The sequence below is a fragment of the Cornus florida genome, unplaced genomic scaffold (genome assembly GCF_030987335.1).
Source record: "Cornus florida cultivar Cherokee Brave unplaced genomic scaffold, ASM3098733v1 CherokeeBrave_3.0.0_Hap2_Chr10, whole genome shotgun sequence".
Classification (NCBI taxonomy): domain Eukaryota; kingdom Viridiplantae; phylum Streptophyta; class Magnoliopsida; order Cornales; family Cornaceae; genus Cornus; species Cornus florida.
The window spans coordinates 23998232-24070320 of NW_026775580.1; the positions used below are offsets into that span (position 1 = coordinate 23998232).

A 72089-nucleotide genomic window follows, 5' to 3' on the forward strand; every position below is an offset into this window, starting at 1 on the left:
GACAGAACCCTCAAACCCACCCATAACCATCCCATTCACCTAACCAACAAAAAACACCGAGTATAACTAATCCACTGTAACAATACCACTGAAACTTTTGTATAAAACTCAAAACCGTCAACACCACCATATGAACCACATTGCATCTCCAGTTCGAGTAAAATCCACCAACAAATTAACCAAAATGGGGTCATAACAAGGGGAAGGAGGGGAGGTGCACCGCACATCGTAACCGTTCATGTTGTACACATGCGCTCACATGGACGGCTACCATATTTGTGCCTCACTAGACACATTGTATATTTTAGCGAGGGGACCACCGTATGAACCACATTGCATCACCAGGTCTAGTAAAATCCACCAACAAATTAACCAATAGGGTCATAACAAGGGGAAGAAGGGGAGGTGCACCGAATGTCGTAACCGTTCGTGTTGTACACATGCGCTCACATGGACAACAACGATATTTGTAACGGGTGCACCAGGCACATTGTATATTTTAGCGGGGGGACCACCATATGAACCACATTGCATCACCGGGTCTAGTAAAATCCACCAACAAATTAACCAATAGGGTCATAACAAAGGGAAGGAGGGGAGGTGCACCGCACATCATAATCATTCTAGTTGTACACATGCGCTCACATGGACGGCTACCATATTTGTGCCGAGTTAATGGAACCATATTTGTACCATATTTGCACCAGGCACATTACAATTATTAGTAATGGAACAATCCATAGACAAAAAGCCAATGAATTCCAAAAAAGAAAAAGAATTCTTCTTTCAAGGAAAAATCAAGCATCGGCCAAAACTTGCAGGAAGAAGTATCCTCCTTTCAATGGACTTTGTTGAGGACAAATATTTATCCTTTACACTTGGAAAAGCTAGAAGAACATCTTGTACTAACTCAAAAATAGTACAATATTCAAGCTTTAGTTATTTAAATACCAAACATACAGTGAATATACCAAAGATAGTTGCTACAATTTTATCCAAATAACAAGTTTCCACCACTAGAGCTCCATAATTTGACCTTCTGGAAATGTCTAATTCAATTTTTTTGGAACTAAATATCAAGAATTGGAGCTTTTCACTACTAAACTAGGGCTCTGTTTGGTTTGTAATTCTGATAATATTGAAAACTGTACAAAAAAAACTCTGTTTGGTTCAATTTTTTGAAAACTATTTTATAAAAACTCTGTTATAAAAAGACATATCAAATTGAACTGATAAATAAGTTAACCCAACTTTTAAATTACTAAATAATGAATATAATATATTAACTGACACTCTAGCAAAGTAACAAAGTAACAAATGACTATCAACGGACCAGTGGTCTTAGCGATATTAGATCTTTACTTCCCAAAGGAAAGTCAGGGGTTCAAGCCTTAGTGGACGCATGTGTGTGATGACCAATTAAAAAAAAAAAAAAAAGTAACAAATGTCTTTAAAAAAAAATTTCCTATCAGGGAGAGGAAATTGCCAACCCTAGTTTCAAAATTTAATGTTGGTTCATTGCAACGAGGCGGCGTGAGTCAATTATAATGATGACGTTGACATTACAAAGATGGTGGGGAAGAAGCAATTATGGTGGTGATGGTTCGGTTGAAGACTTGAAGTGTTTAGTGACAGCCTGAGAAACAGTTGGGAGTTTGGTTGAGCAAGAAAATGGTTGCTGTTTTCGGGTTGTAAAGAAAGAGTAGTTTTATGTCGTATCCATTACAATGGCTGACTTTTACAAATTACAAAATAATAACAATAATAATAAAAAGCTTCAGAAAATGAGGGTAAGCATTTAAGTCAGTATATAATAGTCTTAACAAATTCGACAGGGCAGTCAGTGTGATTTCTTACACAACTGACATTGCAAAAGCAGTATATTTTAGACAAACTACACAGGAGGTCAAATGCAGTTCATCGTAGAATAAACATTACTACGTACTAAATTATATAAACAATATATGGTACTCTAGAGAAAGTTAATTCTTTTATATTAAGGGAGCATTGGAACAATTCTATTGCTAGGATTTCCATCAATGAGAAATCACTTCCTTCGCTCTTCTATAGCAATTTATGGAATAAAATTTAATATTTACAATGACATCCCCACAAAGCAAATATGATGCGACTATGGAACTCTGGAACGATCACCAAATCACACTAATATTTACATATTCTGAAAAACCCAACACTCATTTCACGTTCTGTATAAATTAGTACATCAAAAAACTTAACAGTGTTAATCTGAATCCGCAGATGTGTGTGACAATGTTGGAACCACCTGAATCCGCAGATGTGTGTGTTACAGTTGATACCATTTAGCTTACTGTTGAAGGGGGATAAAGTTCCCACAGTGCCACAGTCGTGTCTTCAGATGAAGAGGCCATTAATTTACAATCAGTTGAGAAGGAAACAGCATTGCACTGCAAAAGTATATTTGACTATGCTTTAAATTTTCAACAAAAGGAAGGTTTTTTCAATATATATATATATTCGTTACTGCAAAGCATCCAGACGAGAGAGGAGAGAGAGGGGGGGAGGGTATACAAATATTATATGAAAAAAATTAAATAATTATAAAAATGCAAGATGCAGATAAAAATTCTTCACTTGGTACTATGATACTAGCCTTTTCTATTTTATTTGCCTTCTCCAATTTTTTTCTTTTTGAAAAAAATATATATATACAATGTAACCAGTAGGTTCCTGGCTAAAGTTTCCTTGGGCCTCCATCCGCTCCATCAAATTTCCAAAGAAAATAATTTAAGGGAGTGGTACACCAGTTTGAGGTTCGGATTTGGATTTAACAATCACCTAGGCAGCTAGCCACACAAAACTAAGTGAACTAAATAGGATGATAATATGTGTTATAGCATATGGCAAAAAACCTAAGTGAATCCGTCTTGAAATCTTGCTTGGTTGGTCGTTTTGATCGTGATGTGGGGTGTACTAAAGGGATTGAGGAGTGGGCGACGAAATCTGCCAAGATTTCGTGTGGAGTTAAAGTTTCAACCCTACATGACGGCCTTTTCCTGTTCCGTCTACCATCGGAGGCCGAAGCATGCAGGGTCTTGGATGTGGGGAGGAAGAGATGGGGTGAAGCTTCCTTATACATCGAAAAGTGGTACTTGGCGGTGGTTTGCTCAGCCGTGGTTGATCGTGATAGGTTACGAAGGGTGGTGTTGTTTGGGTTGCCCCTTCATCTCTGGTGCCAAAAATTGTTCGAAGCCATTGGAGACCTCTGCGGTGGGTTCAGAGATGTGGAAGCGGATGATCAAGCGAGTGGCGAGCGAGTTCTCCTATATGTCTCTGCTGGAGCTGTGATGCCGGAGTATGTTTTTGTAGAAGACCAACGAGTGGCCATTAAGATTAATTTGATTGAGGAAACCTCACCTTGCATCCTTCCAAAATCCTATTATATGGTTAGTGAGGCTTCCCTCCTTATGTCTGATGGAGAGTTCAACGGTGGACGATGCCAGCATTTGCAGACTCAACTGAGTACTCAAGGAAAGAGAAGAGCGTTTGCTAACGTGCCGGCTGCGAGTGGGGAAGTCAGACCTCCGAGGCGTGCGCATAACGCCCATCATCAACGCCATTCAAATCCTCGTTTCGATCGCCTTTAAGACAATCAACCACGTGGACAATTACGTGGCTTCACAAGAGCCTTTCATGCAGCGGATTCAGATGGGCGTAAGTTTGGGCTTGTATCTTCTGGGTTGAACAGTGGGCCGTTTGCTATTCATGGGCCACAAGTCACAAATAAAAGGAATGTTATGGGGGGGCCTAGCAATAAGTTATCCATTTCATTCCTCAATGACAAGCCCAGCCCACAGTTGCCCAAGCCCAAACGAAATAATAATAAGTTACGTAATGAGCCAATAGATGACTTAAAAAGAAAGGTTCACTGGGGGCCCAAAAATCAGATTTCAGTTTCCTTTATTTACACAAAGCCCAGTCCAGCTACCGAACCCATTATCGATCATCTACAGGGTCGTCCTCATCACGCTATCTCTGCAAATTTCTGGAACTCGCCAGAGAAGAGGAGATGGATGAAATTTAGTGCCGACGAGGATGGTGTGGGATTCGACAAGAAGGTCTTTTGTCATCTACAGTGTTGCGCTGATGCTTCAAATAAGTCCCTACCAGCTACTACTCGCATAATGGGAAGCAGCTCTAGACTTTCATCTCAGGATTCTCACAGAAACAATTATATATGGTCGAGAAAAGATAAACAGAAATGGACCTCCATTGACCCAGGTATGTCCTCTGTTATTCATCCCCAGAGCTCCCTCACAGCACCTTCTTCTTCTTCCTCTTTCTTGTGGGGCGGTGAGGGGCGATGTTGAGATGTCAACGGAGAAGAGCAGTGTTTTGTCTGTTGTGCCTTCGGCACCTGCAGACGAGAATGGACTGGTTACAGATAGGAAGACTGCCAGCGGATTTGTCACTTCGGGGCAATCTGATCCACTTAATTGTGCAGTTCAGTACTTATCAGATGGGGTTTTGGTCTGTCTAGGGAGAGATCTTCATTTTTAGTTCTCTGCTCAAAGAACTCCGCCTTTATGTAGCCTTGAAAGGCCTTAATTGCATGCCGTCTGGACGGGCTGAGGAGAATAAATTGGTCAGTTTCCTAAGAAGTGGAATGGGAGACTACAATACAGATTCTGACTCGTTTACAAAGTCATTTGATTTTGGAAGGGATTGTGATGAGGAGGTGGCTACTGATCTGGTTTCCATCCAAGTCTGCTCCAACGAGTTTGTCCCTTGGCTGGAAAATGATTTTTCTGAAGTGATAGAGGAGGAACCATTGGCAATTGAGAGACCTGGTTGTTCAGAAACAGATGTTGACTTGGGTAAGGACTGGATGATTGAAAACATAGGAGCTGCTAGTGAGTTGTTGAGTGTTACTTCAAAGGGGAACAGTGATCAGACACTATCCATTCTTTAAGCAATAGTGGAAGGAAGAGAGGTAGCTGTAACTGAAGAGGTAGCAAACATGAGGCCTATATCGTCCTGGAAAGGGGCACAGGAGATCAAGAATCTTATCTCTGAAGTCAATTATGAAGGGAAGAAAGGGATGGTGAGGGAGAGGGGAAGGACTAGGAGTCGGAGTTCGACGAAGGGAGGAGGGGAGATCATCTTATCTGATTTTTAATGAAGCTATGAATTATTACTTGGAATGTTCATGGTCTCAACGATCCGAATAAAAGGAGGGTGGTAAAGGTAGCTTTAAGGAAGTGGGGCGCCCAAGTAGTTTGTTTGCAAGAAACAAAGTTGGCATCCATTTCTGATGGGGTGGTAAGGAGTTTGTGGGGTGGAAGGTTTGTGGAATGGGAAGTCTTGAATGCTAAAGGTACTTCGGGCGGTATCTTAGTTATGTGGGATTGTAGATGGTTGTCTCGGTTAGATGTGTGGGTGGGGAGATTCTTAGTGTCTTGCAAATTCAAATTGGAAGAGGACAATTTCAGATGGGTTTTCACTGGGGTCGACCAATTGTTGATATTGATCGGCCTTTTTTCTGGGAGGAACTAAACCATGCTCAAGAAATGTGGTCTCTTTCTTAGTGTTTGGGTGGGGATTTCAATTCTATTAGATTCCCATTAGAGAGGTCCACAGGAGGAAGGAGGTCTTCTGAAATGGATCAGTTTTTTGATTTCATTGACGAACATCTTCTCATTGATCTACCAATGGAAGGCGCAGCCTATACATGGTCAAATGGCAGGGACCCAGTCACTTTTTCAAGGCTGGATTGTTTCTTGATTTCTGGGGAGTGGGAAGAGAAATTCCCGGATGTCGTTCAAGCAGTTTTAGCACAGGTCACATCGATCATGTTCCTCTGGTTTTGGATTGTGGAGGTTTGTGTTCTCAAAGGTCTCCATTTCGATTTGAGAATATGTGGCTAAGAGTGGAGGACTTCCAAGGGAAAGTTCAGTCTTGGTGGGAGGGAGTTGTTGTTATAGGCTCATCTAGCTCATGTTAACTACGAAGTTGAAGGCTCTCAAATTCGATCTTAAGAAGTGGAATAAAGATGTTTTTGGGAATCTTGAATAGAGGAAGCATAGAGTCCTTGCTGATTTGTATGAGATTGATCGCCTAGAAGAGGCCGATGGGGATGTGGAGTTTTTGCGTTCTATAAGAACTTCTTGTCAGGTAGCTCTTGCTAAGATTGTTAGTATGGAGAAGATATCATGGCGAAAAAAATCCCAGGCTCATTGGTTAAAAGAAGGAGATCGTAATACGAAATTTTTTCACAGACTCGCTAATGCTCATAAAAGAAGTAATCATATAGGACATATTCGGGTGGAAGGTGTAGAGATGTGGAGTGAGGAAGATGTGCGAAATGGGATTGCTTCTTTTTATCAGAAGCTTTATACCGAGCCATTAGCTTGGAGACCTAAACTTGAGCGTCTTCTTTTTTAGGCTATTTCTGAGATCGATAGGGAGGGGCTTGAGATTCCCTTTACTAAAGAAGTTCCAAAGGCTTTATCAAGTTAAAGCTCCGGGGCCAGATGGGTTCACTATGCGGTTTCTTATGGAAAGTTGGGCGGTTGTGAAAAACAATGTGATGGGCACTTTCCAGGAGTTTTATTCTACTGGCGCATTTGAGAAGTCGCTAAATGCAACTTTCATTGCCCTTATCCCTAAGAAGGGAGGTGCTTCCAACATTAAAGACTTCTGTCCTATCAGCTCAGTGGGTTGTATCTACAAACTTATGGCTAAGGTCCTTGCTCTTAGGATGAGGGGAGTGATGGATTGGATTATGTCGGATTCCCAGAATGCTTTTGTTGGAGGACGAAAAATTCTTGATTCAGTTCTTCTTGCAGGCAAATGTGTGGACTCTAGATTAAGAAGTGGTGTTCCCGGAGTCTTGTGCAAACTTGACATTGAGAAAGCATATGATCATGTGAATTGGAATTTCCTACTTTATTTGCTTCAGAGAATGGGGTTTGGAAGTAAGTGGAGGAAATAGATAGAGACATGCCTCTCGTCTGTCAAGTTATCTATTCTTGTGAATGGGTCTCCTGCTGGTTTCTTTGGGTATTCTCGGGATTTAAGACAAGGATATCCCATGTCATCTTTCCTTTTTCTTATTGTTATGGAGGGATTAAGCAGACTTATGCGAAGGGCAGAGGATCTTGACCTTATTAAGGGCTTTATGGTGGGAAGAGATCTTGTCCATCAGATGGAGGTCTCTCATTTATTTTTTGCGGATGACACCCTAGTTTTCTATGATGCTGATGTGTCTCAACTTAGATATTTGAGGTGCATCTTGGCCTGTTTTCAGGCCGTCTCTGGTCTGAAGGTTAATGTGGCTAAAAGTGTGCTTGTTCTGGTTGGAGATATTCATGATATCTCATCTTTAGCGGCAGTCCTTGGGTGCAGGGTGAATTCTTTTCCAATTCCGTATTTGGGTTTGCCTTTAGGAGTTTCCTCTAGAACGGTGGGGAGTTGAGACCCTGTGATTGATAAGTATGCGAAGAGATTAGCAGGATGGAAAAAGTAATAAAGAGCACTTTATCGAGCCTTCCCACATATTTTTTATCTATGTTCCAAATTCCATGCTCTGTTGCTGCTAGGATTAAAAAAATTCAAAGAGATTTTCTTTGGGGTGGAAGAGGGGAAGAATTTAAGTATCACCTTGTCAATTGGGAACAAGTTTGCAAGCCAATGAAGTTTGGTGGTCTTGGTATCAAAAAATTGGTCCCCTTTAACCAAGCTCTTTTGGGAAAATGGTTGTGGAGGTACGGGAGGGAAAGACATTGCCCTTGGTGAAGGCTTGTTTCATGCCGTTATGGGGAAGAGAGTGGTGATTGGTCTACTCGTCCGGTCTCTCTCATGGGAGGAGTTGGGGCATAGAAATTCATTCGGAATGGATGGGATGCTTTTTCTACTCATATCAAATTCAAAATTCGTGATGACAGATGTGTACGCTTTTGAGAGGATCGTTGGTGTGGAGACCAGCCTTTATCTTGTTTATTTCTCTTATTATACAGTATTGCAGTTGATAGACATGCCTACGTAGCCAACTGTTATCGGCTTGATAGTAGTAGGATTACGTGGGACGTGCACTTTCAACGCTCTTTTCAGGATTGGGAGGTGGACGAGGTATGTGTTTTTCTAGATTTGCTGCATCGACAGGAGGCAGTTGGCAGAGGTTGTGAGACATTACATGGATCCCCTCTTCCCATGGTCACTTTGAAGTTCGATCCTTATTCTTATGTCTTTCTGATTTTGATATCGTTGATTTTCCGTGGAAGACTATTTGGCGCTCTATGGCTCCAACTAGGGTGGCATTCTTTGTTTGGACCGCTGTATGGGGTGAGATCCTAACAATTGATAATCTAAGGAAAAGGGACAACTGTCTTGTTAACTAGTGTTGCCTTTGCAAAAAAGATGGTGAGTCAGTTGCTCATATTCTCATGCATTGTCCTATGGCGAGGGATTGTTGGAATCTTATCTTTTGTCTGTTTAGTATGCTGGTTATGCCTCATTATCCTAAGGATTTGATTTGTATTTGGAGAGGATGCCGTGTGAGTAGTGTTGTTCACGATTATTGGAGAATTGTACCACATTGTGTCTGGTGATGCATTTGGAAGAAGAGGAATAGTAGAATGTTCGAAGGGAAAGAACGTCCACGGCGATTCTGAAACTTCACATCATACGCTCTCTTTTCAGTTATGTGAAGAGGAAGTCATGTTCCTCTCCCGAAGATTTAATCATTTTTTTGGCTTCTTTGGGGCCTTAAACCCCGGTTCCACTTTTGTATAAGGGATGCGTTCCCTTCTTGAACGCCTTTTATTTCAATTATTACTCATAAAAAAAAAAATGCATTCAAAACACCTCTTTGAAAATCAAAACATGTATGCAATGTAACCTAAATGACATGACTCCCTAATTTGGAGAGTGAATACTTGGGAAGTAATATTAGCTTCTTACTGCTGTATCATTTTTGTTTCCTTGAACTACCTAGATTGAGATAACATCTAACTCATTCAACCAACTTTTAAACAGAAGCACTTAAAATTTAAAATTACAAACTCCGTTTTTGTACGAAATATGCCAACCCAAGTCCTATTAAGTGATATATAATTCGCTGTTGAAGAATGGAAGGGTCCTAATACAAGCAACACACTTCTCTATACTGCATATAAAAGAGGTCACCGCTTTTTCAGTCACACAATTTAAGTCATATACAATGCGCTGTTGAAGAATGGAAGGGTCCCAGTAAAAGTAGTGCTTATCTACCACATAAGCTCAACTTGGACAACAGAAATTAAACAAAACTTTCACTCAATTATTAGAAATATTAGTCAAAAGTTTCAGTTTTATTAGATCATGTTTCTAGGGCATAAAAATTATATTCTCATGATGAAGAATAAAAAAGAGAAAAAATGAATGGTTTCTGTGAAATAGCAACGTTCAGAAAATCCAGTAAATGAATTAAATAAAATGATACGCAGCTAACTGTAAATGTTATCAAGTGTTGAAAGGAAACAGAGAATAGTGCAGTTAATATGAGGATCTTGAAATTTAACCTTGTGCAGAGCAAACAAATAATAAATTATAACATACCGTGGCATGGTGATACTTCAATATTGCCAAAGCATTCCCTTTGTGATAATTATATATCCTCACTCTGCCATCATGTAAGAAAACTGTAACTTTAAAAGCAGATTGTAAACCGTAAATACAAGAAAATGGACAATGATTTTAGAAGCACGAGCTGCTTGCTTGAAACTAATTCATATGAAGTATTAATTAGAAAATTGAGGAAAATATTTGGAACTTGATGTTTATGTTGTCATAGCTTGCAAAATTTACAATAGAGATCTCACAACTAAGTTGAACTTTTGCAGCTTAGTTGAGCTCTTGTAAAATTTGAAAGATTTTTTCCCATCCTACTGTTTCTCAGAAGTCCGGTAAAATTAGGGGTGCACAAAAAAACGGTGGAACCGGTGTGAACCAAACTGGACCGTACGGTTTGGTCCAGTTCTGCTATTGTTTGGTCTAGTCCGAATTCCAAAAATGGAGAACCGTTAACTCACGGTTCGGTTCTGGTTTGGGGTCCATTAATACCGAACCGTTAACTTATTGTGTGTGTGTGTGTGTATATAATGTAGTGGCTTTTTGCTTAAATTATATAATTTCTTCGCATCTATAAAGTTTGTTTTTAGATTTATAATACATGCACCCAGCAGAGCTTTTGCCACTACATTACATAGTTTGAGTCTCAATCTCATGCTTGCAGAGAAAGTATATGAAAAAAAATAAATAAATAAATAAGAAGAAAAGAAGAAGAAGTGAAAATAGGTAAGCAATCACATGTTGTGATGTTGACATAGGTTTCCATTAATAATTGTCCACAACTACCAACGGGCCAGTGGCCTAGCGGTATCAGCCTCTTGCCTCCCAAAGTCAGGGGTTCAAGTCTCAGAAGAGACGTGTGTGTGAGTACCAATTAGGAAAAAAAAAATGTCCAGAACTGTGGATGGAACCAGACCAAACTGGTCTTCTAAAGTTTGGTTGGTTTTGATTCCACAGTTCCGACAGTCCAGTTCTGGTTCTAATATTTTAGGAACCGTTGGGATCGGTTCGGTTCTGATTTAGCCCAGAACTGGACCAAACTGAACCATGTGCACCCCTAGATAAATTATTACATTCAAGAATACAATATAACAATCAAGAGCACAACAACGTCTCCCTTATGTTTGAACCTTAGGTATGAGCTATTAAAGCGTCTGCTCACAAATTAAAACAGAATGTGTTACAGAAGTCTTTAAGAACTAGAATCTAGCAGATGATGGAATAAAGTCTTTTTCAAAAGACAAAAAGAACTTACAGTTTCATCTGTTATCAGAAACCTTACCCTTCCAGCATTTTGACAATGTTGCTTGAACACTCTCTTTGGAAAAACTGACAATTTATAAAATGAACTCAGCTCAATGAAGCCCAAAAGTACCAACTAATTTGGACTTAACAAAGTGGTCTATTTGAATGTTTCTCCTTATGGGGTTTGTCCATTAGGTGGAGTGGCTCAAAAAGCCTAACAATGTTTGTTTTTGCTTCTCCTTTTCATATAGCTCACATATACTCCATTTCATTTGCTTAAACAAATTTATTGCACCACCAAAAAGAAAAACACGGAATTGGCTACATTTTTCTTAATTCAACTCAATCAAGGACAATATCCTCCATTAAGTAACAGCCAATCAATGTTTCCAGTGCCTCCACTCACGTTATCTCTTTCCTCCTATGCTAGTAGCACTTTCAACCAAGGTTTTAAATCATGAACATGGAATCAGTTGCGGTGTAATGGATGCAGGGTGCAACGGGAGTTACTAAACAGTATCGGAAACCACGGTCATAAAAGTTTTTGACTTACACACCATGGCTTTAATCAATGGCTAAAATATAATAAATATGGGTTCATATTAGTGGATTTTGATGAAATTATAATGATTTATCATCAGTAACAGTCTATATATTGTATTTTAGGCTGTCAGCAGAAAACACTTACTCCCTCCGTCCCAAAAAAAAAGTCCACCTTTCCATTTTTATCCGTCCCAAAGTATGTGTCCCATTTGAAAAGTCAATGTACTATTTTTCTAGTAATACCAATTTAACTTTTTGTATTAAACCTATAAATAGTAAACCATCACACTTATCAAAAAAAAATTAATAAACCATCACATCACTCACTGTGAACCCACTAGGGGTAAAATTGATAATTCATTCACCACTAATACAATTAAAAAACATTATCCTAAAAAGTTAGATTCCCTAAAAGGGAAACTTCTATTTGGGACAGAGGGAGTACTAATTTGTAGTTTTCACTTATTTAATGATTCCAAATGCAGTTAAAAAAGAAATAAATATAAATGTCCTATGATGGAAGTTTCAATTTGAAAATACCTGTCACCACCATATAGATCTAGGTTCAACCAACACTTTCATTTTAGATCTAAGATTTTTCTTTTTCTTTTTTATTTTTATTTTTTTTTGTGTGCGTGTGCGTGTGGTTGTGGGGGGGTGGTGGTGGTAAGTTACCAGTTAGTTGAAAAGTTTCAGAGCGGTTTGATCCATGACCTAGGCCAAGATCTTTTTCTTTAGAGTAGAGAAAGGCCTGTTAGGTGTAGAGAGACTAGAGAAAATGAGAAGGAAAAAAAAAAAATTTGGTAGAAGCGAGTTTACCAGCTTAAAAGGGTTTACTCGGTTGAGTCCCTCCGAGTCACCAGAGTCCTTAAGTCACTTGCAGTTTTCATGCTCAACGATGTATTGGGCCATAACAGGATCAACTACGCGACTCACCCCAAATCCACCAATATTTTAAACCTTGCCTTTAAAGCAATACTCTCTTAGCCTCTGCATACAATGATCTTCATTACATGATTGAGCTTTTAAATGACTTTTCAGTCCTCAATTTTATCTCTCTCTAGCCTCTGGAATGCATTTGTTTCATACACAAATACATACAATCTACACTCATGATAATTGACACGTCTTTCAAAGATTTCCCTTCTCAAAACTCCTTTATACCATAAGAAGAGAGAATTCCCACTGTTTTCTGTTTCCAAGAATCACGAGTATATTAAAACATCTTATTTCAATAATCATAATTTCATTTGAGATGAATCCATTGGGCTAGCCAGAGTATGTCACTTAAAATTTAACAAAGTTGGATCCTTATGATGCTCAAAAACACGAAAATGATGATTGTTATTCTTGCTCCGAGTCAATGCAACTCCGTGAACTTCATCATATTTGTGCTTGATAACTCGAGTCTGGGGAAAGATACATCAACTCTACTCTAGTGTGTCCAATAGAACTATCATCCATAATGAACTTTATTCTACAGGAAGACTTTAAATAAATCTGGATTGTTCTATTTCACCAATCAAAAGGTCAGTCTTCCTGACGAATAATGATGATTGTTATTCTTGATCCGAGTCAATGCAACTCAATGAACTTCGTCATATTTGTGCTTGAAAACTCGAGTCTGGGGAAAGATATATCAACTCTACTCTAGTGTGTCCAATAGAACTATCATCCATAATGATTTTTATTCTACAGGAAGACTTTAAAAAAATCTGGATTGTTCTATTTCACCAATCAAAAGGTCCGTCCTTATTACTCAATTCTTTTAAAGCAGTATGCATGTATGTGCGCGCGTGTGCACGTTGCAGACATAGAGAGGGAGAGAAAGAGAGAACATAATGATCGTGTTGGTTTCTCCTCCCTTGTTTCAAAGCATTGAACTACAAGCTCTTGGTTTTCGAAAATCCTTTGTGCAAGCCTAGAGATAATCCTTTGAAGGGTTTCATGGATCTAGGAAAAATAGTACATGGAAAAACATTGTGACTTCGGTTATTAAAATTGGTAAAATCAGAGAACTTATGGGGTTTCATAGATATAGGCAAAATAGTACATCTAAAAACTTTGAAAATTTGCTTATTAAAATTACTAAATCTATAAATCCTCAGCAGTCTATATCATCTTTTGAGAACTACTTGAACATTAGCTGGGAACAATTTAAATCAAGAATTCAACTGGGAGATCATTGAGGACAATTCCTTCTCAATATTCAATAATGCATAATTGACACACCATTTAGTCACCCAACAAAAAAATATATACACCATTTCTAGTCTAGCTCCCCTCCTCCCCATTTCCTTTTTCCTTAAAGATGATATTGTTATTGATATAAAATAACTAAACTTGCACTTGGAGAGGTTTTCTGTAACACCCTTATAAACCAACTCGTATCGAAACAAAACCAATTTGCATGAGCTAAAATTATTGCCATGTTTCTGCTGAAGTGACTTAAACTGTGATGACCTATCCTGATTAATTAGCTATAGAATTATATATGCAGTCTCCAAAAAAATTAAAGAACAAACACAAAACATGAGATACCAACCGATGATCCCAGCCAGCAGTGGCAGCAATTTTGCTATCTGGTCGGATTGACGTCCCTGATATTCCAGGTCGTTCCAAATTAATTTCATTCTTGACCACACAAGAACCCTGCATCAAACAATTATATGACATATCTGAAGTTGACTAAATATAGCCTGAAATACTAGACAAGAAGCAGCAAAACAGCAAAGTTTCATTTTTCTTGATAAGTAGCAGAATAGCATAATTGTACATATGTTGAAACCAAACATCACTGCAAGGAAATTGATATATTATACATCCTTGTGATGGTGTATGAATGAACATATAGTAATGAATGTCATCCAATTAGTGTCATGGCTTTTTTTCTTGGGGCACAACTTGAAAGTCACTCAAAGCCTAGCTCAAAGGGCCTTAAAACTGTCTATGTAATTGCACCATGAAGCCTATAAATCTTGATGTGAATGTGAAAAAAGGAAAGATTAGTTTTTTCTCTTTATTTTTAATATATAGTCATAACATTTATAGCAACAGATTGGCTTCAGCCTCAAATTCATAGAATACTTTGATGAGATTCCTAATACTAAAATGTTAGCGCCAGTATTTATAAAGAAGGAAGAAAACAAAAAAGTGGAATCACCCAAAACCGGCATCATAATTTGTCAAAATCAACAGAAATTCAAAATAGGAATAATCAATACTGTTGTATCATCATCATCCTCTTCCCATATGGGTGGGGCCAGCCACATGAAGTCTCCTTTCCATTCTTTCCTATTCTATACCATGTTTTCTCTTAGATTTAATTCTTTTTAGATTATTCTTTTTTTTTTTTTTTGACAAGTAAGACCAATAAGGAAGAAAACAAAAAAGTGGAATCACCCAAAACCGGCATCATAATTTGTCAAAATCAACAGAAATTCAAAATAGGAGTAATCAATACTGTTGTATCATCATCACCTCTTCCCTTATGGATGGGGCAAACCACATGAAGTCTCCTTTCCATTCTTTCCTATTATATACCATGCTTCTCTTAGATTTATTTTTTTTTAGATTATTCAATTTTTTTTTTTTTTTTTTTTTTTGATAAGTAAGACCAATATCATAAAAGGCGCTCAAAAGGGGAGCGCTCCCAAGGAAACAAAAGCCGTCCAAGACGGCACTATGACTTAAGACTATCCACAAAATCCAAAAAACTATCCATAGAGTTACAATCCCGCCCATTGACCGAAGAGAATAAGGAAGACAGAATATTGTATTTACGAGATCAAATAGGAGACTCCTTTCCCCCAAAGGATCTCCTATTCCTCTCCTGCCACATATCCCACCAAATACAAAAGGGAGTAGCTCTCCAAGCATCTCTAACTCGGCTCTCCACTATACACCCTTTCCAAGCCTCTAACATGTCCACCGTGGAAAATGGAAACACCCATGGAAGACCAGAAGCCACCAAAAACATAGACCAAACATCCCTTGCTACCGAACAATGAAAGAGAAGGTGGTTCACGGATTCACCCGACTTCTTACACATGTAGCACCAATTGACCGCAATGTGACGTCTCCTTCTAAGGTTGTCGATAGTAAGGATGCTTCCCAAAGCAACAGTCCACGAAAAGAAAGCCACTTTCAAAGGAGCTTTCGTCCTCCAGATAGCTTTCCAAGGGAAAGAGGGGCCAACAGACTCCATCAAACAGGAATAGAAAGACCTAACCTCAAAAGTCCCTCTGGAGTTGCCCTCCCACACCATCTCATCCGTACCCACCCCAGTCACCACCTGGCAATAAATTAAGGCTAGGAAATTTGTAACCTCCATAATCTCCCAATCATTGAACTGTCTACGAAACTGCACATCCCAAGTCACCCTCCCATTATCGAGTTGATAATAGTTAGCAACCACAGCGTGCCTATTTACAGCAATCCTGCAAAGCCGAGGGAAACTGAGGGCCAAGGCTAAGTCCCCCGCACCATCTCCCAATACCTGACATTTCTTCCATTTCGAACTCTGAAGCGAATGTGTTTTGAAAACTTATCCCAGCCCCTTCGAATCGAATCAACTTCCAAGAAACCATACCTACCATCCATCTCGTCTCCCTAGACTGCCACCCTCCATCGCCCTCTCCATGATGACGGGAGATAACTCGCCTCCAAAGCTTGGACCTCTCGCCCCCAACCTCCACAACCACTTGCCTAACAACGCTTTATTCAAAACATCCAGCCTTTGAATTCCCAAGCCCCCCTTTTTGTGGGGGTGCACACCCTCTCCCAATTAACTATTTGAATTCATCACCCAAACCTCCCCACAAAAACTTCCTCTGAATCTCTGTGAGTTGTACGCAGCGGAATATTTAGAAAGTTTTGAATTTTTAGAAACAGATCTGTGTCTTTCTAACTTTACTTATTTTAGCAATTAATCAATTAATCACATACAAGATAAAATAAGCAAAGTAATAGAGTTAGAGATGACACCAGGATTTTTAGCGAAGAAACCCCAATTGGTAAAATAGACCAATTGTTTGCGTGGGAAAAACCTCGTGGACTGTGCAATCCAAAGTAGACCGATCCACTATGTTTGAAACAAAGTACACTGAACTTTGACTCAGGCTCACACCCTATCGTTCTACCAAACACCAATAGCTGACAATCCTCTGGCTTTGCAACATCCCGTCCACAGCACTTGACCTCAGGCTTACTCTTGATCTCTGTAGAAGGGTTGCAGGTAGATCAAAAAATACTCCTCGAATGCTTTGACCATTTCAAAGTGTGATCGCTTTTACTTCTATTCTTCGATATCTAAATTCGATGTAGAAGTAGATCTGCTTTTCTCTGATCGTTGTAGATGCAAGACTTTGATCATGATCAGGATTTGAACAACACTCTAAACTCACTCTTGTTTTTATGTGTGTGTTCTAGAAAGAATGATAGAGAAATCAACTTGGATTTTCTGCAAAAATAATCTTTATAAGGCTTTTAGGATTTATGAAGTTGTATTGCAAAAGCCGTACTAAACCTAGATGTATATCAGGGTTTATATAGAATTTTCAAAAACCTAATCCTTCAAAAAATAAAGGAAATTTCGTGCATAGGACTTTTGTTAATATTCTAAACCAACTAAGATATTTGAAACAGAACAGGACAAAATTACCTTAAACTGAATCAGCAGTGGTACCGGTAGCCAATATGTGGAACCGGTTCCCAATGGACAGAATGGTGTTCTTCGAATCTCTTGTTCTTGAACCGGTTCCCAAATGTTGGTACCAGTTCCCACTTGACAGATTTCAAATAGAACTTGGAAAACTTTGTTTTTGGTAACTTCGAAAAACATACCATGTAGGTATTGTGTCCTAAGTGGAAAACAACGTCCTAAAAATGTTGTTCTTTCCTTTCTCGACGATCTTAGTTTACCATCTTCGAACAACCTTCCAACTACGCAATCGATGTCGATCTTGATATGAAATTACAACTCGATCGGGACTTGTTTTGATATCAAAAATTGCCAAGTACAAAATTCATATCTCACAATCTCTTCGAGTCTTCTAACAACTATCATAGGCATCGGAAAGAGCGACATAAAATAGGTCGGGAGATTGGAAAGGGTGCTTTTCATAAGCGTAACCCTCCCCCCTTTTGACAAGTACTGTTTCTTCCAACCTAACAACCTCCTCTCAAACCATTCCACAATCGGATCCCAAACAGCAATGCTCCTCGACGAGGTACCCAAAGGGAGCCCCAAATAAGAGATTGGAAAAGCGCCAACATCACAACCTAGGATATCTGCTAAAGACTGAATCTCCTCTACCACCCCAACCAAGATGATCTCACATTTCCCAATGTTGATTTTCAAGCCAGAGACAACTTGGAAATAAGCCAAAACACATCTCAAGTACCTCAGCTAGTCAACTCTAGCATCACAAAAAACAATAGTGTCATCCGCAAACAACAAGTGGGAAACGACTAACTGATTGGGTGCTCTACCCACAGAGAATCCCTGAATGAAACCGAGCAGCTCCGCCCTCCCCATCAATCTACTAAAGGCCTCCATGACAATAATGAAAAGAAAAGGGGAGAGTGGGTCCCCCTGACGTAAACCTCGAGAGCAGGAAAAAAAACCGCTGGTGAGCCATTCACGAGAATTGAGAAACGAGCAATCGAAACACAAAAAAAAATCCACCCCCTCCATCTATGACCAAAGCCCATTCTCTTCATTAGGTACATCAAAAAATCCCACCAAACATGATCATAGGCCTTCTCTATATCCAGTTTGCACACAACCCCCGGAACACCGCTTCTCGCCCTGGCCTCAATGCACTCGCTGGCAATCAAAACAGAATCCAGAATCTGGCGCCCACCCACAAAAGCATTATGTGATTCAGAGACCACCCCGTTAAGAACTCTCCTCATACGAGTGGCTAAGAGTTTCGCAATAATCTTATAAACAGCCCCAACCAAGCTGATAGGACTAAAGTCATTTGCCTCAATGGCACCACCCTTTTTGGGGGCAAGGGTAATAAATGAAGCATTAAGGCTCTTCTCAAATGTGCCATGCAAAAAGAAAAAGCTGATTGTACCCATCACCTCATCCTTCACAATCTCCCAGTTATGGTGCAGAAAAGCTGAGGTAAACCTGTCCGGCCCTAGGGATTTATCACCGTCGCAGCTCCTCAAAGTCTCCAACACCTCCTCCTTCCCAAACGGCCTCTCAAGCCAAGCATTGTCGTCGTCCGAGATAGCTGCGAACTCAAGCCCATCTAGCAAGGGCCTCCAAGACGCAGTCCATTTCGGATATCTTCTTACCCGGTAACCATAACCCCATTAAAACAAATTCTCCCAATGTGGTTTCCTCTTTTGTGAGCGTTAGCTAACCGGTGGAAAAACTTCGTGTTACGATCGCCTTCCTTAAGCCAAAGGGCTCTAGATTTCTGTCTCCAAGAAATTTCCTCCAACTCCACAATCTCTCCAAACTCAGCCTTACACACCTCCCTTCTACTAACCTCCCGTAAGCAAAGACCCTCCTCACCCTCCTTCCTATCCAAATAAGAAATTTCAAGAAGTAGTCTGTTCTTGCGCCATTCAAGGTTGCCAAACACATCTTTGTTCCAAGACTATATATCGCCTTTTAACATCCTTAGCTTGGAGGCTAGTTGGAAGCTCGGACTGCCCCTAAACACATAGCCTGACCATCAACCCACAATCCTGTCTATGAAGTCGTCAACCCGAAGCCACATGTTTTCAAACCGAAAGGGCGATCTCCCTCTCCTCACCCCTCCACAATCAAGGAGAATAGGAATGTGATCCGAGATCACTATTGGCCACCTGAGACACATCTGGGAACTTCTCCTCCAAATTAGCCTCTTTGTTGTTTACCTTCTAGGCAAACAACTCTTCCTCTTCTAACCACTGCATCATCGGGTCTACGTTGGTTGTGACCATGCCACCTAAGTCTACTTTCTCTAATTTTATCATTTATAGGGGCTATACCTAGTGTTCCCCTCACACAATCCTTATAATCCTATCTCTTCTAGTTACTCCTAGCATCCTCATTTTTACTACGTGAATGCGTTGTTCTTGCGTCTGTTTTTTTTTTTTTTTTTTTTTTTTCTTAGTTGGTACTCACACACCCACCCATGCCTCCACTAAGGCTTGAACCCCTAACTCTCTTTGAGAAGTAGGGGCTTGGTACCGCTGGGCCACTGGCCCGTTGGTTGTTCTTGCGTCTTTTTCAACACCCACCACTCTGCTTCATATAATAGAGTTGGATCTAGTATTCTTTTGTCATAATGGACACAACTAGCTTGCCTACATTTTGTCCACCCCACTCCAATCCTACTTACTACATCGCTGTCCATCCCTCCATCTTTTTGTACTATTGATCCTAGGTATCAGAAAAAGCGATTTTGAGTAACTCTTTGGTCTTGAATTGTAATATTTATATTATCATTGTTTACTACTTTTTCAAATTTACACTCCATTTATTCTGTCTTAGTTTTACTAATTTTTATGGCTCATGCCTCTAATTTTTTAAGCGTCTTGCCTCTAATACTGTTACTCGATGTATCACCATATCAGGGCTAACTATTCAAATTCAATATATCTTCAATAGTGTCAACATTTTACTGGTAACAAGAGATTTGTTTTAAAAACATATGAATGCACTAAATGTCCATAAATACACAGTTCAACTTCAGGATACAATTGACGTTGACCAACTCCAATGTGCAGTAGCCGGGCATGACAAGTTAAATATAACTAATCTAGTATAATGGCCTTAATAACAAGTTTGAGATACCATTGAGTGATCCAAACTAAATATTACGACTTTTTGATCCGCAGCACCAGAGAGACCCCCACTGCATGACCCATCAACACACAGGCTCAGAACTGCACAGAGAATATGCAGTTAATCACCCACACATATTTTGAAGAAATAAGTTGAGAAAATTAATGTGCAGATGGCACTTCATATGCTGAACTCACGCACCTGGTTCTGAATGAAACTTTACAGAAGTCACAGGAACCTCTGGATTCCTTAAATCCCACCAAACCATAGTTCCATCCTCATAACTGTCACATTAAGAAGAACGTACATTTAAAAATCAAAAATTTCATCTGATAAAATTATGAATAAGTTAATGGAACACAAAGAATCAGATAATTGTTCTATTTCAAACAAGGAAAGTCTAGTGTCGGGGATTTAGTGATGGACAGCAATTCTAAGACCAGATACAAATTAGCTACTTATCAAAAACAAAAGATCATGGTAAAGAGCCTGTCTTTAACCAATCTCTTACAAATGGCTGGTTTGATTATTACAAAAATCCAACCACCAAGTTCAGTGCAGATTTCAAAATGCCATAAAAGGCAGCACATGGTAACTGCACTTAAGAGTTTCGTGAACATGATATTGCCTAGAAGTTACCAATGTGATTGGTTATAGGAGCACAAAATGATCCGGCGCTAAATTTCATACCTTTTGGAGCCAATGCACAATCCAAAAGGTGCAAACATTTTCAGATTCACATGTGAGGGTTATATGCATAAAAGCGCCACCATGTACTTTTCTCAAAATTTTAAACATATTCACCAGGAACAGGCTCTAATATTAATATTTAACTAAACATTAACTTTTGTGTTAGCTCCACCAACTTTGAACAAATCAAAACATGAAGTTCGCTTTTTCTTTTTCTTTTTTCCCATCTTCTTGCCCCTTTTTTTATTATTATTGAGCTCTTATGAAGGTTTTCTTTATTATCTTACCAAAAAGGAAGAAGATCTTTTCTCTTCTTTCATCGCATTCACAATTTCTAATCATAAATAAGAATGGGAAAAGAAAAACTTGCAACAAAAATAAGTTAGTTACAACTTGGCAGCAGAAAACACGGATAAACAAGTCAAACGATATTCCAAGCTACCAAATGCCGATTCGTGCATCATGCAAATCATTATTATCAGAATAAAAATAGAACCAACATAAATACTAATTATGCAAATACAGACCAAATTTACCTGCTTATTTTGATATATTAAAATAATATTTGGAATTCTTAACAGAAATTATAAACTGATTATCGAGTAATATCTGTGTAAATAGAGAATGCCCAGAAGCCCAGTTTAAATACAGAACAAACCCGGCCAAGACATTCAGGAACCCCTGTGATTCTGATGATAAAAATGCTTGAACAGCCATGCACATCCCTGCTGGAAAACAATAATATATATCAAAAAGAGAGGAGAGGGAGGGGGTTGAAAACTGAGAAATTAATCCAGATTACTAGCAAAAGGGGAAAAAACAACAAATTTGCTGAGAGCATCTATGTAGATAAAAGAAGAATAAATGGCATATAAAACTAATATATTTTTAAGCTGCCAGTGCATTTATGAGACATCCATAATAGAGTTTCTTGTATGTCTGTAGGTGCACTGCGGACAGTTGCTCACTAACAATGCAAACGGCAAGTCATAGTCAATTATGCTAAACTAATAGCCGAATAGCTTAACAAAAAATGTACGCAATTCAATAACCAGAATAAGTAATCCAAGGTAAATCTTATTAGCACTTACAGCTTGAGTTTTGCTTTAAAAGCTTTATTAATATTGATAGATTCATACAGGGGAAAAAATTTTTGAAACAAGTATATAGACATAATATAATGGAAAAGCTAAAAAAGAGTTTTACAGCATTCAGTCTTGCTCTTCAGCAACCCAGCAAGTAGGCTCATTATGCATGATACATTAAGTCATTGATGAGCACTGAAAAGTGCGCATTTAAACCCGTTAAGCTTAAGCATTCTAGTACCTTTATCTATCTTACTTTGCCGTTTTAGACTTATTACGCGTTATTTATATTTTCAGGCACTAATCCCAAAATTGAGCTAATTCAGCCAAATAAGAGCTTAATTGAAGCAATCCTGAGATAAACCAAAGGAGGGAGCAAAGTGGAGAAAGAAAGGAGCAAAAAGGAATCAAAGTTGTGCAGCTGAAAAGTTCGATCGATCCAACTTAGAGTTCGATCGATCGAACATCTATGATCGATCACAGTACTTCTCGATAGATCCAACCTTGGCCTTTGCTGAAATTCCAAGTTCGATCGATCGAACATCATTTATGATCGATCGAACCCTATTTTGTCCTATTCAAATGATTGATCTTATCCACAGCTGTACGCCTACCGACCACTTTTGTCTTTTTCCCCATAAATATCTTGAAAATATCCCAGCCTTGTCCTTATCCGGAGGAGTCAGACCACTTCGATCGATCCAAGATGCAGTTCGATCGATCGAACCCATTTTCGATCGATCCAAGTTAAGGGATTTTCAATGTGTGACAAGAGACTTTAGAGACTCTCTCAAAAAGTGTATCATATTCCTTATATAGGTAGGTCAAATACACCCCATGATGAGCTGTGGTCGTGCAAGGCATATTCTCCAATGATTGGATGAAGGACGGAATAAATGAGCTGGACAACTTTTTTTCGCTGGAGGAAGTTCGATCGATCGAACCCATTTTCGATCGATCCAAGTTAAGGTTCGATCGATCGAACTTCCTCCAGCGAAAAAAAGTTGTCCAGCTCATTTATTCCGTCCTTCATCCAATCATTGGAGAATATGCCTTGCACGACCACAGCTCATCATGGGGTGTATTTGACCTACCTATATAAGGAATATGATACACTTTTTGAGAGAGTCTCTAAAGTCTCTTGTCACACATTGAAAATCATCTTGAAGGCTATTCTTGGAGAGGAAGAAGGGAGGAAGCTAGAGCACCATTGGAGGAGATCTTCACCAACAAGGAGCAGCCATGGAGTTAGCCCTTGAGGGTTGGATCATCACTACCATGAGTGGCTAGACATCCTCTTGGGGCTAGAGTTAGCCCCAAGCATGCTTTTTATACTCTAATCTTGTGTACTATTGAGGGATTAGTGTTGTATGATACATCTTGATATTCATGTATATATAAATCTTGATTATTTCATGGTTTGTATGGTTTAATGCTTCCAATTGACTATTCTATTCTATCCATATGTCTATGTATGCTAGAGTAGGATATTCATGTGCTTATCTCTAGATTTAGTGTTTTTTATGCATGTCTATGTGTATTGATGCTATAGATCTAGAGATTATCAAGATAATATGCTTAATGAATGCTATTTTGGTTCATTTGATGGTTTATGCCTATTCATGATGGTTTGTGCCTCTCCCTTAGTCTAGATAGCTTTATTTTCATGCTAGTAGTGTAGATTTAGTGTAGTGGTAGTGTAATGTTAGATGGGAGGACAATCTACTCTTGATGTTTGATGTTCCATGCTTGTGAGTCTAAATGGCATATTCCTCTAATATTGTGTTGTATGTGGATTGTGAGCTTAATGAAGGATTAATGACTTGTTTTGATCTATTGTGCTATCCCCATGTTGTCTAGACAATATATGCTCTATTGTTTAGATATATTGTGCTCTTCACATGATGATTAGACAATACTTGCTTGATTTGTCATCCTTGCCAATTGAATCAACCTAATGCACACACACCCTTATCATATTGCAACACATCCATTACCCTCAATTGATCACTTGTTAGTAGTATAGAAAAGTATTGCTGGGTGGTGATCTCTACACCCCAAGACCTCTCTCTCTCTCTTGTTTACTTCATATTATTTTATTTAGTTGAATTCAATTTAGCTTAATCAACCAACCAATCAATTGTGTGATCACTCGACCTACTAACCCTAATTACCATAGTTTCACAATTCGATACACCATCAAATCCCTTGGGACGATCCCTACTCGCCCTATCTATATTTTATATAGAGAAAGGTAGTAGTGGCTTTCTATAAATGTAAAACTTGGCCACCTCCTAAATTCACAACTCTTCAAGCTTTGTTGGTTGTGGCGACTCCATCAAGGAAACCAACAGTAGTCATAAAGGTATAATAAAAGAAAACCTAGAAGAATACATTTTCTAGATCCAAAAATTGATATAACTCTCTATCAAATCTAGTAGATGAATATTGGCAAACTCAAGTATATGACATTTCGAGTACAGGACCCTAAATAACATGTGTTATGACACCAAGGTCTTGTGCTAGCAATACCTCGAGTTTTACTCCAAAAAAGTAGGTAAAAGGATTTCATCTGATCAAAACACTTCAACTAGAACTTGATGAATCCTGTTGATCTCTGAGGGCCCAGCGTGCCAATTAGGTATCTCTAGTGAGAAAACGTCCTCTTCTCGGGATAAGTCTTGCCACCAACAACGAACTTAGGAATGGCGTCCTATCTACAGAAAGCCTTGTCATATGGACTTCATCTCTACGAGTAGAACTCATAACATACCCAAGGGTTTTGTGTCTAACGCCCATGATCTGAAGACTCGTGAGGACCTCCTCTCTACAGGAAGTCCCAACTAGAGACTGAAGACTCGAAATAGTGGCCCATCACACTTTCTAAGTAAGAACTCGAGAAAGGTGGAAATTGAGAGCATTTGTTAACTCGCCAAACTTTCTAAGTGTCATTCGATAGAAGTTTGGGGCATGGGCTGGTGGCCCATCACACTTTCTAAGTAAGAACTCGAGAAAGGTGGAAATTGAGAGCATTTGCTGAACCGCCAAACTCTCGAAGACCGGGGCATAACCCATTGTATACCAAACAGACCAAAAATCAGACTACAACAGTTGTGAGCCACAGTGTAATGCAACAGAAAATGATCAACTGACTCTCCATCCCTTTTAAACATGCAACACCACTTGACCGTTACCTATCTTCTCTTTCGGAGGTTATCAAGAGTCAAAATCTTGCCCCAAAATGCGGTCCAAACAAAAAAAAAGCCACCTTTAGGGGAGCCTTCAAGCGCCAAATCGTCTTCCAAGGAAAATCAGTCCCTGAGAAGGCAAAGGCAGCAAAAAAAGGATCGGACGTCAAATCTCCCCTGGGGAGAGGGCACCCAAATAAGGGAATTTGGGCCTCCCCCATCCAGCGTCTGTTTATACAAATCCAGCAAGTCCGAAACATTGTCTAATTCTCAATCATGAAACTGTCGCCAAAAACGCACATCCCAAGTGATCCTCCCATTATCAAGACAATAACAGTCGGCCACCCAAGCATGTATGTCAACGGCAATCCTGAAAAGCCTGGGAAACAAAGAAGCCAACGGACGCTTGCCACACCATAAGTCCTCCCACAACCGAGTGTCCCTGCCATCTCGAACTTTAAATCTAATATGTTTGGAAAATTCATCCAAACCCTTTCAAATAAATTTCCAAGCAACGCCACCGGCAGATCTAACCACTCGGGAGCACCACCCACCTCTATCCTCCCCAAAGCGGCATGAGATGACCCTCCTCCGTAATCGATGACGCTCACCTCCAAATCTCCACAACCACTTCCCTAACAGAGCCCTATTAAAAGAGATCACCCTCCTAATACCCAAGCCACCAAACTGAATAGGCCTGCACACCTGCTCCCACTAAACAAGGTGATACTTGAACTCATCCCCCAATCCACCCCAAAGGAAATTCCACTCGAGGTTCTCAATCCTTTCAACCACGAAGGCCAAAATCTAAAAAAAAAGAGGAAATATGTAGGAAGACTTGACAAGGTGAGGGTGACCTTCCCACCCTTAAAGAGATACTGCTTCTTCCACCCGACAAGCCTCTTCTCAAAACTCTCAATCACAGGTCCAGTCCCCTACCCTTCTCGACGGTGAACCCAAAGGCAACCCCAAATAAGTAATGGGGAAAGAAAAACCCCACAACCTAGTACCGTAGCAAGATTGGCAATGTCCTGCACCTCCCCCCACCAGGACTAAGGAGCGCTTCCCCGCATTCACTTTTAGGCCAGAGACATCTTGAAAGCAAACCAAAACACACCTCAGATATCTCAGCTAGGAAACATCTGCATCACAAAACACCAAAGTATCATCCGCAAAGAATAGATGGGAGATCTCGAGCTGATGATCCTCATCTCTACCGACCCTAAAGCGCTTAATAAATCCCTAGTCCACGGCCCTCCTCATCAACGTGCTGAGAGCCTCCATCACAATTTTTTTTTCCTTTTTTCTGTTTTTATGATAAATAAGACTCCATCACAATGATGAACAGAAAAGGAGAGAAGATCTCCCTGTCTCAATCCTCGAGAACCGCTAAAGAAGCCAGACGAAGCCTCGTTCACCAAAACCGATATCCTGATAGACGAAATGTAGAACTCGATCCACCTCCTCAATCTCTCCCCAAAGCCCAACCTCTCTAACAAAGACAGCAAAAAATTTTAACTAACATGATCGTAGGCCTTCTCAATATCAAGCTTACAGAGAACTCCTGGAATGCCACTACTCAATCTAGAGTCCACGCAGTCACTGGCAACAAGAGTAGAATCCAGAATCTGACAACAACCAATTAAAGCATTATGGAATTCTGAGATAACTCCATCCAAGACATCCCTCAGTCTCGAAGCAAGGACTTTAGCTATAAGTTTGTACATACACCCCACCAAACTAATAGGTCTAAAATCCTTGACGTCAGAAGCCCCACCCTTCTTGGGAATGAGAGCGATGAAAGATGCATTCACAGATCCGCCCATAAGAATGGAACTCTTGGAATGTCCCCATCACCTCACCCCTGACCACAGCCCAACTTTCCAACAGGAATCTCATAGTGAAGCCATCTGGGCCAAGGCTTTGTCGCCATTACAGCTTTTAAGCGCCTTCAAAACTTCCTCTTCGGTGAATGGAAGCTCCAAACCATCTCTATCCATAACAGAAATTGAATCGAAGTGCAAACCTCAAAGCTGGGGTCTCCACCTGTAAGTTTACAATCTCTGATAGTACGAGGCAATCCCCCTGCACACCTCCTCTACTCTGCACAACTCCACCCCCATCACCACGAATCCTTCCAATGTGATTACCCCTCCAATGAGCATTAGCCATCCTATGAAAGAAACTTGTATTGCGATCACCCTCTTTGAGCAATAAAGCCCGAGAATTCTGACGCCATGAGATCTCCTCCAAAATAGCAATCTGCCTGACGATCTGCTTTAGATTACCTTAATCTTGAGGCCACCTACACCTCTAGATCACTTGAACCTCAAGCTCGACAAGTACTCTAGATTTCAAACAAACCTCTAGAATTGGATCACTTCTTCTAAGATTAGATTCAACTCAGACAAGCTCATGGCTTTGTAGAGTCCATGGTGATCTCTACACTTCCACCTCCTCTTTCACACAAGTCAACTTTAACTATCACGCAATCCATCACATCAGTTTCTAAATCTTTCATCACATAAACATCTATAGCAGCATGCTAACATGTAAATTTGAGGTGTGCTTTTTTGTAACTAATTAATCATATGAAAAAAGATAAAACGATATAAAAATGAGTTTATAGTACAAGTCAAAAAGTGACATGAACATCAGAAACAGACCTCTAGTCTTTGTAGAATGATTTGTGGAGCCACCAGAGCAATTTTGAGGCAATTGTGCCAATTTCTTTGCAGTATTGAGATCCCAAATCTCAACCTTTGAAAATCAGCAGTGTGGTATCACAAGCAATTAGTACAGACTACAGAACATGTTAACAGAAATGGTACTATCAGTAAAAGCTATTCATCAACCTCAGAAGACTGCTCCCCAGCTACAGCCACGTATTTCGGTCCTTCAGTATGCTCATCACCTGATATATTAGAAAGAAAATGTTGATTCTCATCTTTATTGATCTTTAAAAATTGTATACTAGAACAACTATCAAAACCAAAACCAAAACCAAACCAATAAAAAGGATTGGCAAAAATTTTGCACCACATGAACCGAAACCTAAAATAAAAATAAGTACCAAAAATGTCAGGGTTGAAAAAGTAAGAAAATAAGGTGCAAGGTACAGCAGGTTAAAAATTTATCGTAAAGATGTCAATCTGAACCATACATCCTATGATTTAGACCAATTGCTGCTCACCTAAGAGAAGCCCTAAAGTAGAAAAACCTACTTTGTATTTTTACTTGTAAAGTATACAAGTATTTAACGACAACATTGAATAAGTGCAGCCATATTCAGATCTCATACATACCTTCAAGGCTAGAGCCAAAAGCAAACCTCTTAAACTAATAAAAAGAGATTCATAAATAATAAAAAACAATGTTCCCATATATTATAATACTAGTAACAAAAATAAGAAAATAGTGAGAAAGAAAAAAACCCCAAGAAAACATGCTATTCTATATTTTCAAGTAAATGATACCATATATGAGTATCAAACAATGAAGAGAATCTTCATCAGGTGACGATGAAAGGTATTTCACCACCTTGTATAAAAAATATCAAACCGTTTGGTTTCAGTAACAGTTATAATAAAGACGAGGTTTGAATTTAACCATTCTAACTGTCTGATGGTTCAGCTAAAATAGTTCAATTGATTGGTGAAACAAATACATATAACTACCCCAACAAGTTGGCATAAGGCTTACTAATTATACATAAATTCTAAATCAATTGAGAGTCGTGATTTCAAGGATCCTATGAGTTCATTTCTATTGATCAGTCAATTTAAATCACCCCACCATATATTCCAATTTTCAAACAAAAGGCACAGTAATACCCTCATCTTTTATTATCAAAAAATATTGCCACGTCTGATTCCAAAAGGCAACCAAAAGTCACATCATTGATAGTTCAAGGCGATCTAAATGTCCAATGAAGTGGTGCTTAATGTGAAATAGAACCCTGAAAAAATAATTAACGCTTGAGATAAAACAAACAATAGTTTAAACATACTAAGTTTCAATTTTTTTGTTTTTTCCTTTTTCCTATTTCTTTTCTTTTTCTTTTTCCTTTTCTTTTTGCTTCTTGTGCGTGTGTGTGTGTGAGAGAGAGAGAGAGAGGGAAGTATATAATTTTTTTCATGAAATGTAAATCTCGTAAGATGAGTCTCAATTATCAGGCCTGCACCTCATAAGAACCACATATTAAGGGCATGAACTTAATGCAACTGGCCTACGAGCCACAACTCGAAGTAGAGTCAAGTGTTAGCATGCTTCAAGACTGTTACTTATTCTCCGATGACTATTAAAAGTTAGAATTGAACGATAGGGCAAGGTAACACAGAGAATATTACAAGTTTTCTGCACAAGTTGATAATTTAACAGGGGGAAGCTTACAACTCCATAGCCTATACAACGTGACTCTGTTTAAATAGATTTTGATGCCATTATAACAACCCAAACTCCATAAGCAAAGATAGAATTTTGATTCAGGGTGATGTCTCAAGCAAGGGTGGGAGTTTGGAATTTTATTCGAAAGGTTTGGAATGAGTTTTCAAAGCATATTGATTCAGGGTCAGGAATGGGAGACTTATTTGGTTTTGGATCAACTTTTGGTGTCGTGATAGGCCGCTAGCATACAGTTTCTTGAGGCTTTTCAGGATTGCAGTGGACAAACAGATTTCGGTCATCAATTGTTATCGTCTTGATAGCGGAGTATGACATGGTACGTGCAGTTTGAGCGGTATCTTCTTGATTGGCAGTTGGAGGATGTAGTAGAGTTGTTTGGCTTTGTTATACAGTCAGGTTGTGGATGGGGAGGGGCTCGATGAGTATATTTGTGTCGGATCTCGTCATTAGAGTATTTGACGTGTGATCTTTTTATCAGTCTTTTGGATGCACACTCCTTTCTTGAGTGCTCTTTAAAAAAATTAAATTAAAAACTAGAGGGTGAATATCCATCTTTGAACATCACTATGGGGAACTTATAAATATAAATACACCATTCACCATTTAATGTTCACTTCTCTAACCATTTGAACAAACCTTCATGTGAGCTCGAATTTTTCATTAGACTGACTTCAGCATTTTCTTTGTTGTCATCCAGAATTTCCCCATCAGCAGATTCCCTAACCTCAATATCATGGCAACGCTTAGGACGTTCTGCTTGTCTTACACAGGTTGAAGGCTTCTTCACCAGTGAAAGCTTACAGAAGTGGTAAGAATTTGTTTGGATTGTAAGTGAAGGAATCCTGTTCATAAAAAATCTCAATTTCAACAGCTCAAATAGATAATGAGATGCACAATCTTTAAAAATTTATTAGCAGAAATACTTGAACACTAATCTTACAAGGAGTACAGGGTCACAGTTTGAGGAAAATTAATAAGGTGTAGCGCCAAAAATGTAGACATTTAAACTCGCATAAAAGATTCTTATATCATAACTTAATCCAGCCTAGTGATTTGTTCAGCACCAGAGACACAGACAGAGAGAGAGAGGGAGAGACTGACATAACTACCTAATTGTACTTAATTTTTCATCATCATCATTCTTGCCTTTATCCAATATGAATGTGGTCGGCTACATGAAATCTTGTTTTCCATTCTTTTCTATTATACACCAAGTCTTCTTGTAGATTTAATTTTTGAAATCATTTTTAATTACTTCATCCCAAGCAAGCTTTAGTCGGCCTCTTTGTCGTTTACCTTCTAGGCAAACAACACTTCCTCTTTTAACAAGTGCATCATTGGGTCTACACTGAATATGTCCATACCACCTATGTCTACTTTTCCTAATTTTATCATCTATAGACATTATACCTAGTGTTCCCCTCACACATTCATTATTTATCTTATCTCTTCTAGTTACTCCTATCATCCAATGTATCATCCTCACTTTTGCTACATAAATGTGTTGCATTTGTGTCTTTTTCAACTCCCAACACCCTGCCCCATACAGTATTGTTGGCCTAATTACCGTTCTATAGAATTCTCCTTTCAATTTATTTGGCATTCATTTATCACAAAGGATACAACTAGCTTGCCTCCATTTTGTCCATATTTCTAATTTTATTGTTAAAGCTTCCTTAGAAGTATATATTAAGACTATGTCATCCTGCCTAAAGGCTCCAGCCAATAGGAAGGCCCCAATTTTTTTTATCTTCTCATATTATAACTTTTCAAAAAAAAATTTATTTCCTTCTATTATTATACCCCAGCTAATAGGAAGGCCCCAAATTATTTTATCTTCTTATATTATAACTTTCCTAGAAAAATTATTTCATTCTATTATTAGACCCAGCTAATAGGAAAGCCCCAAATTCTTTTATTTCCTTATATTATAACATTGAATAAAAATAAAAAATTGTATTTCCATCTATTATTAGACCCCAGCCAATAAAAAGGACAAATTTTTTTGTCTTTCTAAAATTTTTATTTCCTTCTATTATTAGACCCCAACCAATAGAGATTTAAAAGTGGGCTCAAAAGATTTCCATCCTCATCTCAACTTTTTTTTTTCTCTTTCTCTTCTCTTCATCCAAATATATATTAATTATTGAATATATATATCCAACAGATTTCTATTCTTATCTCACCTTTTTTTTTCTCTCTCTCTCTTTTTTCATCCCACGTTACACCAGTGGTAATTATTGAATATATATTGTAATTATTAAATATATATAACCATCTTTGGAATTGGTGAAACTTTCCATAATAAAAAAATTTATAAGAAAATTCAACTAAGAATCAAAACATAACAAAAAATTCTTCATGCAGAACAACCAAGTCATCTAAAAGAATTAGAAGATTATACAATAGTGAAAGAAAAATATATTTGTATCTTGATTCTTAATTATAATCAAATATTTGATAAGAAAATTCTTTATGAAGAACAACCTCTTTTTTTTTAATAAGTAATAATCAATTAAAAAGCGTTCAAAAGGAAAACGCGTCCCTTATACAAAAGCGGAACCGGGTTCTAAGGACCCAAAGAGTCCAAAGGATTAACTAAGTCATCGGAAGAGGAGCAAGGACTCCTCTTCACATAACTAAAGATAGAGCGAATAATATGGAGTTTCAGCGTCACCGTGGACAACTCCTTCCCTTCGAACACTCTGCTATTCCTCTCCTTCCAAATGAACCACCAAACGCAATGTGGAACTATCCTCCAATAGTCGCGTACGTTGCTTCTCATGCGACATCCCCTCCACGTGTTAATCAGACCCTTAGAAGATCGAGGCATTACCCAAAGCATACCAAATAAGCCAAATATAAGGTTCCAACAATCATACGCCACGAGGCAATGCAGGAGAATATGATCCACAGACTCGCCATCACGTTTGCAAAGGCAACACCAATTAACAATATTGTTGCCTCTCTTCCTTAAGTTGTCAAGCGTCAAAATCTTGCCCCATACGACAATCCATACAAAGAATGTCACTCTAGGTGGAGCCTTAGAGCGCCATATGGTCTTCGATGGAAAATCAAGGCCAACGAAGTTGGAGAGGCATAGAAACATGGACCGTACATCGAATCTACCATGGGTAGAGGGGACCCACAGAAGATCATCACTACCTCGGCCAACTACCTCCTGCTGATACAACATATCCAAGAGAACATATACCTTGTCCATCTCCCAATCCTGAAAAGAACGTCTAAAACGCACGTCCCACGTAATCCCACTGCTATCAAGCCGATAGGCGATAACAGTTAGCTACGTAGGCATGTCTATCGGCGGCAATACTGTACAAACTAGGAAAGGTGCAAGATAACGGCTGGTCACCACACCATAAATTCTCCCAAAATCGAACACATCTACCATCACGAACTTTAAATCTGATATGGGAAGAGAAGACATCCCAGCCCTTCCGAATAAATTTTCACACACCAACTCCTTCCGCGATAGAGGCTGGACGAGTAGACCATCTGCCACTCTCCTCCCAAAAACGACATGAAACAATCCTTCTCCAAGGGCGATGCGTTTCCCTTCCAAATCTCCATAACCATTTGCCCAAAAAAGCTTGATTAAAGGGAACCAACCTCCAGAATCCGGATACCTAGACCACCCGACTGCATGGGCTTGCAAACTTGCTCCCACTTGACGAGATGATACTTAAACTCCTCACCCCTTCCGCCCCAGAGGAAATCCCTTTGGATTTTTTCAATCCTTTCGGCAACAGAGCATGGAATTTAGAACACATATAAGAAATAAGTAGGAAGGTTTGAGAGAGTGCTCTTTATGAGAGTTACTCCCCCCCCGCCCCGCAACAGATATTGCTTCTTCCACCCCGCCAATCTCTTCACGTACCTATCAATCACAGGATCCCAACTCCCAAACCTCTTAGAGGAGACCCCCAAAGGCAAACCCAAATAAGGGATAGGGAAAGAGCTCACCCTGCACCCAAGAATTGCGGCTAAGGAGGATATATCCTGAACATCCCCAATCGGGACAAGCACGCTCTTGGCTACGTTGACCTTTAGCCAAGAAACCGGCTGAAAACATACCAGAATGCACCTCAAATATCTAAGTTGAGACACGTCAACATCATAAAAAACCAAGGACACATCTGCGAACAGTAAATGAGAAACCTTCATCTGATGAGCTAGATCGCTGCCCACCCTAAAGCCCTTGATAAGACCGAGATCCTCTGCCCTCCTCATAAGTCTGCTCAAGCCCTCGCTCCATGACGATGAGAAAAAGAAAACACGATAAGGGATCTCCTTGTCTCAAATCCTGAGAACACCCGAAGCAACCAGCAGGAGACCCGTTCACGAGAACCGAGAACTTTACGGAAGAAAGACATGTTTGTATCCATTTCCGCCATCTACTTCCAAACCCCATTCTCTGAAGTAAGTACAGCATGAAATTCCAATTAACATGATCATAAGCTTTTTCAATCTCAATTCTTGCTGAGATTGCTTGTATGGAGGAGATTTCGTGGAGACAAAAATCCCGGGCTCTTTGGTTGAAAGAGGGAGATCGTAATACAAAATTTTTCCACAGACTTGCTAATGCTCATAGAAGGAGCAATCATATAGGACGTCTATGGGTTGAAGGCGTAGAGTTGTGGAGGGAGGAAGAGGTGCACAACGGGATCATTTCTTTTTATCAGAAGCTTTACACAGAACCTTTAGGTTGGAGACCTAAGCTTGATGGTCTTCCTTTTGAGGCTATTTCTGTGCTGAAGAGAGATGAGTTAGAGCTTCCTTTTACTGAAGAAGAAGTTTTTAAGGCCTTATCCAGTTGTAATGGGGATAAAGCCCCGGGGCCAGACGGGTTCACTATGCGCTTTTTGTTGGAAAGCTGGGCGGTTGTGAGAAATGAAATGATGAGTACCTTTCAGGAGTTCCATTCTACTGGTGTTTTTGAAAAATCGCTTAATGCATCATTTATTGCCCTTATCCCTAAGAAGGGAAACGCTTCAGATATTAAGGACTTTTGTCCTATTAGCTTAATGGGTTGTATTTACAAACTTATAGCTAAGGTGCTTGCTCATAGAATGAGAGAAGTTATGGATGGGATTATTTCAAATTCCCAGAATGCCTTTGTTGGAGGACAGTAAATTCTTGATTCAGTTCTTATTGCTGGCAAATGTGTGGATTCAAGGTTGCGTAGTGGTGTTCCCGAAGTTGTATGCAAACTTGATATTGAGAAAGCTTGTGATCATGTTAATTGGAATTTCCTTCTCTACTTGCTTAAAAGAATGGGGTTTGGAAGTAGATGGAGGACGTGGATTGAGACATGTCTTTCGTCTGTCAAGTTCTCAATTCTTGTGAATAGTTCTCCAGCTGGTTTTTTCGGGTGCTCTCAGGGTATAAGACAAGGTGACCCATTGTCATCTTTTCTTTTTCTTATTGTTATGGAGGGCTTAACTAGACTCATGCGCCGGGCAGAGAATCTTGGTCTCATTAAGGGATTTCGGGTGGGAAGTGATATTGTCAATCAAGTGGAGATTTCACATCTACTATTTGCATATGACACTCTGGTTTTCTGTGATGCAGATGTGTCTCAACTTAGATATTTGAGATGCATTCTGGCTTGCTTTCAAGCAGTTTCCGGGTTAAAGGTGAATGTGGCCAAAAGTGTACTTGTCCCGGTCGGGAATGTACAGGACATTTCTTCTTTAGCTGCAGTTCTTGGGTGCAAGGTGAGTTCCTTTCCTATCCCTTATTTGGGATTGCCCCAAGGGGTTTCTTCCAGGTTAGTGGGGAGTTGGGATTCTATGCTTAATAGGTATGCAAAGAGGTTGGCAGGTTGTAAGAAGCAATATTTATCTAAGGGGGGTAAAGTAACTCTTATTAAGAGCACTTTATCAAGCCTTCCCACTTATTTTCTTTCTTTGTTCCAAATTCCACGCTCCGTTTCTGATAGAATTGAACAAATTCAAAGGAATTTCCTTTGGGGAGGAAGGGGAGATGAGTTCAAGTATCATCTTGTTAGATGGGAGCAAGTATGCAAGCCTATAAAATTGGGGGGCCTCGGTATTAGACGATTGATTCCTTTTAATCAAGCTCTTTTGGGTAAGTGGTTGTGGAGATACGGGAAGGAAAGACATCGTCCTTGGCACAGATTAGTATCTTGCAAGTATGGGGAAGATGTTGGCGGATGGACTACACGTCCGGTTTCTATTGCGGGAGGAGTTAGGGCTTGGAAATCCATTCGGAAAGGATGGGATGCCTTTTCCTCTCATATCAGATTCAGAGTTCGTGATGGTAGTTGCGTTCGTTTTTGGGATAATCTTTGGTGTGGGAACCAGCCTTTATGTCGTACATTTCCCAGATTATATAGTATTGCAGTTGATAAATATGCCATAGTAGCTAACTGTTATCAGCTTGATAATAGTGGGATTACGTGGAATGTTCATTTTTGGCGTTCATTTCAAGATTGGGAGTTGGAAGAGGTGAGCATTTTCTTGAATCAATTGTATCGGCAAGAAGGAATTGGCAGGGGTTATGACAATTTGATTTGGATTCCCTCCTCTCATGGGCGTTTTGCAGTAAGGTCTTTGTTCTTATGTCTGTCTAATTTTGCATCCTATGATTTTCCATCGAAGACTATTTGGTGTTCTATGGTTCCTACTAGGGTGGCATTCTTTGTATGAACTGCTGTTTGGGGTAAGATTTTGACGATCGATAATCTGAGGAAAAGGGGAAATTTTCTTGTTAATTGGTGTTGTTTATGTAAGCAGAATGGGGAGTCAGTCGATCATCTCCTAATGCATTGCTCTGTAGCGCACGATTGCTGGAATCTCATTTTTGGCCTATTTGGCATGTATTGGGTAATGCCACGCTCTACTAAGGAGCTGATTAATGCTTGGAGAGGTTGTCGTGTGAGTAGGAGTGTTCGGGCTTATTGGAGATCTGTACCACATTGTATTTGGTGGTGTATCTGGAAGGAGCGAAATAATAAAATGTTTGAAGGGAAGGAGTCGTCTACAGCGACATTGAAATTATTCGTTCTCTTTTTTGTTATGTGAACAGAAGTTCGTGTTCCTCTTATGTTGATTGAATTTATTTTTTGGATTCTTTGGGGCCTTAGACCCCGGTTTCTTTTATGTCTACGGGACACGTTCCCTATTGAACGCCTTTTTTAATTTATTATTACTTATCAAAAAAAAAACTCCAGAGACACCACTTCTCAACCTGGAATCCACACATTCGCCTGCGATAAGAACTGAATCTAGGATCTACCGTCCTCCAACAAAAGCATTCTAGGAATCCGAAATAATCCCGTCCATAACATCCCTCATCCTAAGAGCAAGAACTTTGGCAATGAGCTTGTAAATGCTGCCCACTAAGCTAATTGGTCTAAAGTCTTTAATATCATAAGCACCACCCTTCTTAGGGATGAGGGCAATGAAAGAGGCATTAAACGACTTCTCGAAAACACCATGAGAATGAAACTCCTGGAAGGTACCCATCACCTCGTTTTTCACCACCTCCCAACTTTCCATCAGAAACCGCATAGTAAACCCATCTGGCCCGGAGCTTTGTCACCATTGCAACTCGATAAAGCCTTTAGCCCTTCCTCTTCGGAGAAAGGGACCTCAAGACCATCTCTATCCAACTCAAGAATAGCATCAAAGTGAAGGCCGTCAAGCGTAGGTCTCCATCGTAACGGCTCAGCGTATAGGTTCTGGTAAAAAGAGCCAATCCCACTGCATACCTCTTCCTCCCTCCACAACTCCAAACCATCCATCCAGATTCACCCTATGTGATTACTCCTTCTATGGGCATTAGCAAGCCTATGGAAAAATTTCGTATTACGGTCTCCCTCTTTGAGCCATAAGGCCCGAGATTTCTGGCGCCAAGAGATCTCCTCTGTACTAGCAATCTCAACAAGAACCTACTGGCAAGAAGCTCTCCTAGAGCATAGAGACTCCACATCCCGACCCGCCTCTTCAAGACGATCAAGCTCAGAAAAATCAGCAAGGACTCTTTTCTTCCTCCATTCAAGATTCCCAAACACCTCCTTATTCCACCTCTTAAGCTCGATTTTGAGAGCCCTTAGCTTCCTGGGTAACACAAAACTGGAAGAACCTATAACTGTTGCCTACTCCCACCAAGACCGGACTTTCCCTTGGAAGTCTTCCGCTCTCAACCACATATTCTCAAATCCAAATGGGGAACACCGAGATCTCAGACCCCCCCAATCCAGAACCAGAGGAACATGACCAGAGGTAACCCTTGCTAAAACCGCCTGAACAGCATCTAGGAATTTCTCTTCCCACTCCCCAGAGATCAAAAACCTATCCAGCCTTGATAAGGTAACCAGGTCCCTGCCATTAGACCAGGTAAAGGCTGCCCCTTCCATTGGCAGATCAATGAGAAGATGGCCATCAATAAAATCAGAAAACTAAGTTATACCCGAAGACCACCTTCCCCCTATAGACCTTTCTAACGGAGACCTAATAGAATTAAAATCCCCACCCAGGCACCAAGGAAGAGACCACAGTCCCTGTACATGGCAAAGCTCCTCCCAAAAGAGAGGTCTATCACTATCAACAACCAGCCCGTAGACCCCAGAGAAAACCAATTTGAAGTTGTCCTCCTCCACCTTGAACACGCAAGACGCAGAGAACCTCCCCATCCAAAAGTCCATCCTTGATAACCATCTACGATACCACATAACTAAAATTCCGCCAAAGGTACCTGAAGCATTCAGGGACTCCCATTCCAAAAACCTTCCTCCCCAAAGACTCCTAACAACCCCATTAGAAATAGAGGCCAACTTGGTTTCTGGCAAACAGACAACCTGGGCTCCCCACTTCCTTAAAGCTACCTTCACCACCCTCCTTTTGTCTGGATCGTTGAGACCACGAACATTCCAAATAATGATTCGTAACTTCATTAAGAACCAGATAAGATTATCTCCCCTCCTCCCCTCCTTCCACTGCTACTTCTAGTCCTTCCCCTCTTCCTCACCGCCCCACTCTTCCCTTCATAGTTGACATAAGAGATAAGATTCTTGACCTCCTACTCCCCTTTCCAAGACGATAAAGATCTCTTATTAATAACCTCATTCGTACCCTGCATGTTCATTGCAACCTCTCTTCCTGACACAATTGCATGAAGAATGGACAGTGCTGATCACTACTGCCCTCTGATGAGACCCAGCAACTCACTAGTAGCCCCTATATTTGCTACTACCCAGTCCTTGCCCAAATCAACAGCCGTTTCAGAGCCATTGGGTCGCACGACAGCCAATGGTTCTACCATTTCCAAATTATAGTGGTTCGTCTCCAACCATAGGACTAACTCGTTAGAACAGACCTGTTGAATGGAAGCCAAATCTTCGATCACCTCCACTGCACTATCCTTTCCACTTATAGACAAATCCGTGTCTGTAACAGAGTCAACCAAGCTATGATCCAAGAAACTATGAGAATCATTCGCCTCTATCCCTCCAAGTGGCAAACAATTGAAGCCTTTCAGAGCAACACAGAGGCGAAGCTCTTTAAGCAAAGCCATAGCAGAGTCGTTGGTCAACTGAAGATGGAGATCACGTGCCACACAAACCGTAACCCCCTCAGACGATTCCTTTACAGCGCAAGCATCTGGATCATCATATCCAGGAAAATCAGGCTCGTAGTCATCCGTCACATCCGAACATATCCCGGACTCAACTTCAGGCACCGTTGGCAGATCCGGTAACACACGTCCCTTCTCCATCTCAACACCACTCCTCAACACCCCACAAGAAGAAGAAGAATAAGGAGGAGGGCTCCAAAGGTGAGAGGCAGAGGACATACCTGGATCATTGGTAGAAGAGGCGCGAGCAATCCACTTCTGTTTATCGTTGCGAGACCATCTGTTTCCATGACGAATCAGATGAGAGCCCCGATTTGAGAATTTAGGGCTTCTATCTTTCGGCAAAACATGGGCAGAGGGAAGAGGCACTGAAGAAGAATCAATACAACAACACTTATCGTGTCGAAAGGTCTTCTCTTCCGCGCTCAAACCGACCGTGCACGCACTGATCTGCATCCATCTCATCTTCTCCAACAAGGACCACTGTCTGTTCGCATAAGAGCCGTAAGTGTTACGTTGTAAAAATAGGAGATCATTATCTGGACGACCTTCACTAGGCCTTAAAAAAACCTTTGGGCTAGGCTTATCATTTGGAAGAGAAATGGATAAGCTTTTGTTGGGCCCCCACAGAACCTTCCTCTTTAACTCATTGGAAGCCTGAGGCCCGTAACTAGGCAGCACCCCATTAGCTATGGGCTTATCAGGCCAAGACTCATATCAGGCCCATCAGTGGCAACCGTTATTGTTGAAGCGCACGCGTCACTGTTCTTGAGGGCCATGGTGAATTTGAAACTGCCATGAGCGGTGACCTCTTCCGGATCTCGTTTCACCGGACATAAAGGGGGGACCATCGATTGTGCCGTAAGAAGACTTCAGAAGGATAAATGGTGAAGATTCCTCCGTCAAAGGGACCTTAAAGGCCACTCTTTGATCTTTGACGAAGACAAACTCCGGTATCACACCTCCGTTAGAAACGTAGAGAATAACTCTCTCACCACCCACCATATCGTCCGCTTCCAAACCTCTGAAACCGCCGTGCATATCTCCTATGGCTTGGAATAACTTCTGACACCAAAGATGGAGGGGCAGGCCATACATCACCACCCTTCTTATCCTGTCTCTTACTCTCACTACCGAGCATCCCACCGCAAAATACCAAACATCAATTGATAGACTAGCGTCTCCCCATTTCTTCTTCCCTAAGACCAAAACCTTTTGTGCCTCTTCCGCTGATGGTAGTCTGAACAGAAAAAGACCGTCAGGCAAGGATGAAACCACCACCTCACACGATATCTTCCAATTCTTCGTCGCCAACGACTCAATCCTCTCAATACTTCCCACATCTCTATCAAAGCGTCCAACTAGGCAAGACTTCAAAGCAGATTCACGACTCGTCGTGCTTTGATGATCAACCCTGAACACCCTACCCTCGCCAATTGAGAAGCTTTTGATCTCACCATTGAGATTGAGGCGTGGAAGTGTCGCCACATCAAGATAAGACCGGAGCATATCACAATTCCCCAACACTTCTTTATGAGGAACGGAAAACAGAAAGAAGAGAGGAGAAAATCAAAGGACGCCGGAGTAGAGGACTCCGACGTCTAAGAGAAGAGAAGAGATCAGAAAGATAGAGAGAGAAATGTTACACATTATTAATACTTATCAAAAATATATATATATATACATATATATATATTACACATTATTAACAACAATATATTAAAAGAAAGATTAACTATGTCAGAAGAAAGATTAAATGAATTGGCTATATTATAACAAAACTTTACATCTCAAAAATCAAGAAGGGTGATTTTTAAATAAATATTATTAACTATTTTTTTACATTAATATATTACATATTACGCATTATTAATACTTATCAATATATATATATATATATATATTACACATTATTAACAAAAAAAATATTAAAAGAAAGATTAACTATGTCAGAAGAAAGATTAAATGAATTGGCTATATTATAACAAAACTTTACATCTCAAAAATCAAGAAGGGTGATTTTTAAAATTTTTTTTTTTTTTTTTTTTTTTTTTTTTTGATAATTAAAATGTATTAGAAGGCGTTCAAAAGGGGAACGCGTCCCAAGCTATACAAAAAACTGAAACTATGATCTCAAGGAGCCCAAAAAGTCCACAATATCCTCAATCGAGGAAAAATCTCTCCCCCAACCCCAACAAAAAAGAGTAATAAAAAAAATTTTAACACCCCAATGGAGGACTCCTTCCCATCAAAAGATCTTCTATTCCGCTCTTTCCAGATGCTCCACCAAACACAAAAGGGGGTTACCCCTCCAAAAGACTCTCGCCTGAGCCCCCACCCATTGGCCCCTCCAAATATCCAGCAATTCCCGAGATGTCCGAGGCATGACCTAATGAATACCAAACAAATCAAAAATGAGACTCCAAAAATCATTTTTTTTTTTTTTTTTGATAAGAAGACTCCAACAATCATGAGCCACAGGACAATGCAGCAGCAGGTGATCCACTAACTCCCCATTCAACTTACAAAGACAACACCGATTAACAATAATATGTCTTTGCTTCCTCAAGTTATCCAAAGTTAAAATCTTACTCCAAGCTGCAGTCCACACAAAAAAGGCCACCCTAAGAGGCGCCTTGGACAACCACACCGTCTTCCACGAGAAGGAAACACCATGAAAACCAGAGAGGCACACAAAAAAAGACCGGACTTGGAACATCCCCTGAGAAGAGGGCACCCAAATCAGGGAGTCAACACTAGTGCCCTCCACCTCCTGTCTGTACAAGAGAGCCAACAAGCCAGTGACATCATCCAACTCCCAATCCTGAAAAGATCGCCGGAATTGCACATCCCAAAATAACCTCCCGCTATCAAGGCGATAGCAGTTAGCAATCATAGCATGTTTGTCAACAACAATCCTGAACAGCCTTGGAAACAAAAGAGCCAAAGGCCTATTCGCGCACCAGGGATCCTCCCAAAACCGGACAAACCTTCCATCCCGAACTTTGAATCTAACATGTTTGGAAAACTCGTCCCATCCTTTTCCAATGGCCCTCCACACCCCTACTCCACTAGCTGACCACCCCCCTCTCTCCTCCCCAAAGTGACAAGAAATAACCATCCTCCATAATCTATGCCTTTCACTGCCGAATCTCCAAAGCCACTTACCGAGGAGGGCACTGTTAAAGGGGGCCAATCTCCTAATCCCAAGCCCGCCCAACTGAAATGGCCTGCAAACCTGCTCCCATCTGACAAGATGATACTTAAACTCCTCTCCACAACCCCCCCAAAGGAAGTTTCGTTGTAGTATCTCAAGACGTCCAACAACCGAGGCTAGAACCCGAAAGAGCGAAAGAAAATACGTTGGAAGGCTTGATAAGATGTTTTTCACTAACGTAACTTTACCACTCTTGGAGAGATATTGCTTTTTCCAACCAGCTAATCTTCTTTCGACCCTCTCAATCACCGGGTCCCAACTTCCCACCCTCCTGGCCGAGTCCCCTAGCGGCAAACCCAAATACGAGATAGGGAAACGTTATGTCCCACACCCTAAAACAGCAGCCAAAGTGTCCACCTCCTGAACTTCCCCCACAGGGACAAGCACACTCTTGCCCACGTTGACTTTCAAACCAGAGACTTTCAAACCACGTTGACTTTTTTTTTTTTTAATAAGTGATTTTTAAATAAATATTATTAACTATTATTTGATATTAATATATTACATATTAAAAGGCCACTCTTATATTTTTCGCCCAATGCCTCAAATTATATTGTGCCGCCTCTGCATACACCATGGAATGCTTTCTTGTATATCTTTTGTTATTTTGTCTAATACTATTTTTCTTGTATATCTTTTGTTATTTTGTCTAATACTATCACAAATAGGTAAGGACTTAACACCATCCTTGGTGTAATCCCACTTTTATTGGGAAATCTCAACGAGCACCCCTTTGCCAAACCCGTCCCACAAATAAAAAATCTTTTCCCAAGCCTGCCTGACCCGCCCCACATCGAAGTCAAGGCGAGTTTCAGGCACCCCGGTTACATATATTTTAAGAAAAATAATTCAAGCTCAAACAAATTTAAGATAAATTTTGTAAAAAGATTTAAGTATAGTTAATTATTTAACAATCATAATGACAAAAAATTGTTAAAATTTAAGAAAAATCTTTAACAATGATAGTCCAGTTGTCTCCTATTGGAATGCCATTCCAAGAGTTTCTCATTCCATCATTTGGAAAAATCTTTTGGCAGTTAGAGAAATTGTGTTACAGAATGTGAGGTTTTCAGTCAGTGAAGGCAAGTCTATTCATCTATTCCTTGGCGTGATGGTCAAACTCTAGGCCAGAGATTTGGCCATGGAGTGGTCAGAGGACTTCCTTTTCCTAGGGATGCAACTGTTGATTGTTTGCTGAATGATGGTAGATGGAATCTGATACTTATCCAAAAAAAATGGTAGATGGAATCTGATGTTTGTGCAGGATTCTTTGTTTCAGCAACTAAGGGAGTATTTGGCTACTGTTTCTATTCATGCCAGTCAAGATACTTATCTTTGGGATGGTGGTCGATTTTCTATGCCAGTCAAGGCATGGCAGAATTGCAGGATTTCCTTTGATGAGGTGGACTGACACTCTGCTGGGGTAAAGCTAGGCGTCGTTGGCCTGCTACTGCAGTTTTTATTTTGCTTGATAGATTTCCATCAATGACTAATTTACATAAGAGGTAAAAAAAATATTGCCGCTAGATGCTCAAACTGCCTTGCTGCAATTGATACTAGAGATCATCTGTTTCTGTCATGTCAGTTTGATCAAACAGTTTGGTCCTGGTTTGGTGCTGTTTTGGGCTTGGGATATGGATCCATTTGCTGGGGTGTTCACCATTTGGGATCTGTACTCTTGGTTCAGACAACATTATCATGATTCCAAACAATTAAAGAGTCTGTTTGCTGCTGTCTTTTGGGGGATTTGGCAAGAAAGAAATGCTCGTTTGCATGGTGCTACTCCTAGGAATCCAGACGCAGTGGCTAGACAGTTGTTATTTGATGTGCTTGATGTCCAGAATGCATCAATTACTGATCTTCTCCTATAATTTTCTTTTTGCTTTCTTCTTTCTGTATTGGAAATGGGCATTTTCTTTAATGCCTGTTTCTTTACTGTTTTTACTATTTCTATGAGGGTTTGCCCTCTGTGCGCCTGTATTTCCATATCCTTTCTTAATACAACACCAATTATGAAAAAGAAAAAAAATGAAAACAGAGAGAGAGAGAGAGGAAATATATATATATAACTAATAAAAAAAACATTTGTTCATATATTTATTATTAATCGGGGCGGGTTCCAGATTTTTGGGTTTTAAACTCTCTTCCCAAACCCACCCCTAACCTTATTAGGGCAATCCCAAACCCATTCCAATAGGAGCGGGCCAGGTTAAATTAACATCCCTGGATGCATGTAGGGTTAACTCTTGTCAATGTCTCATTATACATATCCTGAATAAGATTTATAAGTTTTACAGGTACTAATTTTCTTTGTAGGGCCCACCAAATTATGTCCCTTGGCACTCTATCATACATCTTCCCTATATCTATGAAAATCGTATGCAAGTCTTTTTGTTTACTCCTATTTCTTCTATTAGTTGTCGTATCAAGTATATGGATTCCATAGTGGATCTACCTCGCATAAATTTGAATTGGTTATCAGATATTGATGTTTCTTTCCTTAATCTTTGTTCAATTATTCTCTCATAGTTTCACTGTACAACTAAGTGTACTTAATTATTGTCATCAACCTTTCACCATTTCAGAAGATTTTTACTAGACATCTGAAAAGCTTGTACCCCCTAGCCTATGAAACTAGTTCACATTAGTGCCTTCTCCAATTTAGGAAAAGATATTTAAAATAGAAAAGGACAGCTAAGCTAATGAGTGTAATTAACTGATGCACCTAACATGATATGCTTTGATCATAAAGAGCGTCTCTCTAGAGGCTTGTATGACATTCCCACAAGAAGACGAAACGGTAAGACCTTTTTTAGCTATTAAAGTCTTATCAGGAGTTTTTTTCAGAATGTTGTTCAATCTCTTTTAGATGATTTTAACATTTTCAAAATAAAATCTTAAGATTGATATTGCTATCATGTTGGGGAGTGGAAAATTTTACAAGGTAAATAATGTATCATTGGGGTAAATAAAATTCTTATGAGTCATGTTACATCATTAACTTTTTGAAGATAGTGAATCTTAAGACTGATATCATGTTGGGGAAGCGAAAATTTTATAAGGTAAATAATGTATCATTGGGGTAAATAAAATTCTTACAATTCATGTTACATCATTAACCTTTCGAAGACAGTGATGTAACCTTTTGAAGACAGGAAAACATGCTGCATACAAAAAGTTCAACTACCCTTCATGAGTAATGGCTGCCCTCCAGACTGCAAGATGCAAGTGTTTTCAAATGTTACTGGGTGGACCCATTTTCCTAATGCTTAGCAGAAAGAGAAAGTGCATTTTCGAAAAACAGCCAAACATGCCATCATCTTAATGTGCCAAGTAGTGCTTGCATGAATAAATTTTTAATTTACAAAAAACTGCCCATGTCAAGGCACGAACAACATCCAATAATTGCCCATATGCTATCTTCACTGCCATAACTAATTATCAACAGTAAAGCCCGGGAAAAGGCTGAATACCTGGATAAACCCCCATCTTCAAGGTCCCAACACTTCACCGTTCCATCCCTACCCTGGCTATAAGCAATGCATCCATTAGGCGACAAACCCAATAAAGTTCAATTCAAATTGTCAGTAGAGCATAATTCAAATTTAGAATTGCACCTCAAAACTCAAAAGAAACAAGCAAATAGAAATATGTACCTCACAACTTTGTTGTATCCAATTAATGGACTAGCTGCAACACAAATAATGCCATGTGCTGCACTGTGCACCCTGTAATCAATTTTTTTATACCATTAGCACGGTCTTGAAAAAGGTTCATATATAATAAATACATACATATATATAGCATTCTACAGATCAAAAAGTTGTTGACACGAAGACTACCATGCAGATGATATAGTCCGACGCTGGAGGGTATCCCAAATGCGCAACTCACCATCTGCCGACCTGCAGTGCAACTTAATTAAATTGTGCTAAAGTCAATCTTCATAACTCATACATACATACATACATATATATGTGTGCGTGTGTGTGTGTACACACTTCAAACCAAGAGCAATTAAAATAATAAAAACTGAATTTCATTTTCTACCCGGTGAATAATATGCTTTTAGATGGGTGGAAACATACGTCCATGACGGAAGCACGATGACCTCTTAGCACTGCCACAGGATCTGGTGGGGGTCTTTTGCCCATTGTTTAGGTATATCCTGTCAAGAGCATCGTGTCGAAACACAAACATAAACCAGTGATGGCATTCACTTCGATATCAGTTTCATTGCTATTTATCTCAATTTTTCATACATCAAAAACCCTAACCCTAAAATCAATTAAGAGAACTGATGCAAAACAGTAAATATAGAGAGCACACCTGAGCTAAATCGTTGAAATTGAAAGCTATGAACGGCGAGAACACGGAGATGATCGGAACGGTGTGTTCGGTCCAGAAAGAGCAAACCGAGAGAGTGAGGGCTTTGGAGAGCGTAATTTACAAAAAGGTCCTTAACGCAAAATATCTCAAAAAAATTAATCGCACAAAGCCCCCAGAAAATGAAAATGTTTTCTGAAAAAAATGCAATCATACCCCTAGGAAATGAAAATGAATAAGCATGTTTTTCTACACAATTAAACTATGCATCGACAATAAAATAAAATAAAGTAAATGAATAAGATGCAAGAAACCGATTCCGAACACCAAACCCTACCTCGGGTTTTACAAAACCCTAAGGTAACACGAAAAAGAATAAACAAGTATTTAAATAAAATAAAATAAATAAATAAACAATTAAAAAAATGAATGTCAAAAAAAAGTAATAAAATAAAGAAAAAAAGATGACACGGTCATCACAGGTAAACTATTCAACCTTGGGATTTCTACACTTATGTATAATATGGAATTAAACTCAGTAACATTCGTTCAATTCAGATTTAAAGAAAGATGTTTCATGAATTTCAGTTAATCATAACCTATCTTCGATTGACAGGAATTATCTACTTACCTACTTCTAACTAATGTTGAAGTATAACTCGTCTTTCTTAGGGTTTCCTAGGGAGACAAGACCAAACCGGGTTTCTTTAAATCACACAAAGAGATGAAAACTAAATGATAGAGATAGGCTGAGGTGATGTGCCAAAAACAAAAAATAACCTCTTTGCAACGTACTCACTCTAAAAATCCGCTATATAAGATGTTAAACGAGCTCATTCCTAACCCTTCAATCATAAACCAAAAAAAAAAGTTTAAATACATTTTATGAATTTTTAATAAATTACAAACAAATTCTTATAAAATTAATTCTCTTAAATATTAACATACAATAAGTTAAGATTTAAAAAAAGGAAGTTGGAAAGAAAAAGGGTAATAATAGTTTAAATATTATATATAATATATTTAAAATTAAAAATATATATATAAATAATATTAGAATTCGAGTTCAGGCTCAGGTTGCTAGCACGTCAACTCAAGTCCAATCATAATTAAATTCGGGTCGAAATTTTTCAACCCAAACTCAATCTTAATTGTAAAAATAATTGTCCAAGCCTACGAAAAATCGAGCTGGACTCGGGTTGGGTTCGTATAATAACCCTAATCTTTAGAGGTGAATTTATTTACTTTTAATTACATTTTTAATTGGATTAATTGGTTACTTATTTGTTTATCGTTTGATTTATTTAAATTTGTTTAATTTGATGTGGTTGTATGGTTTGCTACTTAAATGTTAATTGCTTGTAAGTATTTGTTTTATTTATTAATTAATTATCTGTGTAGCTAACTAAATTGTTTATTAATATGTGCTCAATTGTTTAATTAAATGTTTTATTTATTTTACTTTAAGTGATGGATTTGGACTAGGGGTTTGAACGGTCTTGGACCACTAGGAAGGAAGCATAGTAGGGTATGGATTATCGGCCCATGGATTGAGTTATACATATATGTATATATATATATGATGTGTGTGTGTGTGTGTGTATATATTCCTATTATTATTATAATTACTATTATCTTTATTTGTTTTTTTCTTTTTCTGTATGTCAGATGCGTATTTGAACTAGGGTTAGGGTATAGGATATATCTAGTGTGTGTACACACACACATATATTTATTGTCTGGGGAAAAGAAAAGAAAAGAGGAGAGAAACCAGAGAGGGGCAAGAAAGAGGCCGTGAGGTTGACAGAGAGAGAGACCGAGAGGCCGAGGTAGCCGAGCCAAGGAAGAAGAAATAAGGGATGTACGTGTAGTACCAGATTCGTAGGAGCAGACAACGACAACCCGAAGGCTACTGGCTTTAGAGAAGAGGAGTTTAGTTTTTGATCCGGAAATCGTAAGGCAAGTTCTTCGTTCTACTCTTCCCCTTTGATCCCGTGTTCTATGCATCTCTAGTACATCTTTAGGGCTTTTAAGCAGAAAGATTAAATCTAATTGCATGTTAAAAATCAGGATTAAATCTAAGATATGTATATGTGTAGGTATGTTCATGTGCATGTTTATATGATTTTGGAAATCAATGTGTTAATTGATGTAAATCTTGCTTTATAGATGTTTAATTGCTTGATTTTAATAAATGGAAGTATATGGGACATAGATGTATATCTCAGGACTCAAAACAACGGATTTTTGGACTCAGAACAAACCTCTCAAGCTATTTTCACGAAACAGCGCTCGAGCCCTATTTACATGGCTTGAGCACCATTTTTTGGAAAATAGAGCTCGAGCGTTGTTTGGATAGCGCTCGAGCCCAGTTTGGGTGCGCTCGAGCGCTGGGGATGATTTTGCCCCGAAAGTTTTCCGATTAGACCCGATATGATTTATTTATTAAGGTCCCAAACATGTTATTAAGACCCGGGAACACTAATATGTGGATTTTATGGCATAAAACTCAAACATGTAAAATGAAACAAGATTAAATCAACTATTAAGTTGTGAATTAATTATTTAAATTAATGGAACTTGGAGATTAAATGTTTTGGCATGAACTATGATAATAATCATCATAGTTGCTAAATGTATGCATGATCAGAATGTTTATGGCTGTATTTTTAGTTATCAAGTTGTAAGGAAACGGACTAATGACTTATAAATTATTACCGTGATTTATTATTATGTATTTCATACAATAATTACGATACATGATAGAATAATTTTATTCATGTTCACGATGATATTATATGATTTTATACATGATCTATTTATGTTGTTATATGGGACCATTGTCAGGATATAGTCTTGGTATTGTTGAGTATAGGGGGATCGGCTATTAAGTTAGAGTCATTTTATTTACGTCATTATCAGGATATAGCTAGGTTGTTATATTGTGCCATTGTCAGGATATGGTTACAATATTTTATATGTGGTCGTACCACTGTTAGGATATGGTTACAGTAGCTTTTACGTTGTTGTACCATTGTCAGGGACATGGCAAGGTAGATAGTTATATATATCGTCATTATGGGTACCATGATACGAGCTTGAGGTCTCATGATTAGTGGTTAGGGAGGAGGCATATATTACTGGTTGAGATGGGTAACTAGATATAGGGATATGTGTGCCCTTGTAGATGGAGGACTTATGACCACTTCGTGTGCGCTTTGCATGAGATACTCACTATCTGGTTAACTAAATCATCTTCACTCAATTGATTTAGTTCATGTATTTACTATTCAGTAAACTTAGACATTGTTTTCAGCATGAGATTTATTAGGGGTCCATGATATTCGAATTCCCGAGTTGTATATTGGAGATTCATTATTTATTATACGAAAAATTTGTATAAGATATTATTATATTTATTAATTTAGTTTTCTTTCAGCATTATTATTTATTCTATTTTATTCCCTCTTGTATTATATGTTCGATTATTACCTAATTGTTTTGATATCCCTAAGCTTTCGGCTATGGGCCTAGCTAACCTACACGTGAAAATCTAGGGCTATCACAATTGGTATCAGAGCACTCCAGATTCAAATGTCCCTAGGGTGTCTTTGTTATGTGACTTTCGCGCAACGTCTCTTCATATTTAGAGCCTAAGTATTAGAATTCCTTATATCATATTTTTGGTCCATTAGAATGTACTGATGTCAATTTTATTCTGTGATTACAGAATGGCTGGCACTAGGAAGAGGATGGGGTCCGCAACGAAAGCATATTTGTAAATATATGCTTCGTGTGATATTTAAGATATAACAACCCGTATACTAATATGACATGAGATAATTAACAATATGCTAAGAAATTATTAGTTAAATATAGATTAGAACAAATTCTGGAACTCCAAAACATATAAACCAAGTCCCAGACCCCTCTGCCAGAGGAGATCCAGAAGGCAGAATTAGAGACCAATGGTTCGTTTCCGATAAATGCTATTTCAAAGTATAAGCCAAGGAAAATTTCAAGTGTACGTGATTGGCCACTGTATTGCGGACCTAACACAACGGCATCAGTTTTTAAAGCGATAAAAAAGCAAAGGGGAGGATTTCGAAGAATATCCTGATGGAGGAGCTACCGGATCATCTAAGAGGGAGGGTACCGGAGTTCAAGGATGAATGCTCTTTTAAGAGTGATATTCATTGATAGTAGTAGTGGAAGTATTATTAGAAGTGTGGTACTGTTAATTCACGTACACTAGTTTTATCTTATATTTAAAGAGATATATGACAATTATTCTTTGGAAGTTTATGGTAAAGAGGTTCTAAATAAAGTGAACTATTCGATATGATCTCAAGTGGGTTTTCTAAGATAGTATACGTTATTCGTAGTATTTATTTTATCAAGTCAGGATGAGAATCTTACATTGTTATAATCAGAAGATTCATTGTCGAGCAAATAGTATTTGGGTAGGCAAACAAACTTTGCCTTTAGGTATGTTGTGATAAGATGAGACCACTGGGTTTATAAAAGAAGCTCTCGGGAATCGGTTCTTGTAAAAAATGAAAAAAAAATTAAATACCAAAAACACCCTCATTTGTTAAACACCAATAAAATCAAATTGCATTAATTGGCGAACCCACCCGTTCAATCCAAGAATCTTTTGTTAAAACCCATACAATTACTTAAAAAAATCGCGTGCGAATTACCGGTGTGAGGTCAAGATAGAGTCCAAGAAAGTCCCAAGAGATGAAAATTGTTTTAAAATAAAGTCTAGGACTCTTTTCCGAACAAAATGAAACCCAAATGGGCCATTTAAAGCCTTTAAAATTTTGGTAGGAATGCTTACAGTTCGATTTGAGAGTTTTTTGGAACCAAATCGATCTTAACAGTTCTAGAAAATTTAAAACCAAACCGAACCATTTGACAAAAGAAACCAAACCAAACCGTAAGAAACTAGTTTGGTTCGGTTCAATTCCACGGTTCTTTTTTTTTCCTCCTATAAGAATATTCATATTTCAAAATCCAAATGCACAACAATAAACCAAATTAACCAATACATTCAAAACTACTAATATATTCTGAATTTTTAATTCATTCTTCTCTGTCACTTTTGGAACTGAAGTGAATACATTTAGAATTGCTAATAACCTAATACATTCAAAATTAATAATTTAAAAACAAACATTCAGCCACAATTCAGAAAACCAACAAAATTCAGCCACTATAAATCAATAAAAAAATAAGAATTGTCTAATAAATAGATAAGATCTAAGAGAATTAAGAGTGGACCGTAGGATTAATATATAGTTGCTGCAAACTTCTGAGTGATTTGGATTGTAGGATTATATTATATTATATATAATTTAACATAAATATATATATATATATATATATATATATAAAACTAAATAGTTTGGTTCAATCCAATCCAGTTCGGTCTTATAGGACCTCAAACCATGACTAAATCGTACCTTTATGGTTTCACAAATTTAGAACCGTAACTGAACAAAACCGTTAGCAAACCAAACCAAAATGTTTGGTCCGGTTTAGATTTTCGGTTTGACCGGATTTTTGTGCACCCCAAAACTTTGCTACCATTGAAACGAGTCAACCCAGTTCAATCCAGGTCAAACCCAGATCAAATCGGGCTTACTTAGTTAATGAAGGACACACCTACGTGTGATCACAACCCATTGTTGGGATCAGTTTCACAAAACAACAAACGGAGAGCGTGACTCTCTCTACCATTGAGATCTAGCGGCCTCGTAGCCAAAATGGCAACCATGGTCGCCAACCTTTGGTCTGTCAGGGTCTCTGTCATTCAGCGATGATACGGCGGCCAGCGATGACCTTTCCCTCTCATTTTTTCCTTCAAATTGATAATAATAATATTTTCTTTTTTTCTTTCTTTTTCAAAAGTTCTTCATCCCCTACTCAGTACCTCACCCAAACTTCCATTAATGACCCCCAAGCTTTGTCGAGCCCTTGTCCTCCATTGAAACTTCCAAAGGTTACAAGATTAAAAAAACTTATAAACCCAATACTCGGATAATGGTTACAGTCTTCCAATTGAAAAAACATAAATTAAAATCCTTTATGCTTCTCATAAATGGACATAAACACAACCAATTATTCATATAAACCATTCATACACTTGTATAAAATCATATCATCATACATATAATATGTAAATATATGAGTAGATCAATGAATTTCTCTTTCTCTCTCTCTCTCTCTCTATCGATGAGTTAAAAAAGGGGGACACAACTACAGCGAGTGACTTGAAATTTTTTATAGGTAAATTGGTATAATGGTCATATTAAAGATCAATATTGGCATTATAAAAAAATGACAAGTCACATGCTTCAAGGGTTGACTGGAAAGCTATCAGAGGTCACATTTAATGGGTAATTTGCTGAATTTCGAAACTAGGGGGACTAATTTGCTCACTCTGATACTTTAGGGGGCTAGTTTGCCCCCTTTATGAAACTTCAAGTGGTATTTTGCACTTTTGCCTTGAAAATTACTAAAAAGATAAAACTGGTTTCCTTTGTAAGTGTAACCAAACAGCCTATGTCACTGTTGTTTTTTGGGTGATGTTTTTGTTGGGCAATTGTTGTTGCTATGATATATATATAGTGTGTGTGTGTATATCAGTGGTACGCAATACCATTGCACAAGATGAATATCTTTTTTTAGAGTGTCAAGTTGCATCATAAAAAAGCCAAAGACATGCCAAAGATTGCATCAATGGTGATTGGGATTAGAGATGAAATAGAAAATAGGTGGTGAATCATTGAAGGAGTTTGTGCTCAGTTTTCCATCCTCAAACTTATCAACCCAACACCAAATCCGATTATAAACCCTATTGCGAGACAAAATTGTTTGGTTCATAAAGTAGTCTAAGATCGTTAACCAATGGTTGGTTGACCTGTAACGCAGGCATGCTAGAGTCCTGAGAGACTCATAGATTTCTTACCAAACTACTCCTATCGAGTTAGGTCTCCGACCTAATGTGGTTCAGGAAAAAGTTAGAGAGTAGGAATGGCCCCCTTTTTAAGGTTGTTATTGCCTTTAAAAAATAACTTTAAACAATTCAAGATAATAATTAGAAACAAATTAGTTGAATAACAATTATATTTGAATCTACAACCCTTTCTTTATTGAGTTTTAGATTGATTACAATGATGAAAAAATTACAAATTCTTGATTGGAATGGAAAACTGAAGTATTAAATGATGAAAGGTGAATAAATGGTAAGCTAAATAGTGAGAGCTAAATGAAATAAAAGCTAAGTGTTATATGTTATGCTATGAATGCTAAGTGTTATAAAATGGTGTTGGACCTCTTCCATATGAGACTTGAATGGTTATTTATAGAGACTTTAATACACTGTTGTCCCTCTCGATCCGTTCTTCTAGAAATTAATTTGCTGCAGGATGAAAATGACTTTACCCACCTTACTAAGCTGATCATTTTGGCTAACTTGCACATTTTTCCATGGATAGGTATAAATATATATTTGGCATAGTATTTGTTGTAGTTAATAAATGCATATTTTTTTATACTTGATGATTCTGGTTTCCAGCCTATTCTTAGTTTTCTTCAACTACCATGCATAACTTTGACTTGTGCCTTGGCTATGGAATTATCATCTGATCATTGATAAATATGAATTTCTTCATCAAAGGTAGGTAAGACCCTTCCATTTATAGCTTTGAGTTTCTGAATTTTGAACATGGTCAAGTTGTCTTTTTCATTTCAAGCTTTCCTTAAGTTTCTAGATCTAACTTGTTGGATTCTTGAGACATTGGGATTTAGGACCTAGAAAAATATTAAATTTATCTAGGCCCTAGCTCAATTGATGATTGGGCTTAGGCTCATGTCTATAAAGTACCTTTTGACTGAGGAGTTCTGACCAACATGACAAGAATAAATTATTGTTAGACCAAGAAGGGGAGGGGCTGAATTGGTCTAAGTAAATTATTTTCTCTTTTCAAGATTACCTTGAAATCAAAACACACTTAAGAGAATAAGAATAATCAAAACTCAGCACAACATAAGATTTATAAGGAAAACCCTCTCAATAGGGAAAAACCTTGGTTCTTGGCCTTATCCAATAAAAGTATCCACTAGCTGTATGTATCTTGTTACACACTCAGTTGTCTCACTCTCTGTACACACCTTGTACCAGTCAAGACACTAGTTTTCACAACTAATACACACACACTAGCACTTCATCAACACTTGCTGTATGCAAGTAGTTACTCATCCAACTGCCCCATTTTTCACACACCTTGTACTAGTTAGGACACTGACTTTCACTCCCTTTACACACACACAAGATTAATAATAAGCACACATACACTCCCCCTGTCCTAAGCAACCCTGTTTGGACTTACAAGCTCTCAATAGTCAAATCAACAATGGAATAATGTGTCAATAAGTACACAATGTTTTAGCTGCAACACAAGATAAGAATGAACACACAGCTTGAAGTAGAACAATGTGAAGCCCTAGCTTTTTCTTCACTGCAACTAGGAGGATTGAACTATAAAATCACAATGTAGCTTCACTTGTAGCTCACACTAGGTTCCCACAACCTTGAATTAATTTAACTGACTTGCTCAAATCATTATTGAACAATGAACAACAAGTACACAACAATTTCAGCATACAAGGCTTCAAAACCCTAAACAAAGGGTAAATCGGTTAAATCACCCTGTAGCTTCAGCACTAACAGTTCTTCTATATCCATAGCCTTGATATCACAAAACAAACTTGCTCAGCAGGTTACAACATTGAATAGAGCAAAGAATAACAATTTCAGTTCATAAAAGGCTTAAAGAACAATAAACTCTAGTTTCCAAGCTCTCAAGGGTAATTCTGTCAAAACACCTGAGCCTTGATCAAATACAGGTTCTCACAGCTTCATTTAATCATAATACACTTGCCCAAACATGGTCTTCAATAAACTTAGCAAGATTAAGACATTTCAGAATAAACAAGTAACAAATAGGCTCAACACAAGATCTGTTTTGGTGTCACTTTGATGTCCCTGTATTGAGGGTATAAATGGTATTCTGCAAGGTCTCAAGTCTGGAAAATATTCTCCTATTCTTGGTTTGTCTTCTTACAAAAGCTCATAGACAAAGCACATCAATAAGGTTATTTAATTCAGCCTCAAAAACTGCTATAAACCAATTTCTGCAAAATTAAATTCAGTTGACAGCAACACCAATACTTAAACAATGTTGCTCCTCTGTTTAGTTCAAACCTCAGCAACATTTACTCCCAAACTTTAATTTATACTTGCTCAATATATTAGATTCAAGAACCAAGCAAGTTACAACAGTTCAATACTCAATTCAGGAGAAAACAGCACATAACATACTATATTAGGCTGAAAACAACAGCACTTCAATTTCGAGGGCAAATATGGAATTTTGAATTAACTCAGGGCTTGTTTAGCTTCTCACACTCTTGTTTAAGCTTTATATTCGTGTTCAAATGAATATCACAGTGATAGAAACAAGATATCTCATTTTCAGTACTTAACTCTCAGCAAAACAAGGTTAAAGCCTTAATATAGTGTGGTTCTTACCAGCATCAAATCATCAAGTTACTCATGCTCAGATGTTAAACACTAAGCTTACAACATATTAAATCAAGGAAGTGGACCACAACAGCTATTTCATCTAAAAAATACTCAACAATCAAGCTCTAATGTACCAAATTATGAAGAAGTGTGTATTTGAGCTTATACCTAATATCAGCAGCTGTAAATAGGTGTATTAGATTTGCTTCAACCTTCACTTAGCAGCTCAAGCCTCTAGAATTGAACTTGACCCCTCAAAGCAGCCTTGACGGCATCTTTAAGACCTTATCAGCACTGGTTCTTTATAAATCCTCAAGAGACCTTTAACACAGCAATTTCTGAGTTCAAATTAAGCTTACAAGGTTGGATTATCACTCAGAAAATAAACTTCCAACTTCACTTCATTATGCACTCAAGAGCAGCCTCTCTGTATCAGTCTTAGAAATATGTTATTTGGCCCTTAAACCTAGCAGCAGCTGTAACATTGATTTTATACACAAACCCTTTGATGATGTAGCCCTAAAATCAATGGACATGATTGAGTTGGGCTTTTCCAATCCGTGAGGGAAGGTATTCTGACATTGTGGTGATAATTGTACTACTTTATCCCTTGCCAACTCACCTTGAACAGCCTGCATTTACAGCTCACAGTATCAATACATATGTGAATATCAGGAGTGCCTTTTGATCTTGAGCTCCAAGAAATGTAAAGCTGGCCATATTCTCTCACTCCAGGACCACTGTGCACGTGACAAGACCATGTAGCAGCACACAAAATTACACTACTGCCCTTGCAGATTCCTTTTGACAGAAAGGTTAAAAACACACTGCTATCACTTTGATTGGCCTGTCACATTGAATATTTAAGCTCACATACACAATGTAGCTTCCCAGACAAATGAAGTAAAGATGTTGAAATATGTATAGAGACCAAAATGCCCTTGACAAGTGTTGTAGGCAGAATGTAAGTGTTGTCACATAATTCACAACATAAAAAGGTTGCATTGACTTCCTTAATGTTTCAGTGAGCAATGATTTATATATTCTTAATTAAACCCCAATATATCAACATTCCAATATCTAATTGCTTTGTATCTTTAGCTTGCATTTTGTCATTAAAAGAGAAAACCTCAAGATAGGCATCTTAGATCAACAATTCTGATTGAAAGTTTAAACCATGAATGGTTCGTACCCTAAGTTCATGACTTGGTTTCCAATCAATATAATTGAAACTTAGCATCATGAGTCAGACGCGGTTCAAACCTTGTTAGGTTATGGAAACTTTGGTCATGACTGGTCGAGACTCTTAAGCATGACCGAAAATAAAATTTCTTCTTGATCAAGGTTGAAACTCATGATCATGGCTGATTAGTTCTTTCGGGTCATAATCCTTAAAACAACTAATTAGTATTCTCAAGTCATTATCCCTTAGGTCGGTTAATTAGTCTTCTCGGGTCCATAATCCCTTAGGCCATAACTTGGTCGAGAGACTCTTAGGCCATGCTAATGATGGAGAATATGATATGATTTAAATACACGAGTTGCACATGTTTCAATACTACTTTTGGATAAGATGAAAAGAGAAATAAAATTGGGGATTTTAGTAATTTAGGGTTTTTATACTTCCTGTTATTTTAAATTTTTAATACTGTTTGAATTTTAGGGTTATTTTGGTAGTTTTATGTTTTAGGGTTTACCTAATAATTTGCTTATTTAAAGGCTTCTCTGTAATTTGAGAACTCAGTGTCTGGAGATTTTTTATTATTGCTTTCTTTGAGTCCCTTCTTTATATTCGGTTCCTTCTCTCATTAATGTTCTTGCTTTTTTCACCCATTCAGTCTATCATGCCTATTGATTCACTATATTCTCACCCCCTTTGTCTATTTTCCCATCATCTTCTTCTAGTCTATCTATTCTTCTATTTTCTCATTTCTTTCTTTCTTTCTAGTTACTTGTCATGTGTCAATTGGTATCAGAGTGAAAAAATCTAAATTTTTACATTATTTACAATAATTTGGTTTAGGTTAAGTTCTAAGTTCAAATTAGATAAAAAGATCCAGTTAGTGTGAAAGATCTAAGTTTTTTAAAAAATATTTTGTTATTATTCACAAACCAAAACACGAATATCAGTCAACCCATTGCACCGTGAATCACCAACCAAATAACAGCTAATCTATACCCTAACACTTCCCAATAAGTCACTGTTCATCAACCCAAAACCCAACATCAATCAACCATTCCTATCATCAAACCCAAAATTGATTAACTCTAATGTTTCTATAACCCAACTATTACCCACAAATGAACACCTAATCAACAATCCCGGACTAAAACCTAAAATTACATCACCGCTGCCTCTCACTGAAAGTTTGAAACCCACCACTAGTTACCTTTGTTACAACTGCAAACTACAACCCAAACCCTAATTCAAACCCCATTGCCTTTGTCCTTGTCAATCTCATAAACCTAATCACAACATCCATACCATAGACATAAGCCTAGTTGAAAACCTTCATCACCATCGCAATAAATGCCTCACCGACACCAGAATATCTAAGTCGCCGACAAAAAAAAAACAAAAAAAACAAATCCATGCTTCCAATCTTCTTTGTCGAAAATCCTTGTATGTGAGTGTTGTCATCAACAACAATCCTCACCGAAAACTAGTCTACATCACGTCGTAGATCGTTATTACCGGAGTCTTCTCTTGCCGCCATCACCAGAGTTCGCCATCGATTTCATTGTCTCATCATCGCCGAAAATTTCTGATCCTTGCATCACTTGCAATGCAGCTTTAGTCAAGAATATATACGACATCTTCACGCTAATTTTGGGAAAGTTAGATTTGGTTTATCTGGCTAGTTTGGAAAGGATATATTTTGTTTCCCTTGTAAATCATGTTTGACCAAACTCAAATTTAAATTAAAGTCCGAATTGGTTTGGAAAGGATAAATTTAGTGTCTCTTCTAAACTAGATTAAACCCGCCCCAAATCAATTAAAACATTTTGACCTGATCCAGAACCAAGTTCAAAACAAGGCCCGCCCAGTACAACAATGATTCAAAAAGGAAAAATGAGAAAATTTTGAGTAACCCAGCTTCAGATTATTTATTTTGGCGCAGTCCAAACTTGGCCATGTCTTCAAAATATTTCAAAGTATACCTATTTGGATGTTAGTTCAGAATAATCCTAACTATTTAGGCGCAATATTTAATCAGTTATCCAGATTACTGACAAAAAAGAAATCAAAAAATTATTTCGAAGTGTATTGATCAACTTCAGCTTTTGGAGCTTTCTTTGTTTGGATAATTGCATTGGACTTAGGTAAAGGTAAGCATACTTCACTTGAAAATTGAATTCAATACTTTTATCTGTTTAAAGTCCATAAATCTACAAGAAGGTCCTAACTTTAACCGAAAATGATTATTTCTTGTCCTACTAAATTTCATTACCACACTTCCTTTTGTTGTTTGTCACAACTACCACTATTATTGCATTTATAAATAATAATAAATAAAAAAAGAATTGCCAATTATTGCCAACCTCTTTTGCATTTTCCATTTCTACTATGAACATTATGGTAATTATAATTTTGGATTACTTGATTCAATTTGATTAATATATTAGCATTCCTTCATTTTCCATTGTTATTCCTCATAATGAAAAAAGCCAGTTTCACAGAGACTCGAGTCCAAAATTATGCTAAGAGACCTCAAGTTGTTCAACCACATTAAGTTTTAGAATGCAAGTGTAATTGTTGAGAGTGGTGCGCAGCGGAATGGCTGTGGAATATAATATGTAATGACTCCGTCCTTTTCATTTCTTTCCCTTTCTTTAAATTTTGCGGATAAATTTTTTTCATTGTCTTTTCCTTTTCGGATTCGATTTCCCGCCTCTTAGTGTCGTCTCGAGTGCTCAAAAATGGTTTCTGAGACTCCTTCCTTTGGACTGACAACTTCCTTTGAGGACCGAATCATTTCCACATTTTTTTTGTTTTTTTGACACTATTCATTTTTTCGTCTTTTCCTTATTTCGTCCTCTTCTCATTTTTCACTTTTACTTGCATAACCTCATTTTTTGTTCTCTGATTTGATTCCGGTTTTGCATACGTCTATGATATTTAAATTTCATGATATCTACATTTTTACTTTTGTAGAAATGCATATTAAATGCTTACTTTCTTTGTAAAAGTCATGAAAACAAGACTTTTTGTAATTATCCATAACTTAAGGGGTTTTTGGGTAATTAAGTAAGGTAATTATTTTTCGTCTTAGGGACCATTTTGCAAATTAAATTGGAAGATATTTTCAAAAAGGACCTTTTTGCAATTTTCAAAAAATGTAACAAGTGTCACATTCCTATGGTGCCACTTGTTGATTTTGTGGTGGAACCACTTGGAGGCTTAATCTCATGACACATGGAGGGTGGAGATTCATCTACTTGTTGACCTAGGATTAGACCACTAGTGGGCTTGGATGGTTGACAAGTGTAGGCTTGGGATTAATTCTAGAAGGGAACCTTAGGATGATGACAAGTGTAGGGCTCACAATTAGTCTAGCATTTTGTGTGTGTGTTGACCATGGTGTAGGTTCACTTAGTGAGTGGAGGACCTCTAAATCCTCCACTCACATTTCATCTTTTTCATTTTCACATTATCCTACACATAAGAACCCTAGACTCCATTGAAGAAAGCTTAAAACCTTAAGCTTTGACTTTAAATTTTGAGGCCCTTCCACTCACCTTAGATCATTGACCTTGGAATACTTTTTGTTCCTCTCTTCTTCTTCTACAAAACCCTTGTTTGGTTTTCCATTTTTAAGCTTGCTTCCCTTGGATTCGAGAGGAACAATCCTCTTGTGAGGTAGGGGGTGTTATCATTTATCTTCCAAGTGATTTTATTTATTCCTATAGTGATATCTAAGTTATATGTTTGTCTTGTATTAAAATGAGAAATAAATGATTAATTGTAACTTGTATGTAATTCACTTTAGACTTGATAAATAACATGATCATGGCTTGATTCATAACTTATGTTAATTTGAGGTCATTTAGAGTTGTTTTAAAATCTAGAGGGATTATTGAATTAATTTAATTAATTTTTATTTATATGCTTATATGACTTAAATCAAGTTTTGAAGTGATTTATATAATAACCATGACATGTACTACAACATATATTAAATTTGGGGCATTTGGATAAGAATTGTAAAATTTATTTAATATTTATCTTTTGTGAAAGTTTAATTCACATGGTGATAGCAAGCATGAAATCATGATGTAATGTAATATTTGGATAGGCCTTGGAATGTTCTCTAACATAGATTTAATTGAGGGCATTTGGAATTGTTTAAAAATCTAGAGGGAATTAATTAATTAGTTTGATTAATTTTGTTTTAAGTGTTTTAATCACTTAACTTGTCATTTGATGTTATATATGTAATGACCATGACATATCCTTCAATATATATTAAATTGAGGTTATTTGGGGTTAACTTGGAATTTAGAGAATTTAACTATTTACTTTTAATTAAATTCTATTTTATTACTACATGGATTTAATTGCATTTTGGAAGTTGTTCTTATATTTAAATCATGGATTTGGATTTGGTGTATGTTCACTTGATTACTTTTGAGTATTAGATAACATAGTTGTTACTTTTATATTCATGAGAATATGTTTTTCCTTATTAAATATATTGTTGCTATGTGTAAGGAATTGCACACTTTGTATTTGACATTTTTCATGCCATAGTAGTTGTAGACTTTGAGCATGTATTGTATAAGTTTCCAAAATTGGATTGTGCTTGGTAAATAGTTGATATCTTGTATGTACATGTTGATATATATACGTTGTTGCACAATTTGTTGATTTTGGAAACTTGGGGATGTCGTTGTTTGGCTACGGCTAGGACTTGGTTCTAGTACGGGGGATTGTCCCTCTATATAGTCTAGTGCGCACATAGGGAGGTTACCCATGGGCTAGTAACCCTAAAGTAAAAACATTATCGGTTTGATCCAGCGTGACGTCCAAGTAACCACTTTGGTTTGATTTCGCATTTAAATTCCAAGTTGTTAACTTTGTGAAATTACATCCCATTGTATCATGTTGAAAGTTCTATTGTCACTTGATAACATGAATTAAATGGTATTGGATTGTAACTTGGTACAAAGATAAACCCATGCATTCCCCACGAGTAAGCTTGTTTACTCACCCCTAAGTTAATGGGTGTTTTGCAGGTAAAGAAGCCTTAGTGTGTGATGCACAGCATTCTTAGACTTACTAGAGTTCTTGAAGTATTTTGATGACATAGAATATACATATGTTAGCATATCTTGTCCTACTTTTGTTTACTTTGATAAAACTTGTACTTATTGTCTAAGTTATGTAATGTGCACTTAAGTGCACCTTTTGACACTCTTAGAATGTGGTTGTAATGAGGCTAAGGGTTAAAGACACTTATGTGAAATGTATGCTAACTTTGAACTTCATTGTTACCTATGGAAGATATGTGGATTAATGCATTAAAGGGTTCTATTTTGCATATGACATGCCATGAGGCCATAGGCCATTGCAACACATCTATTTTATCACATTACATATGCTTGCATGCTCACTTTGGCAAACAACACCGTCCTTGATGAAACAAAGACTTTAAGTAGCATTTTTAGAGAGTTTTACCCTATTCTGTTCCAGGGGCATTTTGGGTATTAAAAAATGCGTTTTTTTCATTTTTCCTCGCGAGTCACGTAGAAAACTCAATTTTGAGGGGGGTTTATTCTTTGTGTTTTTCCAGAAAATGCCATCTTGGCCCTCAAAAATCTATTTTTTTTCCGAAAAATTCTTGCTGCCAGGTTTTTGCCGACTTTAGTGCAAATGCACTTGGTACTATTAATCGACTTTTTTTTGAAAAGTGTGACAACCGATCCGAAACTTCTGGGGGTCTTATGGGTGTATTTTAAGATTGTATTTTCAATTTAGGCAATTTAAAAACCTTCCGAAGCCCCATTTCCTTTCTTTGGGCAGTAGCTTGGATCGATTTTTGACTTCTAGACCTGATTTTCTTGAGGGTATGTTGGACATTTTACAATGCATTTTTTTTGTTTCCGTTCACAAATGGGGTAGGAAACTTGATTTTAGGGGGGGTTTCTTCTTTGAGTTTTTCCAGAAAAGTTCGTTTAAATGCCCGTTTTTACTCTCAGTTGCAGCAGTAGTGGGTTGACGGCACTGTCACGGCCTTCGTCGGGCCGCCGCGACGTCGATTTTGTTTTTGACCTTTCTCCCTCATCTGGACTCCAAATTAAGTGAATTTTTTTTTTGAAATTGATTAATTTTTATTTTTCATTGTCTATCCAACGGTGTGCTCAGTTGTATCCAGATATTTCTGGATAATTACCAGTTTACCCTTTTAGCTTTATTGCTCGTTTTTCTTTGTTTTGTTGTTTCTCCTTCGTCCGGAATCCGAATAATGAAATTCTTGAGTCCATCATGATTAGTTTTTCATTGTCTTCCCAGTGGTGTGCTCGATAGCACTTGAATCCATTTTTTTGTAAAATGACCATTTTGCCCCTAGGTTCTTTTTTGTCCGTTTTTAAAACGACACTTCCGCATTTGTTTTCCTTTGGGTTCCATGACCTCATTGAGGGTCACATTGGTGTCTTAGAGACGCATTGTATCATTTGAGACCGTTGTTTCACCTTTCGCTTCCGTATTTCGGATCCGTTATCGGGTCATTTTTTGGTCATCACTGACGCACCGGGTTTACAAAACTTGGGCCGTCACATAATATGGATAGATAATCTAGAGAGATGGTAAATAGATTCAACTTGTTTTTTTATTCAATTTTTACTTATTTTAATTTTACCTAAATAAAACTAAAATCAAACCACAAAGTAAAAATAAACAATCCTAAACTACAAGATATGGTCCCATGGAAATAAGATATTCATCAAAGCATAGTCCATGACCATAAAACCTTTTTAGGATTTAATCTAGGGGTTTTGCACCCAATAACTTATTGGAAACAAATTTCATAGCATCAATAGGCACATACAATTTCAAATCCTCTTTTTTCACCCAAACAGCTTTCACCTTCAACTTTTGATGAGAACTTTTAGGATTATCAAGAACATTTTTTTTCTTATGTGAATTCCTTTTAGCACAAAAGTTTTTAGGTTTATTCCAATTCTTTTTCTTTCTAGCATGAAACCTATTCTGTGCAAAAGAATTATAACCATGAAAATCAGAACAAGAATTATCTATTTTCTTTTGATAACAATAGTGTTGACTATGTCCAGTTCTACCACAATAAGAACAATAAAGCACCTTGGACATATTCTTAGCATGCATAGGATCAACAAAAAGCTTAGGCTTAACATTAAGCACATTCAAGTTCATGGGTTTAACAAAAACAGTTTGACCTTCTTTACTAGATGAAGCCTCATTAAAACCTAATCCAGTTTTATTACTTACATTCTTACCAACACTAATCATCTTATCAAGCTTAATTTGTCCAGAAGTAAGAGCAATTAATTTCTCTTGACATTTTTCCAATTCAGGTTCAAGAAAATTAATTTTAGCAACAAGAGATTCTCTAACAGAATTAGCTTGACTTACCTCGCTCTTGAGAATTTTTACCTTTCCTTGAAGATTCTGAATTTCAAGTTTGTTCTCCTCAAGCAATTTCTGTTTTTGATCATTCTCATTCTTCAAGGTATCATTCTCCTTTTTCATCAGCTCTAGTTGCTCTGATTGCTTCTGACTAGCCTTTAACATTGCCTCAAAGATTTTCAATGTATTGTTTTCACTTGGTTCTCCTTTAATTTTCAGATCATCCGAATCATAAGAACCAACCTTGCTTAATGTCCCAAATTTGGTAAAATCTCCTACACAAAAAGAAGAATTATTAGTAGTATCATTATCAACATTAGCAAGAAAAACATTAGAAGCATTATAATGTTTTCGATTTTCGCCATTTGTCATTTTTTGGAATTTCCTGATTTTTTTTAGGGTATTTTCGTCTTTTCTTATTTTGCGTGCCGGACACCGTGGAGTGTTCTGGATGTGTCCGAGAGTCGGTTAGGGGCATTTCTTTGGGTTTAGAACTCTTGGAAATGCAAGGGTTGTCATTTCAGCATTTTTTAGTTTTTCGGACCGGAAAGTCATGTGTGGGACCCGTTACAGAAATTGTTGCGTACAGGAGTTTTGTTTGGGTCCAGTTGCACCTCATTTATTTTATTTTATGTGTTATATGTGGTTATGAATTATTAAGCATGTATATGTATATATATATTTGTGATGGGAATAAAATAAAAAGGAAAACAAAATTTTTTTATTATAAAAAGGTGGGACCCACCATTTTATTTAAGAAAAAGAGCCAAGAGGTCAATCTTTGACCTCATTTCTTCACCTTCTTCCTCTCTCTACGGTCTCTTTCTCTCCCTCTTTTCTCTTTTCTTTTTTTTTTCTCTTTTTCTTTTACAAACTTCAATCTTTGATCTCTTTCACAATTTTGAGAATTTTTGGGTGTCGTTTGCGGCAAATTAAAGAGCATATCAAGATCTACACATTGATAGGAACAATTCACACTTTTGGCCACCCTAGGATTTTCGAAATGTAGGGCTTGGAATTGGGGGTTTTGCATCATAATAGGTAGGAGTTTCTAATTCACATTTTCCTGGGCTTTTTGTGAATGATTTCTTAAGTTGTGGTTAACATGCTTGATTTGTAGAAATTTCGTGCTATATTGTATACATGTTGTACCGAAGTTGTGACTATGTGTTGCTTGGTATATCTGATGATGAATCATGTCTAATTAATGATTATTTTGTGCTCTTTGTACCTTTGGTGCTAAATTTCATGACTTGAAAGTATGAATTATGCCTTAGAAGTTTTGTAAAGCATGCGACTATGTGATAGTTAAAATTAAATGAAAAAACATGTTTAATTGATGATAGTACTTGCCTATAGTGTGAAAAATGCTAGATATTGTGATTTGGAAGTATGATGATAAATATTGACATGGTATGAAATGGCATGATACATTCATGCATAAGCATTGGGAAGAAATGGGAGAACGATTTAAAAAGGAAAGAAAATGATTTGGGAAAAAGGTTTTTGACGAAAGGTTTGCGAAACCCGGTCGCCTAGGAGATTGTCTATGGGGCTATGGCGTTAATGTAACCTAGAGGGAACCAGGGAAACCCTAAGCGTGGTTAAGTTAACTAGCCCCAAATGACGCCGTGGAGCTTACCTTGTGATCAAGGATAATTAGCCAATTCTTCTCTCGTGCCGCCATGGAGCTGTCATGGGACATGTTGCATTAATGGTTTGGAAATGATGATGGAAAAGGTTTTGGAAATGGGAAGCGATATTGCATGACTTTGCATTCCACGACATGGCATGGTTCGTTTATGACTTGGATTATTGTTGTTGATGTTGTGGTTATATTTTTTCCGAAAATAGCTTAATCCCGATTCTTTTTCCTATTCCTTGTTTAGATTCACGGGGTCACAAGAGGTGTATTTTAGGCACCTCCTACTGAGCTTTATACTCACCCCTTTATTATTAACATTTTTCAGGTCATGGCAAAGGAGTGGCGTACGACAATCCACCACCAGTTTAGTTGGGTTGACGGAATTAAACTCTTTTGTGCTTAATGTGTATATTAACCCTTTTTCTTGTAAATAATATTAAGGATCATTTTATATCTTCTACATAGTTGGAAATGGTCTTGAGACCATCTATTTGTATTTTGTGGTCACATTGTAATTTCAATATCCATACAAAGCGTTAAGGCCATATTTTTGATGTGTGACGGATTTGCTTAATTTTAATGATGTATCGGACTCGTGTATGGTCTTATTCGATTTTAGTACCATTTGGTAATGTTAGTTTCATCATTATCTGAAAGATTTGTGATAGGTTTGGGCTTAGAGTAAGGTCACCAAGGGACCAAAGTAGTGCCTAAGTGCATAAAATCATAATTTTAAGCTGTTTGGGGCATTTAATAGGTTCTGGGCATCTTGAACCGCTTCAGCGGATCTTTGGTTCGAGAATGGGCATACTGCCCATCTTGAACAGGTTCAGCCCCATTGAACCGGTTCAAGTCCCCCAGTGCACTATATTGGTTTTTTCAGTTGTCAACTTGGAACGCTTGACTTTGGACGGTCATAACTTCTCCGTTCAGAACCAAAATAGGGTCATTCTTGATTCCATTTTCAAGAATTTTGAGTTAGCTTTCCAATGAGATCAAATTAACCCTCAAATTTCATTCATGTTAAGAGTTATGGTTGTTTTAGTGGAATAGTGTCAGAATTTCCTTAAACCGGGTAAGGGTATTTTTGGGAATTCATATCCGATGGCTGTAGAACTTCACCGAGTATCATGGAATGACTGGAATAATTGTTTAAACTTCATTTGACTAGTTTGAGGTCTTATTACCCTCTCATATTATAAAATGACCATTTTACCCCTAGTGTGTCCTCGGGTTTAGTTAAGGACCTGGATAACGATTCGAACCTCCGGTTTGGGTCGTTACAAGTATCTTTCTTATTTTTCTTATCTTTGAATTTAGAAGGATCTCCTTTACTAAAATTTTTATTCTTTCTATTTTTAAGGAGTCTTCCATATCTTTTAAATAACGAGAAAGTTCCTCATCCGAACTTAAATCATTAAAAATAAGATCTAATTCACCTTTATACATAGGATTTTCCATCATGAATTTTTTAAAACAAAAATAATTTTATTTTTCAGAAAAAACTTCCACAAGGATTAGCTCAATGTATAGAGGTTGGCTCTGATACCACTTGTTGAGAGTTTGTACGCAGCGGAATGGTTGTGGAATATATTATGGATAGATAATCTAGAGAGATGGTAAATAGATTCAACTTGCCCTTTTATCCAATTTTTACTGATTTTAATTTTACCGAAATAAAACTAAAATCAAACCACAAAGCAAAAATAAAGTGCAAATAAAGTAAATAGAGTTTGAGAGGGGACACCAGGATTTTATCGAGGAAACCCTAATTGGTAAAATAAACCAATTGTAAAAGGAAAAACCTTGTTGGACTTTGCAGTCCTGAGATAAATGATCCACTATGTTTGAAGCAAAGTATACCGAAATTTGACTCAGTCTCACACCCTATCGTTCTACCAAAAACAAATTGCTGACAATCTCCAGCTTTGCGACTCTCCCGTTCAATAGCTCTCGATCTCTATAGAAGAGTTGCAGGTAGATCAAACAGCACTCCACGAATGCTCTAACCCCTTCAAAGTGTGATCGCTTCACCTCTTTTCTTCTTGATCTGAATTTGACGAAGAACAAATGAATTCTGCTTTTCCAGAATTTCTGAATCTTCAATTATGCTTCAATTCCAATGAGATAGAGAGCAACACTCCTAAATCACTCTTGTGTTTATGTGTGTGCTCTCAAAAATAAAATAAGTAAAATCGGATTGATTTTCTAAATAAAAATATCTCTCAAAAAGGCTCTCAATTAGATCTGAATTTTTTATGCAGAAGCCAGGAATAAACCTATGCGTTTGATAAGGTTTATATAGAGTTTAAAATGTCCTAGTCCCTTTGAAAATATGGAAAAATTCGTGCATAGGACTTGGAAGGAAGTCTAGTTCAAAAAGGAATCAAACAGAGCAAAAAAGGCAAGTTACCAAAATTGCTGTTAGAATGCCTTGAACTAGTTCAGAGGGGCTAAACCTGTTCAAGATGGCCAGCAAGATTTTTGAAGTGCTCTCTTTGAGTCTTGAACCGGTTCAGCCCTGTTGAACCGGTTCAAGATGGTCAGACTTGAACTTTTCACTATTCTGCTGATGTTGAACCTATTCAATTATTCTTGAACCAGTTCAAGATGGACATAATGTAAAATCTTCCTTAAAAACTTCCAAACTCTTCCTAAGTGTTCTCACTACTTCTCAAAACTTCCTAAAGTATCGTTCTCATCATCTCGGAGTGTAGTACCATGAACACTTGAACTTCTTCAAATCCGTATCCAATCTTCAAGCATGAAATTGTGAACCGAAAAATTATAACTTGATCGGATTTATTTTGACAATGAAATTAGTCAATATACAATATATTTATATATATATTTTTCATATTCTCCCCAAAATATATATTCACAGTAATAACCTGAAAATTTATAACACAACAAATACATTAATAATCCCAATCACATCAAAATCTCGCAAGACCATATCATTTAAATCAAACATCCTTAATATAAATAATTCGTAGAATTCAAGTCATGAACTATATAGATGTAATCCGGGCCCTATTTTAATGCAAAATGCCAAGGTTGGTTCCTTGGGCTCAAAGGTGACCATCTAAGTCATTCAAAACCTGCTACCAACACCTCAAATATGTTATCCACACTAATTAATGCATATATACAAAGTGACCAAAAGAGATACATTTACTTCCTTAATACATGCCCATGACGACCCATACATATACATAGCCCCATAAATAGAACAAAGTCACAAGGCTTAAAGTAGTACTTATAATTACACCCCAAAATACATTAATGACACCATTAAGAGCACAATTATATACCTAACCCATCCAAGCATAGAATATAACATATTTACATAATAGTGCACATGAAAAAACTTAACAAAATAGCCATCAATACATGCTAGGTTTGACAAAAACAAAGTCCAAATGCTAGTCCATTCTTCTCTAAGCTTGTGAGGGTGGATCCTCCACCATTTTATTTCCAGCACCGGAAAATGATAAATAAGGGTTGAGTGACACTTGCTCAATAGGAAATGTCTAGAACACACACTTTAAGCTCCCGTGAGCCAACACCAAAAGAAAGGGATATAAACCGAATATGGGTCATATTTTGAGGGAAAACACAAATCATACAAATGTGCAATGTAGTTGCAATAAACTCACAAATCAATATAGTCATCAATGCCAATAATCATGAATCGTGCAATGGAATGCAACCCCGTCTCCACCCCAAACTCAAACTAAAAATGCTAACCAACTTTACCGAGGCGAAGTTGACCAATTATCCCTAGTCTCTTACCGATGACTATTTAGGGCCTAATTAGTTCAACCGTATACGTCCTACCCGGCACGTATTCCCTCTAGGTTAAGTTAACTGCCGAATAGCAACTTTCATCCTTTCCTTTCATAAAAACATTTTTCATAAAACTTTTAAAAAACAACCACATTTGTTGACCAAATCATCTCAACCCTTACACCATGCCAATGTCAATGCTATGAATAAAATGAGCATTACATATATTCATTGAACATGGCTATCCATTATGAAGACATTCATGCATGTCTTTCTAACCATACTAATATAAGCATTCTTTGGAGTATTTCATCATATACTAAATTAACATGATGGAAGATAATTACAATAAAATAAAAAAAGCATAGTTTAGCATTTTTTATTGGCAAAGCCAACATATATTTCTACATACATAACATAATAGTCAAATACATGCTTCAATTTCAATACTTTGATACAAATAGAGCAATTAAACAAGTAGACATCAAAACCCACAAATTCATAAGCCAAGAACATAACATTTTCAGCTCTCAGCACAAACTAGGGCAAATATTACATAATTTTAAAAAGTTAACATGCTCAGACTTAAGGTTAAAGTCAATAAAACTCACAAAGGGCCAATGTATTATGGGTTAGACACCCCTACCTCAATTAGAATGAAAATCCCAATTAACATCGAAATGAAAACGCTCAAAATTTTAAGTCCGCAAAACAGATTTTTCAACTTGTTACCTTCAACTTTGAAAATTCAATTCTCAATCAAATTGAATGATTCCAAAGCCTATTTAAAGCTTAAACATTTTAATTTTAAAAAATCAATTTAGTTTAACCAATTCCTTATTGTTGGACTAAGAGGGGGTGAATTGGTCAATTTCAAATCCTTCTTTAACATAGTAATGATCACATTTGACAACAAATAAAAGAACACAAGGTTTACAAGAAAAACCCTCTCAATAGAGAAAAACATTGGTTCTTGGCCTCAGCCAATATAAGCTCCACTAGTTGTATGCAAGTAGCTAGTTACACACTCAGTTGTCTCACACTCTATACACACCCTTATACGAGTTGAAACACTAGTTTTCACAGCCTCTACACACATACTAGCTCAACATAGAACTCACAACCATTTCCCTTGTCCTAAGCACCCTTGTTTGGACCCTGCAAGCTCTTACAGCTCACCAAATACAATAAGAAGTATGAATATCAATAATATTCAATCATACACAAAAGATAAAAATCGATGCGCAGCTCAAAACAACAATCTGTAACCTCTAGAACACCTTCTACTGAAGTTAGGGTTTGAGGGGTAAAAATGGAAATTCATATCCCCAAAATTCTGAGTTCAATCCTACAACCTTATATCACCATTACAAACATACTCAGATGATAAACAAGATATATATAGTATGTGAATCACAATACAACATCAATAAGGCCTTGACAACAACTTTAACAATGAAAAACAAGGGTTTTGGTAGGTTAAAACCAAATGTGACCAAAGTTTTGTTCAAAAACCAACTTCAACATCCTTGATTCATCAAAATAAGCTTGTTAGCATATAGATCAAACATTGTATAGAAAAATATAATCAAACTATATAAGAATCACAAGGCTAAACCAAAAAACAGCTCAAATCACAAGTCTGAGATACAAAATTCATTTGCAGCAAAGTAAACCTTAAGAACAAGTGCTCTACAAATGTAATTAGCCAAGTTACACCTGTAACGACCTAAGTCCGGGGGATTTGGGTT

General features: G+C 37.8%; 1 protein-coding gene across 2 annotated transcripts; it reads right to left on the reverse strand.

Annotated features, from left to right (window-relative positions):
* Nucleotides 1-1968: 1968 nt before the first annotated feature.
* Nucleotides 1969-46815, reverse strand: LOC132279880 (protein DECREASED SIZE EXCLUSION LIMIT 1). Of its 2 annotated transcripts, none has more exons than XM_059781930.1 (14): nt 46705-46815; nt 46426-46543; nt 46218-46280; nt 46032-46103; nt 45849-45905; nt 30174-30379; nt 27989-28047; nt 27800-27893; nt 21519-21585; nt 20372-20454; nt 20180-20271; nt 13922-14028; nt 9577-9640; nt 1969-2426 (listed from the first exon to the last, which is right to left on the reverse strand). In XM_059781930.1, the coding sequence occupies exons 2-14, from the start codon at nt 46527-46529 to the stop codon at nt 2322-2324; spliced, it is 1173 nt and encodes a 390-aa protein (XP_059637913.1). In that variant the 5' UTR covers nt 46530-46543; nt 46705-46815; the 3' UTR covers nt 1969-2321. The 2 variants fall into 2 exon arrangements, with proteins under 2 accessions (XP_059637913.1, XP_059637912.1); XM_059781929.1 differs by having other exon boundaries at nt 21519-21588.
* Nucleotides 46816-72089: the final 25274 nt, after the last annotated feature.

Bases quoted from the DNA above. Each gene is read 5' to 3' on its own strand.
- LOC132279880 (XM_059781929.1), bottom strand. From the start codon at position 46,529: ATGGGCAAAAGACCCCCACCAGATCCTGTGGCAGTGCTAAGAGGTCAT. The intron at 20,455-21,518 runs GTTTGTTCTGTA...TTAATGTGACAG, and splicing joins TTCCTGAATGTCTTGGCCGG to TTATGAGGATGGAACTATGG. The intron at 14,029-20,179 runs GTATCTCAAACT...TGTTTGATGCAG, and splicing joins TTAGTTTGGATCACTCAATG to GGTTCTTGTGTGGTCAAGAA.